This window comes from Hemicordylus capensis, chromosome 1, assembly GCF_027244095.1.
Source record: "Hemicordylus capensis ecotype Gifberg chromosome 1, rHemCap1.1.pri, whole genome shotgun sequence".
Classification (NCBI taxonomy): Eukaryota; Metazoa; Chordata; class Lepidosauria; order Squamata; family Cordylidae; genus Hemicordylus; species Hemicordylus capensis.
Window position 1 is genome coordinate 193,474,814 of NC_069657.1, and position 72,089 is coordinate 193,546,902.

A 72,089-nucleotide genomic window follows, 5' to 3' on the forward strand; every position below is an offset into this window, starting at 1 on the left:
GAGGAAGAGATTTCTGTGGCTGCTTTATTGGGTTTTTCTTTCTGCTCATGGTAGTGTTGTGACTGATGCTTAATTCATTGGCTTACACCCAGAAGCTATTCACATGTGCAGCAAAAACTGGCCCAGTTTTTGCTGCACGTGTGAACTACCGGGAGCTGCGTAGGTCCTGGTGGTGATGCAGTGGCAGTCCCTTTAAAGTAGCCCGCTGCTTAACCCAGGTTTGGGGCTTACGCAGTACATTATGGAGCTTCCCGGAGCTAGGAGGCCCCCAAACCTCCCGGCTCCCAACTGACACTGAGACGGAGGTGGTGATCGTGTGGGCGATCGTCTGCGGGGATGGGGGTGGGATAAGTGGACCAGCTCTCCCCACAGACCCACCCAAAGCTCTTCACATGGATTATGTGAAGAGCTTCCCAGTCTCAAGTTGCATGTGCCAAAAAATGGTTTGCTCATACAACAGGGGAATGGTGATTTTTGCTGACCTCCTCTTCTCCTTGCAGTCCACTGTGCCTCCCAAATATACATCCCTGAGGGTTGTGGAACCCTCAAGGATATATTTTTGGGAGGTGCAATGGGCTGCAAGGGGAAGGGAAGACCAGTTAAAATCACTCCTCTTAATTTCAGTGGGACTACTTTGAGTAATTTTCCCCATCCTGTCAACCACAGTTAATATATAAAAGTGTGGAGAGTGATCCATAGGAAGAGTCCCACTGCATCACAGCAAGGGTCCATTTAATCCAATGTCATGTAGTGTACAGTCACCAATCAGATGCCTCCAGAAAGTCCACAACTAGAGCATGAAGACCCTGCCCCTCCAGTTGCCTTTGAGCAACTGGTTCACATACTACCCTTGAGCATGACAGTTCATTTAGCCACCCTCCCTAATAGCCATCAATAAACCTGTTCTCCATGAATTTGTCTAATAGCTTTCTAACCATTTGCTCTTTGTATTGAAGAGTTCTTTTACGGTCCCTTGAGATAGGATGATGATGATGATAACATCATCTCTCTGTGCTGATTGCACTAAACGTTTGGGAATCATTTCTTTCACTTTCCTAGGCAAAGTTTCCTAGGCTATATCAGCTTAAGAGAGTGACATTGATTCCTTCTACTATTACTGACTGATAACCCTGCCAACAATAGCATGGATTGTTTGTCAGGAGTATCAGAATACTCTAGTACCACATGTTTTTTTTTATTTTCCTCCTAACTTTTCCAGCTGCATAAAGGGTATTTTATGGGGATACCCTTCATGAGAGCACTCTTAAAAATAAGTGCAAGCGCAACTGATGCCCCTCTTAGATACAATTGTATTGTGCCAAAACTGTGTAACAAAGTGGCCCCTTGTGCAGTTGAGATAAGGTCTATCATAACCAGTGAAGTTGCCACTCAAATGCCGCAGAAATACTGGGTGTGGCTGGTGGCCTTAATGACCCACTGAGTTTACTAGCAATACTAGTCCAGTTGAACAATGCCTCTGCTTTGGTTTTCTGTGGCTAAGAGAGTGTACTTTCAGTTCCTTCTCAAAAAGCCTACTTATTTTTCATTGATTTCCATTAAAGTAAGAAAAGCGATGATCCAGAAACCACTCATGAATTGCATTATCCAGTTTAATTAGAGTGAACAGAAAATTTCTCCACAGACTGAATAGTCAGCATTCAGCCTCCAATGCAACTTTATATCAGGTTGGCAGTGGACTGACATTAGTGCCAGTACCAATTATTACAGTTATCAGCTCTGTCTGGATGGCTTCTTCTCCCCTTTGCATTGTGTGCTAGGAAGAGCCATGTATATGGAATGGGGCAATCTTGCAAGAGAAGTGGGATGCAACCCATTCTGTTTAGCAACTGATTTTAAAAAACATTTTTGCTAACGATATACAGGCTGGCAGTAGGAATGTGCGTTGAACAGATTTGCTGATGGGAGCCATTCATTTTATTATGTACGACTTTCTGATCCTCATCAGAAAGTGATCCAGGTTGAAATGGGTGATGGCGTGTTCTTGAGCAACAGAAGCATGGTGAAATTTAGTAGGTCAAAGAGCCAGGTCATGCATGCAGGAACAAACTATCAAAAAGCAATTTTGTTGTCCACTGGTGACCTGCCAACTGTTAAATGGCAAGAGGGTACAGGAAACCAGGAGCACACAATGACTTTGAATCACCAATCTGATGAAGCCTTAAATAAAACAACCGAATCATCTGACATATGAAGTAAAATATTTCCAGAATGGATTGGGATGTATAGCCATAAGATGGCCATTAAGATCTTCTGGACCAGGAAACATTTTATATTCAGGCCTTCCTCTGGGTTGTGGGGAGAAGCTGCGATCCTCGTCATGTATTGCTCACATTCACGAACCTATCCAGCAAAAGTGATCAGAGGAAGGCAGAGCACATTTGCACAGATTTTGGTTTTGCTGTCCCCTCTGGCATGCAGCTTGGCTTACTTGCTTGAGTCACTTAGAGCAATTTACTCTCCAAGAACCTTCTGCCATGAGCCCAGTCTTTGTTTCTCTTGGCCTGCGCTGGACAATGAGAGGCTGGTAAATGTCTGACCCTGCCTCACAGCAGGGCAATGCATATGAGAGCTTTTTGGAGAGTTGCCTCAAACTCCTATGATTCTATAGGCCATAAGAACATAAGAACAGCCCTGCTGGATCAGGCCCAAGGCCCATCTAGTCCAGCATCCTCTTTCACACAGTGGCCCAGCAGATGCCGCTGGAAGCCACAGGCAGGAGTTGAGGGTGTGCCCTCTCTCCTGCTGTTACTCCCCTGCAACTGGTACTCAGAGGCATCCTGCCTTTCAGGATGGATGTGGCCTTTAGCCCTCTGACTATTAGCCATTGATAGACCTCTCTTTCATGAAGTCATCCAAACCCCTCTTAAAGCCATCCAGGTTGTTGGCTGTCACCACATCTTGTGGCAGAGAATTCCACAAGTTGATTATGCATTGTGTGAAAAAGTACTTCAGTTTGTTGGTCCTAGATTTCCTGGCAATCAATTTCATGGGATGACCCCTGGTTCTGTTGTTATGTGAGAGGGAGAAGAATTTCTTTCTATCCACTTTTTCCACTCCATGCATGATTTTATAGACCTCTATCATGTCTCCCCGCAGTCGTCTTTTTTCTAAACTAAAAAGCCCCAGGTATTGTAGCCTTGCCTCATAAGAAAGGTGCTCTAAACCCCTGATCATCTTGGTTGCCCTCTTCTGCACCTGTTCCAGTTCTACAATGTTCTTTTAAAGATTTTAACTTTTTTTTTGTACTTGCATGTACAGTACTATGCAACAGGAATATTTTGAAAATCACCTTGAGATTTTTCAGGAAAAACAATATTACAAAATACACCCATGCCCTGTGGGGAGGGGGGGAGGTGTTTGTTTCTTTAAGGAAAATGGATACATGGAGAGTGACAAGGGCTGCTGCATCTACACTTTTTAAAGGGACATGTACCTAATTGTCAGGCTTGGGTACCAAGTCACCCCAGTACCTAAGGCAGCATGCTGGACCCCCAGCCCCATTCTACCCCAGCAGTATGCAGGGCGTGCTGCTTGGAGTCCCCCTCCCTCAATCTGCCCCACCCATGCTATGTGCCAATTTACTGTCAGCAGAGGTCTCCCACCTCAGTTCTGCTCACATTCCTGCCCTCTGCCAGCTGACTGTTACTTCATCCTCTTTCACCACAAATTAGGGGAACAAGGTGGCTCTAGTGGAGGCCATGCCCCTTCCCCTAAGTGAGGGGGTTTTGACCTTGCGAGGGAACGTGGCAAGGTAGCGGCAGCAGGTGGAGGGCTGGCAACTGTGCTTTGTATGCCTTTGTAGTTGCAACTCCGAGCACCCTGTGGAGGCTTTCCAAAGGTTTGACCTTGGAAAGTCAATTTTTAACTTTTGAGGAGTGCAAATGATTTCTGAGGTGAGCAGAAGGCTGTTCACCAGCCCTTAGAAACATCTGCATGAACTTGTGATGGATAGCCCGTCGTTCATTTTGCAGTCATGTGGACAAGTGGGGCTGCCTTCCATGGAGTCAGGCTCTGGATCCACCTGCTCCAACAGGCAGTGTCTCTCCCAGTCCTGACCTTTCCCATCCCTGCTGCCTGAGATCCTTTTTCAACTGGCAAAGCAAAGGGTCGAGATTTGGACCTTTACAGCCATGGCATGTCCTCTGCTGCTGACCTGCAGCCTTTGGCTTTCTGCTCTGAAGCATCTCAAAGAATTCTATGCATCTGGAAGAAATTACTTTTTAAAAACAACCACACCTGGAACTGTCAGCCCTATAGGGGAAGTATGGATTGTCTGCTCTTCTCATCTGTAAACCTGAAAGCTATCATTTCTGGGGGGCAGGGGGAGTCAGCAGAGGGAGCATAAAGTCTGTGGACACATATCCAGAGAGATCTACAGACAGACAAACTTTATACTGCATTTGAAGTGGTGATTATTTTTTAAATACATGGTCACTGTTCTCAAAGCCTAGGGTAACTTGAAAAAATGACTCGCACAAAGCAATACATTTGTAATGCCACAGTGTAATATGACAAGATATTACTTTGAACCCGACCTGAGTGCCTTCCTCTAGTTCTCCCCAAGGGGTAGGAGCGAACAGCAGGGAACAAGACTGCAGTGTGATTGAATCACCAAGATCTTGTGAAGGCAGAAATATAAAAAAGAAAAAGATTCAAGCCCAGAAATAAAAAGTTACAATAAAAACAAAGATTTAAAACAGGCAAAGGGAAACTAAAAAAAATATGCTGCCATTAAGATGGAAAGGATTTGGATGCTTTTAAACAAGGATACACATGTAGATGTATAAAAATTGGACTTTAGAATGCAAATTAGGTGCAAGTGAATTCTCTAGCTGTGCTTTAAATGATCTGTGTAACTGAAGTCGTAAACCTATTTATTGTGTCTCATCTGAAATGCATGGGGGGGGACCATTACAGTGGCCATGCATTCTTTGTTATAAATGGCATTACAGCAGAATAAATGGTCACTCCGCTAGCCCCTAGCAGTTGACAGACCATTAAGTTGGTAGAAACTAGTTGAGTCTCATTGACGTTAATGAGATTAACAGCCCAATCCAGCTGTTTTGCTGAAGGCTGTGTGGTGGCCTGCCAGTGCAGAATCCTTCATCTAGAGAAAAAGGTTTTCCATTGGCACAATGCTTCCAGGGATCTGTAAAGGAAACAACAGTTGTCCCACATAATACTGGATGACGTTACCCCATACTCTGAGATCATTTTTGCCACCAGAAAGCATTTCTTGGTTTGAGGTCCGGTTCAGATGTCACCCAAACCACGGTTTAATCCTGATTCTGTGAAATACTCCTGAGTCTCCCCTTAATGCACGAATGGAGAAACTTGTGACCTTCCATTTCTAGTATAGAACAAACTGAGCTTTGCTCAATTCCAGTTTCAGATCCTGGCTTGTTTATATATTCTGGTTAGGACAAGCTTGGAGTGCTGGGTTCTGACATCACACAAATCCTGGTTTGTTTTAAACCAGAATTGGATGTTTAAAATGTCCTAAGGCTAGTGAATGACATGCATAGCTGTGTTTGATCCATGATGCCACATTGCATCTGAGTCAGACTAAACAGAAGCCTTTGTGGGCCACCTCCAACCCCTTTCCCCTTCTCCGTCCACACGCCACCCCCAAAACAGCCACTTGACAGAATTAAGTGGGGTCATTACAATCAACAGGGACTACCTGATTTGTGAAAACAGATATACTGATACTGAAGCATGTTGAAGGCCTGGTATCCCCTGCAGGCCTGGGTTGCCAAGTTGGCGTTTCATATTAGCTCAGGCATGGAGGCCTGACAAAGTATTTTTCATTGAAATTGTTTCTGCTCTCTAGCAATACAAATGTCACTAAATTTTTGTTTAAAGAACATGGGTTGCTTCTCCTTAGGTTCAAGCCTTTGGTTCCCCCAGGAAGCTTCTATAATTATTTTGAGAACAGAACTGAGAGTTAGGCAATTACGCAATATTACATTATTACAACCAAATGTTTAAGAGATGCAGAAAACCAGATAGGAAACCAGGGGTGGCCCAAGCTTTGGGGGCATCCAAAGTGAGATACCCCACCCCTCATGGCCCTAACCTCGCCCCCCCTGCCGGTTTTAAAGGGCAAGATCTTCCCATCATCCAGGACCCATTCTTAAAGTCAGCAGGGGTTGGATTGAGAGCTCCCAAGCTGATTTCTGAAAGCTTTAAAGGAAGCATAGGAGGAAGAGAATGGAGAGGAAATACTGGGAACATCCCCTCCTCACTGCATGCTCCTTTCAGGGCTTGTACGGGTCAGATCGGGAGCTTCCAATCTGATGCTTGCAAGCTTTGAAAGGAGCACAGGGTGAGCAGGGGATGTTCCCAGCAGCTTCCCCTCTGCTCTCCTAAAGCCTGCAAGGCTTGGACTCGACCCTTTCAGGGTTTGAACAGGATCTGAAGAAGGAGCTGCTGGCAGCTGGCGGCAACCTCCTGACCTCCCCTCATACCCTGTTTTTAAAGCCTGCAGAAGTCCCAATCTGACTCGTACAGGCTTTGAAATGAATGCAGTGTGAGCAAAAGAGATGCTGGCAACCTCTCCTTCTCCCCTCAGGTTCCATTCAACACTCTCTCCCGGTGGTGGTGGTGGTGGTGGTGGTGGTGGTGGTGGTGGCGGCAGCAGTTGCCTGTGGTCAGTGCAGTGGGAAGCAGGAAGGAGCACAGTGGTGGCGGCGGCTGATTCCCCTCTGTTTTGGAATGACCGCTCAGAGTCAGGGCCTTGTGAGGTGGCTGGGGCAGCCAGTCAGAAGCGGCAGCCAACCTCCTGCCTGAGCTGGCTGCTTTACCCGGCCTCATTAGTGGGTCGGCCATGTAGCAAACTAGTAATTGGCCATGTGTGTGTTTAAAGCTTTATCTGTTAACTCTTTGAGGACTGGGTGAATTGGGATTCAGCACCTGTCTCTCAGTTGCCTCACGTCCCTTTGCCTAGGCAGTGCTGCTACAGATGTACAATAAACCTACTCTTCTGTTTTCACTACTGTTTAACCCTATGTTTACATTCACCCCATAGATATACCAGCGTGCATGAAGCAGAAGGGGGAGTGTACCAACTGGTGCTGTCCCCAGTCTCCATACATTAGAGCAAGGGTGTCCAACTCCGGCCCTCCAGCTGTTTTTGGTCTACAACTCCCATCATCCCTGGCTGTTGGCCACTGTGACTGGGAATGATGGGAGTTGTAGGCCAAAAACAACTGGAGGGCTGCAGCTGGACACCCTTGCATTAGAGCAAAGCTGAGAATGGAGTTCTCCATGTATGTAAACCCATTCATGCAACTAGAAGGCCTGATTGATCAGAATTCCTGATTGCGTGGAAGGTGCTGTGTGTGTACAGATATACGTCTGTATTTGACACAAGTAGACAGAGCCCACTGGCTGGCTCCGCCTTTGTTTGCTGAGACAAAAGTGAGAATGTGTTTTTATGTGCATAAGGCTGTGCCCATGTGGATAAGTCTGCCATATGGAAAAGAGGACAGGTCTCTTGTTCCTTTAAGAGATGCACAGAAGAGGAAATTTCAGCAGGTGCAAGAAAAGCAGCATCTGATGAAATTTCTTCTTCTGTGCATCTATTAAAGGTCTCCTATTATCTTCCATATGGCAGCCCTACCTGTAGACCAATCCGTTCAGTCAAGAGTGGTCCCCAGTTACATGGAAGGAGCATGGCTCACAATTACAGGCATATAACTATGCACCCACAGAAACAACAGCTGATATCCTGACTAAATTACTCGATGGAAGTCCCACTAATATTAAATTGTCCTTCAAGTAACTATTGAGTAGTAATATTGAGTCAGTCTGAAAGTCAGCCACACTTCTCACATTTGCTCTAGGGCATAGAGGTTGAGGACAGAGCCAGCAGATCCAGAGATGGTGAGGCAGCGTTAGCTGGCACAAACCTACTCGCCTTCCACACACTGGATACTGTATCTGAAGAGGAGTTTCCTCTTCCTGCAAAGCATTCATGGAAGCCATGCTGTCTGATCAGAAGCTCCTAATCTTAGGCAGTACTTAGGATTGGGTGTGGTTGCTCAATAAGGAAAGGAAAACATTCTGAAATTTCCCCTTCCTCTTGCGTTGGTGCCCCTTTCCCCTTAGATATTTATTTTTCTCCTCATGTAAGCCTGAGGGCAGAGTTTGTTCTTTTAAAAACTTAATTATTGTATAGCAGCTAGTATCTGAGGTCTTCATACATAATAAATATAGTTGTTATTGTTGTTTCTAGACGATCGCCTGTTATTGAATAGCTATTAAAGGCTATAAAATGCAAATTTAATAGAAGTAAGTAGCCCACCAACAACATCATTTGAGAAGGTTATTTTGGTCTGTTCTCACTTGTGACTGAGCGTTCCTGTCAATATGATTGCTTCCTCTCTGATCTCCCATCCTTGTGCTAAAAAGGGAAAATGCGTGACATCTAGTAAAAGATGCACCTAGCAATAAAAATGGACTGGATTCTTAGGTTTAGGTGATTAATTCAAATTGGCATAGGAATTTTAGACTCCCCATCCCATCCAGCTTCATTTCCTCCTGGCCAATAATCTTCCTCCCATATCAAAGTACTAGCTGATTAATTTGGATCTTGTTTCTTGTTGCTTCTTCACACCTTTTCCTGCAAACTATTAATGGCTTCACGCATAATGGCAGCAAGCAAGTTGGAGGCAGTTGCAGGTCCCTGGTGAGCATGTGCTCCCAGTGTGAGCCTGTACTTCCACACCTTTCTGTGTGGTCCAAACCTGGAAATGGGTTGCCAATGTCGGGTCCCATCTGCAAACAAACATATGTTACCCAACTTCAAATCTAGGTTACAAATATTGGGTGGCAGAGAGGACCCCACATTGGCAACCTGACATTTCTAGGTTCAGACAACATGGAATAGGGCAGAAGTACACGTGTGTGCTGGGGGCACTCACTTGTCAGGGACCTTTGGTTCCCTCCTATTTACTTGCCACAGTTACATTTTCTTTCCTTTTCACACAGTTTATACTCACAAGGGGACTGTAGTGTTTAGACAGTCTAGTGAGCACCCATAGACCAGGTGGTGGGGCTTGCTGCTGTGATCTTGCTTTCCCCATATGCATGCACAGTATGCACCGTGATCATGTGGGAAATGCTAGGGTCCCATTAGACATTAGAAAGAATATCCTTACTATAAGAGCTGTTCGACAGTGGAGCAGTCTGCCTCATGCAGTGGTGGGCTCTCCTTGTCTAGAAGTTGTCAGTCAGGGATTGGATAGCCATCTGTCAGGTATGCTGTAGAAAGTTTCATCATTGAGCAGGGAGTTGGGCTGGAAGACCTCCAAGCTCCCTTCCAACTCTAACATTCTATGATTCAAGCTTACTTGGCTCCCTGGCTTACACTCCTCTTGCCTCCCCTGCCAAAGATCTCTCTGGCAATTCTAAATCAATTCTGCACATGCAATTCAGTCTTCCTCACCTCTCTGCATCCCTCCCCACCAATAGCACATAGCCCCTCCTATCCCTAGGACCTGGGTGTGGCTCCTTGCCATCTTGCTCCTTGGTCCTCGTTCCAGCTTGGCTCAAAACTTCATCCCCTGTCCCTTCACAGGTCCCACCAGTAGGTCACAGACCTTTCTGTCCTTAAGTCCTGTGTGAGACCAAACCAGACCAAACCAGACCAGACCAGACCAGACCAGACCAAATCAAACCAGACCAGACCTAACCAGACCAAACCAAACCAAACTTTTCTCTTAGAAGCTGTACTGATCATCAGTTTTCTCCTTCCCCAGATCAATGAGAATGTTCAAGTGTGTTTTCTGAGAACACAGCAACTCACCCATTGACTAGCACCTAGAAAGGAACATACAGATTGTCAAAAATATGTGCACTAAATGCTCCAAGGAAAGTGAGTGCTTAGAACAAGAATGTCAATTTTATGTAATTAATATGTGCAAAAAGGATATTGCCTTATCCATCTGTATTTCTCATCCAGGACCAATATGCAGCAGCTTGCTGAACCGGAATGCCCTAGCATTTCTCATGAATACTGTACAGTTCCTCTCTTGCCAACAAAATTCCATGTGAGGCTACTTGTATGCATTATGTATGCAATGTAATTCTTCCTTACTGGAGAGAAATAAACAATAATTCAGTATGGGAAAGCAGTATTATATTTGGGCAGGCATTTTGGCTTCAAATCTGTTCAGATCACAGTGTATGACTGATCTGCGTGCTTGAGGGTTTCCCTCCACCTCATGAGTCATATAACATTGAAGTGGCAGAGTAATGTGAGAGAGATGCATTGTGTTGACACCTTTGTGCAAAGAGATCTGGTTCTATGGGTTTTTTTGCTACCACAAACAGTCTGCATTACTATGAAGCAAAAAAAAGGGGGGGGGAGGACATTTCAGCAGTGAAACAAGATGCAAATTAGTTTCAATACTGCCTATGGAAACATAAGACCAGCTTCTCACACTGGCCTTATGTTTCCATAGGCAGTGGCTGTAAAGAAGTGGTAATAGTAGGAGCCTTAGCACAGTGCCAGCTTCAAGATTTGGGGAGCTACTGGCAAGACACCTTAGCCTGGAAGAGGCAGATGTGCCAGTTGTGAATTCTGTCACATTACATCTGATCTTCTTGGCCCTGGAACATGGCCGACCTCACCAACCCTGGAGCAGGCACTGAAGACTAATGAGTTGTGTAGGGATGTGCAATTCAATTCACCCACGAATCAATTCAGATCAAATCGGGGTGATTCAGTTATTCTGCTCGGAATCAAATCACCCTGAAAACAAAGGGCCAGATTCAGGGCAGAATAGAATCACCCCCGATTTGAGCTGAATTGATTTGAGTGATTCAGATGCCATTTGGAGGCCTGTTTTGCTAGAAAAATGGGCCTCAAAATGGCACGTTTCCCCCAGGGAGAACTGGTCTACCAATTGCGATCACTGGGTAGACCAGCCCTCCAAGGTGGGTTGATGCACTAAGTCCAGAATGGAGGGTTGGTCTACTCACCAATCCCAATTAGTAGACTAGTTCTCCTCAGAAAGCCAGGAGAGCTGGTTTACCAATTGGGATTGCTGCGTAGACCAACTCTCTGCTCAGGAATTAGTGTGTCCACCTCAGAGGACAGGACTTCCTAGGCCTCATTTTACTGGCCTCCAGTGATCCATGCTGCTAGGAGCAGCATGGATTATGTGAGCATGTAGCGACACACAGGAAAAAATAGTTACCATTGTCTGGGGGAAGGTAGGTCCAACTCTGCCTTCCTCCCTGTCTATCCTAGGCACCAGGAATTTTGATCATGAGAATAGCCTTACTAGAGCAGTACAAGTATCTTGAAATTGGAAACAGAGAGCTCCCAGCTTGTTTCCTAAAAAACAACCCTCTTTTTAAAGAAAATTCCTTCTTCCCTTCCCTCTATTGCAATTTCCTTCTGATGAGAAGAAAAACCTGTAAGAACATGGCCCCTTGTACCTTTTTACAGCATTTGTAAACTATGAATGCTCTCTTTCCCATGGCAACACAGATATATCATTGTCACTGGCTTTAGTGTACAGTGCATGGTTTAGTAGTAAGGATATGAATACATGCCTTGATTTCAGCTAAGATGTAAATATGGCATGTTGCCAAACTAATCATGTACCATATTAAGCAATCTATAGTCTCCCAACAAAGAATTTATGGTCCTTTAGTTCTTTTAACAGCTCTAGCCTTTTTTGTCAATTATTCATTTAAAGCATGGCTGCACAAGGAATGGACTCCGGCCATTTTACAGTCTATTACAAGGCAGACCACAAACTTTTGTGAACTTCTGATTGCTGCTATAATCCAAACTGAATGTTAGTACATTCAAAAAAGATACTCTCCCTTCTTTCCCGTTTTTCGTCTTTGGTGGGTAGGGTCTGGAGTCTCCAGGAATCAGTATCAATCTCCAGGTCTATTGGCATTAAAAGCTATGTGGGAAATTTAATGAGTCAATAAAGTCAAAAATAATGGAAAAAGTATTGGTAGGGGAAAACCTTCTGTAATAATTTAGGTCAGTGTTGGCAATCCTGTTGGTGGGTCTGTCACCTCAGCCATGGTGGAAGAAATCTGAGCAGAGAGAGTCTATGGCATATGGGGAAACTCTAGGGATGTGCCAAATGTTTTGAGCTTGAAACAAATCATCCTTAGAATAAAGGGACTGTTTTGAGCTCGAAACAAAACAGTTTCAAGAAAGACTCAAAGCATTTCAAGTCTTTCGAGTGCCATTTGGGGGGCCTGATTTCCCCTTTCTGATTGGTTTTCTGGTACTGTCTTCTGACTGGCTTGTGATCTCCTTGCTTCGCTTGTTATCATTCAAATCAAGTTTTGTCATGGGCAACTGTGCCCCATTGGCTTGAGTACTGCCTCTCTGGTGAAGCCTGAGAGTTTCTGCATATGTGAAATTCTTGATCCCATCAACTATTTCATAAGATAGGAACATAGGAAGCTGCCTTATACTGAGAAACATCATTGGTCCATATTGCTCAGTATTGTCTACACTGACAGGCACAAGCGCTCTCTCTCTCTCTCTCTCTCTCTCCCAGCCTTACCTGGCTATGTCAGGGATTGAACCTTTTCCCCTAAGCTACAGATGGTTTAAAGATATAGGAGTAAGACCTTATAAATATTTATAGGGGCACTTTATTTCTGAGAGCTGCATATCTTCTAGTACTCCCTCTAGTGCTTGCTGGGATTGAACCAACAGGAGGCAGAAGCCATCCAGGATGTTCAGATTCAAAGTTCAGATGGTACAGAATGTTTGGGGGAGGAAATGCCATGGACAAGTTCCAATAGCAGTGGTAGGGCATATTATTAAGAGAAGATGTGATTTTGTAGATGAAATACTATGAAAACATTTTGAATGAGCAGGCTGAATCAATATTACTTCGGCTAGATGTGCAAAATCTGCTAGAGGTATTTTATTTTGTGGTCCCTGTTTCTGTTTTTGATCTGTGGATTATTGCAGAAAATTCATCTGTCAATTCAGACTTCATTGGAACCTGTTTATACGTTAGCTCGTTCAATATTAAACTTACTTCAAGTAAAGTCCCTATATATATTTCGTTTGTGATCACATTTCACAATGAGTTCTGTAGCTTAAAACTGCCAAAAGAGTTACTAATTGTACAAGTGTATTATCTATCTATCTATCTATCTATCTATCTATCTATCTATCTATCTATTGCATTTATATACTGCCCCATATAAAATCTCTGGGCGGTATACAAATTAAAAGCACTTTCAGGTATTTATACATGGTTTGGGCCAGAATGGTTAAAACACTGTGAGAATGCCTATGGTTTTGCATGAACAGTCAATGCCTGTGGTTTTTGCATGAACATGGTGAGAATGTAGATTCTATGAGAATGCATGGTGCTCTTTCATCCGAGCATGTATTGTAACCGTGACTTGCTGGAGATTTTCCGTTACCTGGAGTGTTTGGTGGAATGGTAATTTCCAGTCAGAATCCTGGGGGAGGGATAAGAGGAAATGCCTTTAAAGTTAATGCTTACCTTAGGAACACAGGAAGCTGTTCCTATGTTACACATAAGAACATGTGTAAGCACTGTAATGTATTTCTTAGGGATAAGGCCACTCTGGGAAAAGCACCTACATTCTTGCATGCAGAGGGTCCCAAGTTCCCTCCCTGGCTTCTCCAAGATAGGGCTGAGAGAAACTCCTGCCTGCAACCTTGGAGAAGCCACTGCCAGTCTGTGGAGACAATACTGAGCTAGATGGACCAATAGTCTGACTCGATATATGGAAGATTCCTGTGTTCCTAAGCTGACTTATGCTGAGTCAAACCATTGTTCCATTTAGCTCAATATTGTCTTCACAGACCGGCAGTGGCTTCTCCAAGGTTGCAGAAAGGAGTCTCTCTCAGCCCTATCTTGGAGATGCCAGGGAGGGAACATGGTACCTTCTGCATGCAAGCATATAGGTTCTCTTCCCAGAAGAGGGGAATACCTTACACAGCTCACATGTGGTCCCCCATTCAAATGCAAACTAGGGCAGACCCTGCTTAGCAAAGGTGGCAATTCATGCCCTGAGACTCTGGAATGTGCTCCCTGCTGAAATAAGAGCCTCCCCCGTCTCTGTTGACTTTTACAAAGTCTTTGTTATTAATTATTATTATTAATTCAATTTCTATACTGCCCTTCCAAAAATGGCTCAGGGCAGTTTACACAGAGAAATAACAAATAAATAAGATGGAACCCTGTCTCACATTCTAAAAAGGGCTCACATTCTAAAAAGAAACATAAGATAGACACCAGCCACAGTCACTGGAAGTACTGTGCTGGGGGTAGATAGGGCCAGTTACTCTCCCCCTGCTAAATAAAGAGAATCACCATGGTAAAAGGTGCCTCTTTGCTCAGTTAGCCAGGGGCACATTTATCCACCAAAGCTTTTTAACTAGACTTTTGGTTTTAAATGGTTATAAGGTTTTAATTTGTTTATGTTGCTGTAAATCACCAAGAGATGGAAGTTTGGGCTGCAGTAAAGTATAATAAATGAATGAATGAATGAATGAATGTAATCTGGTTATTAATTATACTGACTGCCCAATGTTTTGTGATTGTTGACATCATATGCATATGTAAACCATCTCAGAACAATTTTGTGAATGCCTCAAACCTTAAACATAATCTTCAGAATGTACACGTTGCATCTGCATTGAACACAACATGTTAACAGGTCTATTGTAACATACACATCATATTTTATTTAGCCAGCTATTTTTCCTTTTCTTTATTATTAAAATCAGAATACCTTCTTGCTTCCATAAATGAAATAATTTTATACTCTTTTTAATTTTTTTTCAAGAAAGTTGGGATGTTTCTCATCAGCCAAGATGCTGTAATGCCAATGTATTAACTTGCAAGAACAACATTAATAAGCTTGTTCGTTCTTTTATATCTCAAGGATTATGGTCAGATTTCTGTTACAAATGCAAAAGACTCAAAACTCAAAAATGAATTATAAACCAGATCTTCCAAAAGAGATGACTAAAACCCTTTAAGGGGAAAAAAAACCTCCTTTTGTGCGATTTTTCATTATACACCCATATTCTGAATATGCCTTTTTTAGTGTACTTTCCAATAGACTTGTGAGATCACCCAGCATTCCATGTGTGTGTGTGTCCCCCTCCCCCGGTCCCTATCAACTTTGCAATGCCTGGACCAATATGAATCAAATTGGGTACAGGTGTAGGGACACATAGAGATACCTCAATTGCAAAGTTTGTGATTATATCATCCACCCTGATTCAAGATGGCAAATGTGTGACCGTTTGAGGTGCAAGTGGGCTAACTTGTGGACTGTCTAATGATTTGAACCAAATTTGGTAGAGTTGTGGTGAGTGAAACACAGGGACACCTCAATGACGTAGTTTGTGATGATGTCATCCACCCCAATTCAAGAAAGCAGCTTGAATTGGGGTGGATGACATCACGTGAACATTTGAGGCACAATTGGGTTAACCTGTGAACTGCCTAACCTATTTAGAACAAATTTCGTCCAGTTGTATGGACAGTGAAAGGAAGATAGGCAGATTAGTTCTTACTAGAACAATGTTCATCTTTGTGTCCATACCATGTGGTGGCCATAGCTGTTTATGTTCTGGTAGAACAGTTGTACAGAAACATGAATAGAGTTTGGTATCACAAAAATCTGACTATCAGAAGCATCAACCCTAATGCAGTAGACTGCCAACTAGCCACACACTTACTTATACAAAATATCCCAACCACTGGTAGAAACTCCCTGCTGTGTGCCACTTCCAGCAGGAAAAAGAATACAGTTTATAAATAAAGTGTGCACATACATCAAGCAAACAAGAAGCAAAGTTACCACTTTTTCACAGTCAGACCCTTGGTCCATCTAGCACCCTACTGTGATTGGCAGCCGCTTTCTAAGAGCTCAGGCAGATGTCTCTCCTCGCCCTGCTACCCAGGATGATTTTCAGGGATGCCAGTGTTTGAAACTGGGTCCTTCTGCATGCAGAACATGTGGCCTACCACTGAGCTATGGAAGAGGCTTTCAGCGACAGGAAATGAAATGGCTCATGTTTAAACTAGAAGGGCTGCTGATACACACACACTCAAAGATACACTCTTCACAGTCCTACATGGCAAACAATGCAGGGGTGTAGCTATAATTGAGTGAATGGGTTCAAAGAATCCGGGACCACCCAGCTCCTGAGGGCTCCTCAGCTCTACCCTTTCCTACTTTCTTCATCATCTCCCTCACTCCAAGGGGCCGCTGGAGCGAGAGGCGAACATGGGCCACCTCTCCCCTAGCTACGTCCCTGCAACGATGCCATGACTTCCCACACCCATTTAGGCTCCTTGTGTTGTCCATTTTGACATACAGGTGGGATAGAGTGTGTCCACTTTCTCAACCTTCATTTCATGTTTCACTCTGCACAGCTACACAGTGCAAACCAATCAGCCTTCAAAGTTCCCAAGCTTAAAAATGCTTCAGATAAAAAGGAAAGTTATTCCTGTCATGGTATCTAAAATCCTGTATGGATATAGGTGAAATATGTCTGGCAGTTTAATCTAGCTGTACAACTCTGCCTTTAGAGCTAGCCGTGATGAACAAAATGTGGCAGCCTCACACCAGGGATTGTTGCCACCAGATCCCCTTACTGGCTGCACCAGTATGGCAACTTGTCAGAGGAAGGAGCCACAAGGCTGCTATCCACTAGCAAGCAGCTGGCCAGAAAAAGGTACTGCAGCTTACTGACTTAGTTGTGGTCAGGTGACACAAGGAGCCAATGGGGCTTCATCTATTCCTGCAAAACCTCAGACTTTGCCCTGCTTCCTTAGTCTGGGCGACTTGTCTTTGGTATCTACTTGCCAAGTGATAAGTGCATCCGTTTTGCTTAGCTGTATCCCCAGTAGCTATCTTGTTTTGCCCCTCCCCACCTGTGTCTCCAGTGATGGCTGGCCTTCTGCCTAGGGGTGTACAATTCGGATTTTCGGTGATTCGGTTTGGGACCTGAACCGAATCACCCCCGTTCTGTTCTGTGCCCGAATCTGGGCTACCCGAATCACCCCTGATTCGGTTCGGATTCGGATTAAATCTGAATCTGAATCTGAATCCGAATTGATTTGGGTAAGAAAAATGGGTCCCAGGGGCAAAATAGTGGGGTGGGGTGGTAGTGCCTAATGGATGGAGGCTACCACCCAAATTTCAGGGGAATTGGGCAAAGGGCTGATTTTGGGGGAATTTTTGATGTTTTAGTGTCTTTGGGGCAGATCGGGGGCATAGCGTGGTATCTGGGCAAAAAGAGTGGGGTGGGGTGGGGTGGTAGTGCCTAATGGGTGGAGGCTACCACCCCAATTTCAGAGTGATTGGGCAGAGGGCTGATTTTGGGGGAATTGTTGAAGTGTACACGTCTTTAAGGTTTTTCCCCATAGAGAAGCATTGAGGTGTCAGCAAATGTATAGCTTCACACGGGGGGCAAAGGGGTGGCCTAGAGCAGTGTGGGGTTGGTGGTAGTGCCAGGTAGGGTCAAGGAAGCTACCTGAATTTTTTCAAAGGATTTGGGCAGAGGGCTGATTCTGAGTGTGGATTCTATGATAGCTAATGAGATTTTCAATGAAACACCATGAATCCACTCTAATTTGCTATCATAGAATCCACACTCAGAATACCTCTTGGCACCCTATGTGCACTACACTACCACTCGCTCCGGACCACCCCAGCACCCCCCAAGTGCAGTTATGGGGCTGCTGAAAGCTCCATGTATACCCTATGAGGAAAAACCTTACACGTAAACTTTAGCAATTCCCCAAAAATCAGCCCTCTGCTCGGCCCTGAAAAATACCGGGGGACATCGGGGGTGATTCGGTTCTGACCCGAATCACATGAAATTGCTCGCTTTGGGCACAGATCGATCTGTGCCCAAAATTTTTTGCACATCCCTATTTCTGCCTTCCTATCTCAGCTGGGGCTCTGCCTCCAGACCAACAACCCACACACTCCTCCAGGACTAGACCCACTGCTTCCTCCATCCTCCATCCAGACCTCTGCCCCTCCATCTTGGACTCATTTTTCTGGAGAACTTACACCCTTTCCTGGGTCTACTGGGTTTCTTGACCTACTGTTCACTCTTTTCCAAGGGCCCCTTGCCCTCTGCTTGTTCTTCTGCAAATACCCCTTCCCTAAAGGTTCCTTCTGCCTGATCATTCTCAGACTTTCTTCCATTGACTCTTTCCTCGGGATCCTGTTTCTCAGCCAGCTGCCTGTCTTCCCCTAGCCCTAACCTTTCTTCACAATCTCCTTCATTAAGCCCTTCTGTTAATATTTCCCCTGGCCATATAGCCCTGATTGTAAGTCTTCTACTCAGAACGCATTCTGCACAGCACCAAACACACTGTTGTTCCAAACGGGTGTATCTATAATTGAGTGGATAGGTTCAAAGAACCCACACACCCCCAGCTCCTGAGGCCCCCTCAGCTCAACCCCTCCCTATTTTCTTCATTATCTCTCTCACTTCAAGAGGCCACCGGGAAGAGAGATGAACACGGGCCCCCTCTCCCCTAGCTACGCCCCTGGACCCAAAGTAAATGTTCAATTGTGCAATGGAGCTGCTGAAGCATAGTGGTTGTCTCATTTCAAACCAAACAGAAATGATGTAAGAAAACACAAATGGAGCAGATTTTGTGTAGGAAAAACCTGTCCAGTGGTGAATCTAAATGGGAACAAAGGCCATTTGCTGCTGATATCTAGACCTACTACTTAAACATTTGCATTAATAGAGAATGAACAGCAAGGAAGATGTAACTCATCAGTCAACGTCGAATCAAGAACAGAGTTCTGTGATATATTGAGTAATTGAACTTCCAGTATTTGACATATGAAATATCATGTGGAAAATGTGAATTAAAGACTAAGCCTAGCTTTGTATTATTTATTCTAAATATAGAAAATGTATAAATACTGTTTTTTCTGCCTAATTGTTAAAGGCACTATAGTAAAAAATTAATTTTTAATAGAATGCATTGCAGTGAGAGCAATATAAAGTAGGTTAATCGTCTCCAAGCTCATGCAAGCTATGTTAGCCTCTGGACTTTTCCCTGAGGTATCAACATGATTTGAATTTCACAAAAGAGATTAAGGGAACATAGTTTTCCTTTTTCTGATTAATAAGGATTTAGGCTAGAATGAAGCCAACTTTAGAACTTTTTCTCAATTCCTTTGTAATTGTACTCCATTACTAAAGGACACTGCTAAATTATATTTATTCTATTTGTTTGTTTTAGATATTTGTAAACTATTTCTCCAAAGGCTCAAAATGATGGACAATCATAAAGCCATGAAACAACAAATTCACTCCAAAGCTTTCTGAAAAAAACAACAACATGTTTTGCAGTGCCTACTACTACTATTACCTAGTAGTTATATTCCACTTTTCAACAAAAAGTTCACAAAGCAGTTTATACAGGAAAATAATAACAACAACAACCACAACAACCCCCAGTGAGGCACTACCTTGGTGTGGTTGAGGGGCTTGCGTGCTCTGAGGAAGGTGAGAGCTATGCCAGAGGTCCAACCATACTGGACAGGTCTCACCAGAGGAGCCAGACAAAGAGTGCCTCTCCCATCAACAATATGGTGAGACGTAACTTTAATAAATCTATACCGGATCAGTCGTCGCCCGGGTCAACAAGGACCGCGCCAGGTGCTGGAGTCCCTGGACATCTGGTGGCAAGTGGGCAACAGGACTCAGGATCTTCAGTTGAGCAACCAGGGCTGAAGACAGCAAAGTTACTGGAAGAAACGTCGCTTCATCGAAAAAAATATACGAAAAATGCCAACAAGGAAATAATGATCTGCTATTACAAGTCTAGTCCAACTAGAAGAGGTTATTTAAAAAGAATGTACCAATTTTGGAAGGAGAAGCATCCAGATACAGAAATAACAGAACAAAGGCTAGCAGACCAGAGAAGATTCATAATAAGAAATAAAGTATTCACAGGAGTTGAGCTGGAAGAACTGCAAAGAGCAACACAGGCTCAAGATATGGAAGAAGAATTACCACCAACGGAAGCGGTTGCTCCAGCGCAGGTGGAGGAGGTGTTGGAAATAGAGGACACCACTGTTGCTGAACTGTTTCAAAATCAAAACCAGGCAACCTCCCCTTTGCCTTCAACTCAAAAATCCAAATGTCGTTTAACAGAAAAGCAACAAGAACTAAAGCAAAAAATAACTGAGCACATGAACCAAACAACCACCAGGGTTCGACTTCCAGCTCTAAAAACAGTTGCCAAAAAACAACTTGCTCAGGTATTAAAAGATGTCAGTGCTGCACTTGCAGAAATAACCACCAATAATTTGCAAGAAACAAACCAACTAATGTACAGTGCAGCAACAATAACAACACAAGAGCTCAGATATAAGATCAGTGGACCTGTAAAAAAAGAAAGTAGTACATCACCTAAATGGAAGATTCGATTAGAAAATAAAATCTCCAGGCTTAGATCAGATGCTAGTAAATTGAAAGATATGAAAGACAAGAAGCTGAAGAATGAAAACACCAAACAGTATCTGATCCAAAAATACCACCTAGATTCAAGGAAAATTAGAGAGGTCCTGGAAATAATAAAGCAGCAAATAACAGCAGTGTCAAAGAAGATTAGCAGGTATGAAGCCAGAATTACACAACACAGGCAGAATCTCTAATTCCAGTCGAATCAGAGACGTTTCTACCAAAGCATAGAAGGAGAAACTGCAAGAAACCTAGAAACACCAAATAAAGAAGAAACAGTGCAATTCTGGGGGAAATTATGGGACAATCCAATAGATTTTAATAAAAAAGCAGGCTGGATGAAAGAGGTCAAAAAATGTAACCAACAAATGCAAGATCTAATAACAACACCAGAATTAATAAGTGAAAGAGCAAAGAAAATTAAAAATTGGACTGGACCAGGTGACGATGAACTGCATGGCTTTTGGCTTAAACACCTAACAAGCCTTCCTAAACAACTATCAAAACAGTTCAATCACATTTTGCAAGGAGGTGATATTGAACAATGGCTAACAACTGGGAAAACTCATCTCATCATGAAAGACCCAGCAAAAGGTGCAGTTCCAAGTAATTATAGACCGATAACCTGCCTGCCAACCATGTTCAAATTATTAACTGGAATAATAGCAGATGAAGTGATGCAACACTTATTAACTAACAAATAGCTTCCAGTTGAACAGAAAGGAAATTGCCCGAACACCAGACGCACAAAAGACCAGCTGCTGATTGACAAAATGATTTTAGAAAACTGCAGGAGAAGAAAAACCAATCTAAGTGTTGCATGGATTGACTACAAGAAAGCCTTTGATTCATTGCCTCACACATGGATACTAAAATGTTTAGAAACAACTGGTGTCAGCAAAAACATTCAGATATTTATAAAAAAAGCAATGAGCATGTGGAATACACAGTTAACAATCAATGGTAAGACACTTGGACAGGTTAGCATTAGAAGAGGCATTTTCCAAGGGGACTCACTATCCCCTCTGCTGTTTGTAATTGCCATGACCCCACTTTCACAAATACTCAACAAAACAGGCCTCGGATACCAAACATCTAAAACATCAAGTCAAATCACCCATCTGCTGTACATGGATGATCTGAAGTTGTATGGAAAGTCCCAGTCAGAAATCGAATCGCTGCTAAAAACTGTCCGTATAGTGAGTAGCGATATAGCAATGGAGTTTGGACTAGACAAGTGTGCTGCATTAATAATGAACAGAGGGAAAATAAGAAAAACAGAAGGAATAGAACTGCCCAATGGAAGCAAGATCAAGAACCTGGAAGAGAAAGAACCTTACAAATACTTGGGCATTCTCCAGGCTGATAACATCGCACACACTGAAGTTAAAAGAAAAATTGGAAGTGAATACATCAGGAGAGTTAGAAAAATCCTCAAGTCCAAACTCAATGGCGGGAACACCATACAAGCCATCAACACCTGGGCTATATCTGTTATCAGATACACTGCAGGAATAATAGACTGGACCCAGGCAGAGCTAGAGACGCTAGATCGTAAGACCAGGAAAATCATGACCATCAATCATGCTCTGCACCCCCGCAGTGATGTAGATAGGCTCTACCTCCCTCGCAGCTCAGGTGGAAGAGGAATGCTGCAAGTCCATCAAACAGTAGAGGAGGAGAAAAGAGGCCTTGAAGAATATATCAAGGACAGTGAAGAAGATGCACTTAAAATGGTCAATAATGAGAAACTATTTAACTGCAATGAAACAAAGCAGGTCTACAAGAAAGAACAAGTCAAGAACCGAGCAGAAAAATGGAGAAATAAGCCACTGCATGGTCAATATTTGCACAATATAAGTGGAAAATCACACATCACCAAGACCTGGCAATGGCTTAAGAATGGCAACTTGAAGAAAGAAACAGAGGGTTTAATACTGGTTGCACAAGAACAGGCACTAAGAACAAATGCAATAAGAGCCAAAGTCGAAAAATCCACAACAAACAGAAAGTGCCGCCTTTGTAAAGAAGCAGATGAAACAGTGGACCACCTAATAAACTGTTGTCAAAAGATCGCACAGACTGACTACAAACAAAGGCATGACAAGGTAGCAGGGATGATACACTGGAACATCTGCAAAAAATACAAGCTACCTGTAGCCAAGTATTGGTGAGACCATAAAATTGAAAAAGTGGTAGAAAATGAAGATGTAAAAATATTATGGGACTTCCGACTACAAACAGACAAACATCTGCCACACAATACACCAGATATAACTGTAGTCCAGAAGAAAGAAAAACATGTGAAAATAATCGACATAGCAATACCAGGGGATAGCAGAATAGAAGAAACAGAAACAGAAAAAATCACCAATTACAAAGATCTACAAATTGAAATTGAAAGGCTGTGGCAGAAAAAGACCAAAATAATCCCAGTGGTCATTGGCGCCCTGGGTGCAGTTCCAAAAGACCTTGAAGAGCACCTCAACACCATGGGGCCACAGAAATCACCATCAGCCAATTACAAAAAGCAGCTTTACTGGGAACAGCCTATATTCTGCGACAATATCTATAACAATTGACAATAAAATTCTGGCATCCCAGGTCCTTGGGAAGGACTCGATGTCTGGATAAAACAAACCAGTCAATAACACCTGTCTGACTGTGTAAACAAGAAATAATAATAATATGGTTCCCTGTCCCCAAAGGGCTTACAGTCTAAAAAGAAACACAAAGGAAACATCAGCAACAGCCACTGGAGAGATGCTGTGCTGGGGTTGGATAAGGCAAATTGCTTTCCTTCTGCTTAATATAAAGAGAATCATCACTTTGAAACGTGCCCCTTTGCTCAGTTAGCAGGGCTTACAACTTTAAACAGTCAAAATGTTAAACATTCAAAATGTAAGTGTTGTAACTATGGGATCGCAGACCCTGCATTCCCTTAGTGGGAGGAGAGGTTGTTCTGCTGGTCTAATGGGAGGAGAGCTGGTCTTGTGGTAGCACGCATGACTTGTCCCCTTAGTTAAGCAGGGTCCACCCTGGTTGCATATGAATGGGACACCAGATGTGTGAGCACTGTAAGATATTCCCCTCAGGGGATGGGAAGAGTAGAAGGTTCCAAGTTCCCTCTCTGGCAGCATCTCCAAGATAGAGCTGAGAGAGATTCCTGCTTGCAGCTTTGGAGAAGCCGCTGCCAGGGTTTTCAGACAACACTGAGCTAGATGGACCTATCGTCTGACTCAGTATATGGAAGCGTCCTATGTTCCTATGACCCGTGTTCACGCCCGTCCCGTCAGCCCTGCTGTTTTTTGCATGGGGCACATGCTCAGAGTGCACGCGCAAGGGTGTGTGGCCAGAGCTCTGGAGTGCCTACACAAGCCCTTCGGAGCTCATTCCCAACTGGGATTTGCTTGCTGGGTTGGTCTATATTCCTATCTCTTCCTCTGAGCAAGGGAGAAAAAGGAAAATAGACAGATCCGGCAAGCAAATGCTAGCTGGGAATGAGCTCCAGAGGGCTTGTGCAAGCCCCTGGAATGAGCTCCAGAGGGCTTGTGCAAGCCCTCTGGGGTTCTGGCCATGCCCCCTTGCACGTGACGTCATGCACAAGGGGGCATGGTCAAAGAGCCGGAAGGGTGCCACGCAAGCCCTCTGGAGCTCATTTCCCAGCTATGTTTGTTGCTGAGTGCATGTTTTGTTTGCATACTCAGCGATGAGCACAGCTGGAAAATAGTGATTAGCTGGAGTTCAGCGTGGAGGGGCACATCACATATTATAGTTTGCATGGTTAGGGTTTGCATGTTCCACAAAATGATGGAGTTTCTTAAGGAATGTTTAGATGTGTTAGGTGCCATTGATTGTAGCTGAGGCTGACACACTTATTCACCTCAACGTTTCTATACTATACCTCATATGATTATTTTTTAAATATCCTTATATTTCAGGTATATGAGCCAGAGGTTGTTAAAAAGTTACCACTATAAATGCTCTTCAAATACACTCCTTGTTGTTACAGTTTAATCTTGCACATATCAAAGAGTGGGCCTTGGAATCTTGTTATAATTCTGTCTGCACTCAGCAAAATCGCCCACAAAACCTGGCTTGTTGTCTCTACATTCAGGCTCTTATTTCTTCTCTTCCTCTGAATCAAAGATGTGTTCCATCAAAATTGGCTGCAAGGAAGGAGACCTGCTCTCAGTTGCTGACATGTGTTGACCCTACTCGGACCAGGTTTGATGTCCTCACATCAGGTTTAGCAGGCATTGTCCCTTACCCCTCACAGGATGGCATTATCTGGGGGCCCATTAAATCTAAAAGATTTAAGAGCTCTTCTCACAATCCGTGAGAAGAGCTCCAGGGCGGTATGTGGGAAAGGAGGGTTTAACCTATCTTCCCCGCAGACGAGCTCCTTCAAGTCCCTGGGCGGGCGGATCACCATTTTAAGAGCATCTCCATTTTAAGAGCTCCATCATCTCCAAATATCCATTTTAAGAGCTCTTCTCACAATCTTTGAGAAGAGCTCCGGGGCAGTATGTGGGGAAGGAGGGTTTAACCTACTTTCCCTGCAGACAAACTCCTTCAAGTCCCCGGATCGCCTGCCCAGATAAGCGGCAGCTCCCGTCGCAGCTCACAGGGTCAGGGTGCCGGGACATGCCACCGTGCATCGCCCCCTGGAGCCTCAGTAATGCACCGTATGAGTGCACACTGCATTACTGGTAGCCCCCTCCCCCTCAGTGTGCCAGCCGCGACTGACACATGATCCATGAAATGAGGGTAAGGGAATGCTCGGTCCCTTAACCTTGTTTCACTGGGAGGCTACTTAGGCAGGTTTGCTGCCATGTCGCTGCTGGGATCGGCCCAATCCCAGTGGTTCACATGAGTGTGTAAAACTGGGCCGGGCTCCCTTAGCCTGGTTTTCCACGCTCATGTGAATAGCCTCTTATTCTGTAATCATGTCTTAGCCTTACATACATTTAAGTCCCTGGTTCAGTCCTTGAAACATCTCCATTTAAAGAGTTTTCAGTAGCAGAGCTGGAACTGAGCTCTTCTTGAGACCCCAGAGAGCAACTGGCAGTCAAGATAGCTACTTGGTACTGAAGTAGATGGATTAACTATTGATTTATTTGGTCTAAGAGCACTCTATATAGCCTTGCAAGATATCCAGTTCCTGAAATGTTTCACACATGGATGAGCCCTAAGTATGCTTTCTCAAGTGAATGCAGATCCATAAGCATGGGCAATCATATTTAGATCATATTGTTCATGGGTTTTTAAGAGGCTGTCAAGTAGTGCTCAGCCTGAATCACTGCAGCAATCTGCACTGGGTTGATTCAGACATTGCTTTCCGACTAGCTCCACTCCCACATGCTAAAGACAGAGCATGCCATCAATGTATATTTTTCGTTTTATTTCATGGGGTGGTTTTTTTTTTTTTTTTGCTCTTATTAGGTCTGAGACCGAAATAAAGGTGATTGATTGATTGATCGATTATATACATTTCTCTCACACACCCAGAACCTCATTCTTTAACCATGTGGGCAGTAGGGGTGTGCACGGAACTGCAGAGCTGCGGTTCGGCACTGGGGTGGGAGGTTCCATTAAGGGCGGGGGGGGGCTTTACTTACCCCTCCCACGCTTTCCACCTTTGGCGCCGTAATTATTTTAAAAATCCCAGCGGCAGGATCCCTCCCCGCCCGCTTCTGTCTACGACGATGGCTCCTCTGTGTTTAAAAAGTTGGGCGGCAGGATACTTCCCTGCCGCCCCCTTGAAGATCCTGCTGCTGCCGCCCCCTTGAAGCCCCCTTTCACCCCCTTTCGCCCCCTTAAATCTCGCCCCGGACCCGACTGCTCTCTCTATAAATGGGCGGGCGGCAGGGGGATGTCCTTCCGCCCCCTTCCCTGCCGGGCTGCAAAAGTCTTTAGGAAGCCTTCTGTGCATGCGCGTGCAGAAGGCTTCCTAAAGACTTTTGCAGACGGCGGGGCGGCGGCGGGAGGACATCCCCCTGCCGCCCGCCCGTTTATAGAGAGAGCGGTCGGGTCCAGGGCGAGATTTAAGGGGGCAAAAGGGGGCTTCAAGGGGGTGGCAGGGAAGTATGCTGCTGCCCGATTTTTTAAACACGGAGGAGCCATCGTCGTAGATAGAAGCGGGCAGTGAGGGATCCTGCTGCCGGGATTTTTAAAATAATTACGGCGCCAAAGGTGGAAAGCGCGGGAGGGGTAAGTAAAGCCCCCCCGCCCTTAATGGAACCCCCCACCCTAACCCTTCCGAACCAAAACCACCCCATGTCCGGACTGGTTCGGAGGCCAGTAGAATGGCCTCCGAACCGGTCCGTGCACATTCCTAGTGGGCAGGGTGGTTCATTCGAACCACCGTCTACATGTTCTTCAAATACTACTTTGAAGTAGTATTTGGATCCTGTGAAGAGGGTTCAGATGAACTCTCCCATCACCAAGCGGTTCAAATCTTAGTCATGTGGGATTGTCAAAAAGTGGGATGGTTGAAAAGTATTGTCTGAACTGGGCTCTAATGTTCGTATCAACTAATCTATTACAATTGTGATGAGGATGAATGACCACAAAGATAAGATGAGAAATTGGTGTTGAAAAGACATTCAGATACTACATTACCTTCAAACGCTTGCCTCAATCCTACATAGAACTAGACACATCAGATCAATAGGCTTAGGTGCACAATTCTGCATTGGACTGGACATACTAACTTGGATAGACTAGGCAAATCATCAGCATTCAATACAGTAAAGTTTTTTAAAATGCCAAAATTTGCCACAGAGTTAGACATAGCGTTAAGCATACTTAAACCCATCTTCTATATATTTAATTCTCTAAGGCATACCCATGGCTAATCCCATGTGTGGCAGCTCTCACAAGAGTTCGTGAGCAAAAGCACCTGATTGGGCAGTGGGGATTCCATATGCAGATAGGGAGGAGTAGCCTGTGAGAGCAGAAGCACCATGGTGAGTGGGCAGTGGGGATTCCATATGCAGATAGGGAGGAGGAGCCTGTGATGGTTAAGGTCAGTTGGAATGCAACTGTTACTGGTCGTAAGATGTTCTTGATTGTAGAGGAGAGGAATCTGTCATTTATTTATTTATTTATTTAACATATTTTTATACCACACAAAACTTACGTCTCTGGGTGGTTTACAACTAAATAAAATCAGAAAGTAAAACATTAGTTAAAAACAAAAACAAGAAATTTAAAACACAACAATTTAAAAATTTTAAAACAATATTTTAAAACAGCATTAAAACCATTAAAACAATATTAATTAACCTGGGTGAACAGATGTGTCTTTAAAGACTTCTTAAAAGCTGTCAGAGATGGGGGGGGGGCTCTTATTTCACTAGGGAGCGCATTCCAAAGCCTCGGGGCAGCAATGGAGAAGGCCTGTCCCTGAGTAGCCACCAGACGAGCTGGTGGCAAATGCAGATGGACCGCTCCTGATGATCGCAGTGGGCGGTGGGGTTCATGACAAAGAAGACGTTCTCTTAAATACCCAGGGCCCAAGCTGTTTAGGGCTTTATAGGTTATAACCAAAACCTTGCATTTTCCCCAGAAACATATCAGCAGCCAGTGTAGCTCCTTCAGTACAGGAGTAATATGGTCTCTCCAAGATGATCCAGAGACCAGCCTGGCTGCCACATTCTGAACCAGCTGTAGTTTCCGGACTACATACAAGGGCAACCCCACATAGAGCGCATTGCAGTAATCCAATCTGGAGGTGACCAGCAGATGTACCACTGTTTTGAGGTGATTCATCTCAAGAAACGGACGCATCTGGCGTATTAGCCGAAGCTGACAGAAGGCACCTCTGGCCACTGCCTCAACCTGGGACACCAGGAAGAGGCTTGCATCCAGAAATACCCCTAGACTGCGTACCTGTTCCTTCTGGGGAAGTGTGACCCCATCCAGAACAGGCAGATCAAAATTGTCTCTTGAGATGCGACCTCGAACAATGAGTACCTACATCTTATCTGGATTCAGTCTCAGTTTGTTATCCCTCATCCAGCCCATCACCGACTCCAGGCAGGCATTTAGGGAGGTTATGCCCTCCCCTGACGATGCTGACAAGGAGAAATAGATTTGGGTGTCATCAGCATACTGATAGCAGCCTGCACCAGATCTCCTGATGATCTCTCCCAGCAGTTTCATGTAGATGTTAAACAAAATTGGAAACAATATGGAGCCCTGAGGCACACCATACAAAAGTTCAGATTTTGAAGAAAAGCAGTCTCTAAGGGACACCATCTGGAACCTACCTGAGAGGTAGGAGCAGAACCGCTACAAAGCAGTGCTTCCCACCCCCAACACCATCAGACGCTCCAGAAGGATAGTATGGTCAATAGTATCGAAAGCCACTGAGAGGTCCAAAAGGACCAACAGAGTCACACTTCCTCTGTCAATTCCCAATTGGAGATCATCCATCAGGCTGACCAAGGCAGTCTCCACCCCATAGCCAGCCCGAAGGCCAGTTTTAAATGGGTCAAGATAATCGATAATCCGTTTCCTCCAAGACTGTCTGGAGCTGGCAGGCCACCACCCTCTCAATTACCTTGCCCAGCCACAGAAGGTTGGAGACAGACCTGTAGTTACTCAGCTCTGAGGGATCTATATAAAAGGATAGTGGGCGGGGGTCTGCAAAGAGAGGGGTTGTGAGGAAGGGAGTTGCCCCTTGAATAGAAGGAGGCTGCCGTTGTGTGAACTAGGTGAGGAAACAAGATGAACAAGATCTGTTAACTCCGGAAGGGAGAGGGAAGGAGGGGGAGGGGGGAAGACAGACAGGGGGAAAGCAAGTGGAGGAAAGAGAAAGAGAGAGAGAAAGGGAGGAGAATAGAGAAAGAAAGAAGGGCGAGGGATGGGTCCCAGCCTGTCAGTGGCCTGAGGGGAATGAGTGGCCATGGTGGCAGCAGTAAGGAAGGGCCCAGTCAACCACTGCTGCTGTTTGGGCCATTGGTGGAGGAGGCAGGCAAGCAAGCGACAAGTAGGGGTGTGCACATACCGCGGAACTGCTGTCCGGCACCGGGGTGGGGGGTTCCATTAAGGGCGGGGGGAGGGTTTACTCACCCCTCCCGCGCTTTCCACTTTTGTCACCGTATGTACTTTAGAAATTGGGTGGCAGGATATCGCCCTGCTGCCCCTTTCTCCCCGCTTGGCTGCTCCTCCGGCTGTTAGAAATCGGGGGTGGGGAGGATATTGCCCTGCCGCCCCTTTCTCCCTGCTTGGCTGCTCTGCTTAGAAATCGGGCAGCAGGATATCTTCCTGCCGTCCATTTCCCCGCTTGGCTGAAAAAGGCTTTGAGAAGCCTTTTGCGCCTGCACGCCTTTTTGCGCTGCTCAAAGCCTTTTTCAGCCAAGCGGGGAAACGGACGGCAGGAAGATATCCTGCCGCCCGGCCTGATTTCTAAGCAGAGCAGCCAAGCGGGGAGAAAGGGGCGGCAGGGCGATATCCTGCCCCCCACCCCGATTTCTAACCCGAGGAGCAGCCAAGCAGGGAGAAAGGGGCGGCAGGGCGATATCCTGCCGCCCAATTACTAAAGTACATACAGTGACAAAAGTGGAAAGCACGGGAGGGGTGAGTAAACCCTCCCCCCGCCCTTAATGGAACCCCCCCACGCCCCATCTTCCCGAACCGAACCACCCCGTGTCTGTACCAGTCAGGAGGCTTATAGAATAGCCTCCGGACCGGTCCGGGCACATCACTAGCGACAAGCCTGGGCCTGTCAGTGGCCTGAGGGGAACGTGCGGCCATGGCGGTGGCAGCAGCAAGGAAGGGCCTAGTCAACTGCTGCTGCTGCTGCTGCTCCTGTGGGGAGGAGCAGGAGTGGGGCTCGAGTGAGGGTGGGGAAGTCTCGGGATAGGAAGCTGCAGCTTGGCCAATAGGTGCCAGCAACGCTGCAGCCGCGACCAAGAGGGGTGAGGGGGGTGGAAGCAACCAGATGGAGCAGGAGGAACAGGAGTGTGGCTCAGGAAAGGGTGGAGTGAGGTAAGGGGCGCCAGTGGCAGGGGGTGAGGGGATCAGTCAAGTACTAGTGCTCAGATGCTCTGCGTGGGTTAAGCTAGTTTAAATTAATGGGCTTAAGAATGTTGAAATTTGTTGAATTGTGTGCTGTAGAGTTCTAGAGGATTTTTTATAAAACCATGCACTTCCTGTGGCCACGCTGTTTATGCCCATAATAATATATATGCACCATGCAGGTTTTTCCTATTTTCAGAGGGATTTCCTCAGAGCATATGGAGAACATATTCAAGAAGTATGCTGCCCTAAATTTCTTGTGTGAATGGTGAGAGCAAAATGAAATAAATGGCAAAATACACAAATGTGTTAGGTCAAACAATGACATGAGGAGGAGATGGAGATAGAATGTTCTGAATCTGCTTTAAGTTAAAACATCCAAGCTTGAAGAATAAATGTGACTTAATATTACTACTGCTGCTACTGCTACTACTACTATACTGCTTTTCATTACAAAAGTTCTCAAATCAGTTTTCACAGGAAAAAAACAAGATAGTTCTCAAAAGGGCTCTGAAAATAAACACAAAGTGGACAATAGAAACAGCCATTGGAGGGATGCTGTGCTGGGGTTGAATAGGACCAGTTGTTCTCCCCCTGCTTAATATAAAGAGAATCACACTTTGATGGGATTAGTTGTTGTTGTTGTTGTACATTTTATATCCCTCTCGTCCTCCAAGGAGTTCAGAGCGGTGTACTACATATTTAATTTTCTCTTTCACAACAACGCTGTGAAGTAGGTTAGGCTGAGAGAGAATTGACTGGCCCAGAGTCAGCCAGCAAGTCTCATGGCTGAATGGGGATTTGAACTCGGGTCTCCGCAGTCCTAGTCAAGCACTCTAACCACGACACCACACTGGCTCTAGTTAGCAAGGGTCTTTGCTTAGTTAGCAAGAGTTACCCCTTTAAACATTCAAAATGTTAAGATTTTTCCTATATCCATTAAGTGATTTGGGGGGTTGCACGTTTCACAGAACAAAGGGGCTTCTTAAGGAATGTTTAGATGATTCCCCCCCCCCCGGTGAAACTGCCCATAGCCAGCAGAATGGCTTTCAAGTAGCAACTGCTTCCAGCACAGCTAGGATTCAGTAATTCTCTTTCACAGGGCCTAATGACCACATGCTGCTACACATCATCAGATTGTGTACTTTTTTTAGCCAACAAGCTTGAACACAGCAGACATCTCTCATTTATTACCCCCTCTTAAATACCTGGAAACATTTTCAACTAATTAGAAAGGTGTATACTTTGTTTGCAAAGAGTGCTCAGATTCCATGACTAAGGACTTCCATTTTATATTTTAAGCACATGTAAATGCTTTAAAAATGCTTCTCTAAACCTTTATGTGTCATGGTCGAATCCCTCTTCAGACATTAAGTTCTATATGTGTACAGGCTGTGAATGCATTCTGTTCATCTGTTCATTTTAACAGTAAGCCTGGGTACAGGCCCCCTCAAATGTAAAGTACAGATAGGAGGTGTACTACTCTATACTGCACCTGTCAATTGAACATGATGTATGAATAACTGTCCATGAGTACAGATCTATATGTGCATACATTGTAGTCAGCAGGGGCGGAGTCAACCAAACGTCAGCCATTGTTTGGCCCACATAGTGGCTCTACCAGTGACGCTCTCTATGTGTGACATCACGTTCACAGGGGCGTGGCTCAGGCTGCGGAGAGTCCCAAGCAAGCTCTACCCGTATTTATTTCCTTTTCTCTCCCTCGCTGGAGGGAGAGGAAGGGAAATGAATCCTGTCAGGCAGCAAGTGCTGCCTGGAAATTAGAGGGGGAAGACTGAGCCTGGCCTTTGGGCCATTGGGCCATGCCCCCTTTGCATATGATGTCATGTGCAACGGGGGCTCCAGAGGCCCTTTTCATTGGTGGCCTGGGTTCTTTGAACCCATTTGCTCAATGATGGCTCCGCCCCAGTAGTCAGGTTGTGCATGCATTTAATGTAACACGTGAACTCCTCTGTGTTAAATATCTTGTTTCTTCATCGAATCCTCTTCCCCTGGTGTTCTAATATCTGCAGCTCTTTCAGGGTTATATCTTCTTTGGTTCTAAATAATATTGTGTGTTGTGCCCAAAATAAATTCATTAAACTACTTAAATATAAAACAGAGGTCAGAAGCTGGTGACCTCTAAATCACATCTAGCCCCTTGTAGGGAGCCACCATCCGTTGCCAATTGAAAGTTGAAAAAAGAGCGTGGAAAGAGCAGTAGTGTGGCAACAGACCATCCTGAGGGATCAACATCATTACCCCTAATGTAAGGACTAGTTTTGCCATAAGAATGGGGAAAGGCCTAGACCGACCAATCCACACTTCCTTTTCACAGTGACCCTCTAGCAAAACTGCTGACTAGGATATTGACTGGGGTATAGCTTGTCTTACTTTCTTCAGTGTAAAGTTCTGATACTACATTCAGACTAGTGCACTGTTAGCAGTATGTATATGAGGAATGTTAAATTACATTCAGATACACCCAAATGTCCATAGGAGAATGCACACCATTAACCATAACGTGTGAACACAGTCCGCTCTTAGGTGCAGTCCTGTTACATGTCATCTCTCCAAGACAAATAGCTGTAGAATTGCCCTTTACATTACTGATTCTTGCAACCTTCTACAATCCTCTGTGCAGGTACAGCAGCCGCTGCCTTCTGAGGTGATGGTCTAAGTTCATTCCATGGCCCTGCTGAGCTCATAAATCTGAAGCCTGTGTTGACTGGTGGCTGTTCCAGTTCACAGGAATATTTACATTGTGAGCCTTCTGTTATTACTAGAGCTGCAGCATTTGGTTGATTCATTGGTTAGATTAACCAATTAGAAACTTTGTGATAGACTGAAAATGTAACTTACAATTAATTAACCAGAGGTTTTAAAAAAAGAAAGAAAGAAAAGAAACTGTGGGTGGCAGGCATCATCTTAGTGGAGGTATTAAAATCCTTTTCTCATACATGAGGGAATGCCTCTTTTGAAATCATGGTCGCTTCAACAGGCTCTTCTTCTTCTTCTTCTTCTTCTTCTTCTTCTTCTTCTTCTTCTTCTTCTTCTTCTTCTTCTTCTTCTTCTTCTTCTTCTTCTTCACCACCCTTAAGCAGGACTTGCCAAATCTTCTTTGGATCTAGGAGCCAGCTCAAAATATTAGGAGCCAGACAATGCACACTTGACAAGATTACTAGTCTTAGTGACAGACATAGTGAGGCTCTTCTCACGATTAGTGAGAAGCGCCTCTGGGGGGTTGGGGGGAGCAGGGTTAGCGGGGAGAGCAGGCTTAGCCCGCTCTCCCTGCAGACGAGCAGCAGTCTGCTCTGGGTGGCCACAGCAGCCGCTCACACGACTGCCGGCTCCGTCACGGAGCCGGTCGGGGCTGGGGAGTTCAGGGACCGCACAGGGCATGCTGGAGAGACCCCCGAGCTGGGAGGCTGCTTTTGAGCCTCCCGGTCAGGAGTCTACTCATGAGTTGCCATGGCACGGAGCTGCGCCACAGCAGCACACAAGTAAAAAAGCCTGGTTTAAGGGCAGGGGTTCTTTGGTGGGTTACCCACTTAGGAACCAACGGGCTCGCAGCTCAGCCCGGTGGTTCACACGATGGGAGGAAATCGGGCTACCTTCTACCCGATTGTGTGAATAGCCTCAATGAGTAGGAAAGAAAATTGACTTCTTTGTAAACTTTATAAGTAATACACTTAGAATAGAAACTGGGCTGCTGAGATAAATAAAGATTTTATTAAATAATTCTACCACTGAATAATCTAGTGTAGTTGAATTTCTAGGTGCCATGCCTCTCTGTCGCCTGTGATTTGTCAAACCCTGCCTTAAGTATGCCTTTTCTTCAGTAATGTTTTATTCATATATAAACATATGCAAATATGATTGATTGATTAATTGACTAAAATTTATGCAATTAATATACTGAGATTTCTTGAATTGGATGACAGCCCTAATTATTAGTTAAGTTCAGTTATAATTTTCTCTGCTGTGAACTGATTTTTTTTTTAAAAAAAAACACCTTTTCATTAACTTTATAATGGTGTATTTTTAATATCTTGAATGCAGAATTAAGAGATAGTTTCACCAGATTATGCGAAATTCTTTCTAGTTATGTCCACCCATGTCAAGAGTGAATTGGTTCTCTCTCTGCACTAGATCTTCAGCTTCTGCAGTGATCACAAGAATGCCCACTGAATTCAGCAGAAGTGGATAGATTTTCAGAACGAGGTACCTGGTTCAGAAAATGGCCATAAACCACCTACGGGAGATAGTGTTAATAAGAAAGAAAGCAGAACTGAGACAAGCAGTTAAGAATTAAGAGAAGAAACTGCATTTCTTTCATTTTTATCCTTTTTCTATTGCTCATCTCCTTGGTGATTTGAAGAAGGCAAAACCTCATTTTAACAACTCTTCACAAGGAGCATGGAGAAGGGAGCAGAAGTTTTGCAGGAAATAATAGGCTATATTAAATTTAATTGATCTAGGAAATTGATGCCAGTGGGAAGAATGGACTATTTTTGAGGTGACCTCAGAAGACCAAGTTTTAGCTCCATCCTCAAAAGATCCATGAGAGTTTAATATTCAGCATGCTTTCCTCCCCTCCATATTTCTAATTTGAAAAATCTAATTACTTAGCTGTATTGCTAAATCATTATGTTGTACCACATTACAAAGGCGGGCCATTTATCCAATTGAAAGAGGGTTTTTAAAGGTGGTGTAAACTGGGAAACAATTAGCTTTGCTTTATATTCAAGATTTTTAAAAAGATTGCATGTTGTGGCATTTAACATGTGACCTCGCTGAACTGATAGATAACCCGCAAAGCAGGCTTCTCCATATTTACATATGATTTTTACCAAGATCTTTGTACCCTACTGAAAAGTTCCTCTAATTCAACAGAGAATACAAATGAATGATTAACAGCGCATGAAATGTCTTTGATATTACCCAATATAACTCTGGCAGGCAGGCTCTCTTTTCATAGACTTTTGCTTTTGGGGAAGGGAAGACAAGGTAAGTGGAAGGGTATGGACTTTATATTATGTGACCAATTCAGCAGACATCTTAGCAAAACCCACAGGTGGTCCTCATTACCTGCAGTCCCAGCACCTGTGGTTTCACAGGTCCATGGTTGGGTTATAAGTACCCAGTTCCTTTATTCATGGGGTGAAAATAGAGTTATATTCGCCTTTCCACGGTTCTTGAGTGACCGAAAATGACATCTGACATCATTTCCTGCTGCCATTTGAAGTGCTGAGCCATTTTGTGGCTCTCCTCTGCAAAAACACTCACAAACAAACCCAACTCCTCAGAAAGGAACAAAAATCGGAGAATTTGGAGTTTGGGGGGCATTGCTGGAGAGCAGGAGAGCAAAGTACTGTGCTTACTTCTGCTCCCTCCAGTCTTTCTTGTGATTTTCAGTATACTTCAATGTGCTTAGCAATCTAACCCCCCAGTCCCCATAGGGTTAAGGTTTCTTTATTTGCTGTTTCATTATCCACATAAATTGGTGCGAATGGAACCCCTGCAAATAATGAGGACTACCTGTATCTTTGAGATTTAAGTTACAAAAGTTAGGGGAAGTGGATGAATGGGATTTTTTAAAAAAACAACAACAACCCTATTCTAATTACTGGATACATGTTTTCTCCTGGGGGGGGGGGACGTTGTGTGTGTGTGTGTGTGTGTGTGTGTGTGTGTGTGTGTGTGTGTGTTTAGTACTTGTGTACTAAGGAGACTAGATTGGAGTCTTTGGTTGATATCTAGACTAACACTTCTGATATCCAGACTAAGTGCAAACATGTTGCACTAGCCAAATTGGGAGCTTACATGTTGCACTTGTGCTAAATTGGGAGCTTACATTCCAGACTAGTGTTGCACTGGAGCAACAGGGCACACTTGCACAACACTTGCACAACCTGTGGCATGCCTCCTACTGCAGAATGTCTTCCTCAGTCCATATATGTCATAGGAAATGATGCAAAGGCAAGCAGTCCAAGAGACTGCACAACTTTGCACACTTGCTCAGCTATGTGACCTTTCTGCATGAGTGCACCATTGTTCGTTGCACTAGCATAGCATTAATCTGAATGTCAGCCTTTGAGGTTTGGTATTCAGCTGACTGTGACACCTTCCAGTACTGTTTTCCCAGCTTACAGTGTGCACAGTTGCCCTCTGTCACTTTCTTGGTTAAGGATAACTGGGGTCTTATCATTGGCGGAGTTAAAAGTCTGTGACTGTCAGAGCTGAGCTAGGAATCAAGGGGATTACGCCAAGGGATCAAGCCAGGAATCAGAGCTGAGGGGTCAGAACCAAAGAACATGCTGAGAGCCAGTAAAGACCATTGTATAGGCAAAGCCCTAGACTGACTGACAAACCTAGGAAAGGTTTCCTAGTCAGGCTGGGCCTTCATGTTGAGTAGGGCCAGTGGTCAGCCTGAAAAGGTAATCACTAATACCTAGGAACCTTCTATTGCCTCATACCTAAGAACACATAACTCCGCTTGTAGAGCTCATTCACTTGTAGAGGTCATTCAGACACAAAAATTGTGTTCTGCCCAGGTTTGGGGGCTGTGTGTGGAAGCAAGGTAGGAGGAAAAGCTGGGTAGAAGTGATTGTGTGGAAGCAAGGTAAGGAGAAAACCTAGGTAGCTTTTCCTCCTCCTTGCTTTCACACAATCACTTTTACCCAGCTTTTCCTCCAACCTTGCTTCCACACAACTGAAGATTGGGAGCACACACAGGACCCAGACCCTGATAAAACAGTTTTTGTTTGTGTTAATGACCTCATAGGCTGGTGGCCCACCACATGGGAAAGCTTTCACAGAGCTGTGGTGGTTCTACCCCAGTGGTTCCTGACAATGGCTGCCATCGCCTAGTTCCTATCATAGTTCTACTCTGTCCCAAATTTGCCCCCTGAGACAAAGCTTTCACTTTGGTACTCTGTGCCCAGTAACCCCCTTAGCCCCTTCCAGGGCAGCTTCCCTCTCTTGCCTTCTGGGCCATACCACATCATTCTCGCCACCCTCTTTCCTATGCTGTTAATGCCATTTGAAACACAAACCTCATGTGTACAGTAACTTTCAAAATGGCTGCTGTGCCAAGAGAAGTCAGAGCTCTCCTTAAAGGGTGCTGCTGTTTGTTTCCTAGGCCATGTAAAAGTGAGTCACCAAACAATAGACAGCTTTTTCATCTTTCATGAGGCAAGGTGAGGCAGTCTCCTCAGGTGGCGGATTGTTGAGGCACCAGCAAGGCAGCAAGATTCCTACCACTACCACCACCGTGAGCAGCTCTGACCCGATCTGACCAATCTGACCCTTTCAAGCAGCCTCTCCTTGCGCTCCTTGCAAAACTTGCAAGAAGCACAGTGAGATAAGAGAAGGCTAATGTCAGCCTTCCCTCCTCCCTGCCCCTTGTTTCTTTCAAAACTTCCAAGTGTCATTTTGAGAAGAGGCTGGCCCCATCAGGCCATGGAGAAAAGCAGCATTTTGCATCTTGCCTCAGGTCAGGGCATTTTGCATCTTGCCTCAGGTCAGGGCCCATGTTTGCCCCTCTCCCTGTGGCCCCTTGAAGTGAGAGAGATAATGAAGAAAATAGGGAGGGGTGGAGCTGGCGGGCCCTCAGGAGCTGGGGACCCTGGGTTATTTGAACCCATCCACTCAATTATAGCTATACCCCTGCCTCAGGCACCACAGTACCTTGGACCACCGTTGTAGCTTCCACTAATTTCTATATGCATATATGTTTAAAATTGTGGAGGTATACAGAAGACGGCTGCAGTAGTGACCAGGAATATTCTGACAATGAAGAAATGGGAAATGGGAGGCCTGAAGGTTCATCCATTACGGGCATTCCGATCTGAGAACCAGTCCTGCAAATCTGTGCTAATTGGGCCTTACCCAAACACACTCATGCAGTTTTAATATACACCTTCTTTATTGTCCTTTTCCCGAGTGGCTTACATGTAAATTAAATTTTGTAAAATATCCTCTCTCCTGAGAGAATAACCTCTTTTTATGGAAAGTATATATTTTTTCTTAATGTTGTTTTAAACTTTTTTAAACGTCGGGGGTTTCATCAGTGTAATTGTATCAGTCTGTTCTCACAGCTTTGCAGTGTCACAGCTTTCTAAATAATTTCTACCACAGAAAATCAATATGCTGATTTAAAGCGCCTTTACTTATTTCACGAGGTGGGCATTAAGCGCTGAGGCACATTGTGCTGCAAATGCAATCGCTGTCTTTTAAGGCTTATCGTTTGGTGACTCACTTCTACATGACCACAATTAACAGTAGTTTAGGGCCTGCCATCACTTTATATTCAGGGTACACTGCAATTCTGCTAGCCCACTGCTGATGATTTTCTCGTTCATTAATTACCTCATTATTTTTTGTTTTTGTTGTGTGTTCCCTAGGTTGACTTACATTCCAAAGAGTTTGAGACGTATAATGCATATCTTAGACACATGCCTCCAGCTGACATAATTTTCACACCTGTAATTTGGAAAATGTTAATACTTTTCCCCCTTTGTGCAAGGAAAAGATGTGAATGTCAAATATTCTCTCGAGCTAGCATTGACTTCCCTTTGGCTGATTCTGTCCTTTTTTCAACTTTTGCTTTTCTAAAGCGTTTCTCTGAGGGAGGTAAAATTGAACAAGGTGGGCTTAGTTTTATGAATAATAAAAAACAAAGAGCTGCATTTTTAAGTGCACACATATCACTTCCAACAGTTAACTATTTGCAAAACATTTCTATGGGCCTTATATTATGTTGAGCTTCACACTGGCAACTCAGGGATGTGTGTTGTGTAAAGCTGCATCAGAAATGCAGTTCTGCTTCTACAACATGCTTCTGACTAAGTGTGTCATCCAATTTTGCATAAAGCCAACAGTGACATGGGTTTTATGACACGGCTCAAAATGAACATCTGTATGCATTTTGAGCACAGTTAATTATTTATATAAAATTAGTGAATTGGGGAAGTGATGGTTTAGACATCTGTAACTGGTTGCTCATTCAGATGTGCACATGAACAGACGAACTGCTGAAGCTGAAAAATATGGTGTCTGAAGTGAAACCAGACGATATGAAACCTCTGTCTGCAATATTTTACCTATGACAGCTATTTCACAAGATAGCATGACTGGAAGGGGCAGTAGTGATACGCAAATCCACACTGTTTGATTTGGAACTGGCTTCGGTAAACTGTTTTTGGGGTTTTTTTAGGGAAAAGAAAATAAGAGAAAGGTTGGGTAATTGTGAGTTCAATTCTAATGCCATCATGTTACTGATGACACTGTCAGGAGTGCAGTGGGATCTGAATCCTTCTCCCCAATACCTCATGAGCGCCCAAACCTCCTTGCTTGGCTGCACCAGTGACTACAGTAGCTGCTGCTTCATCTTCCTTCATCTTAAGCAGGAAACAGGAAAGTCTGTGTGTCTCTCTTTATCCTGCTCTCTCTTCCTCATAGTTATTTAGAATTCTGCTTCTGCTGTGTAGAACCACACAGGCAGTTTTGTGTAGAACCTGGGTAGTTCTGTGTAGAACCACACAGGAAGGCACCAGGAAGTTTTTCACACCCAGCTTTTAGTTTGCATCCGCTCTGGAAGCAGCCTGATTTACCCCAAAGTCCCTGCGAGCTATTGGGAAACACTTTACACACAATTCGGGTTTTTCATTGCGCATTATTGGGTAGCCCAATTTATATCAGGGGTAAACAAATCCACTTGGGGGGGGGCCAATTTCGAACTCACAGTAAACCCTTGCAGTAAACCCATGGTAAAGCCTGCTGTCTGGGAAAGCTCCAGATACTGGGAAGTACAGTCTTCCCCACAGCATCAGGTCCTCTGGGGAAACTATGTTTTCGAGCATCCCCAATGTTTGTGATGCTGCCTTAGTAGCATTTCAAGCCAAACCATACGGAAGGAAGGGTCGGCCGGGGGCAGGGGGCGGGGAGATCTTCCTCCGGTCACATCTCCAGCTGCAGTCATGTAAGTGAGTGGGTGGGAATGAACATTATTTTCTGGTTCCGGTTACAATCTGAGCAGAAGAAAAACTGGGGTAGAGACAATGCCTTGATTGGTAAAACTGGCTTCTTCTTTTTTTAAACGAGCATGCAAAAATTGTATTTCAAAGCCAGTCATCAAGAAGTGTGTTACTACTGGGCAGTATAGGATTCCCTTCATACACAGGCAAACAGAAGACTCGGGTTATGAACTTGTCTTCATTCCCAGAAACAATAGGGCTGTTCTCACATTGTCTGGAGCGCCGGGAACAGAAGCCTCCTAATTGCGCCAGTAAAGGTAGCCTGCCTTTTGTACCGAAGGTTGTAGGCGATTGTGTGAATGATTGCCCCCGGGTAACTGGATTTCTCCCTGACCTGCCACCATTTCTGGCAGCGAGCTGGAAGGAACGAGCGGCCGCACGGAGTGGAGCAGCTGCTGTACCTAAAGCAGCTGGTCTGCTGCATGTGCACTGCATTCTGGATCCTTGGAGGACCCAGAACATGCTTTCCTCCTCCTGGCCACACACTGCTGATTGCTGCCCAGGTGCACGTGTGGGGGCGCACGATCGGCAACTTTACTTGTCTCCTTTGATCATCTGTGGGGAGGCAGGTAGGAGCTTGCTTCCCCGCCTGCCCAGGGACTTTTACACACAGCAGGCGTTACCAAGATTTTAACTAATGTTTTAAATTTTTTCTGTTGTCATTCAAAAGTTAAAGGTGGGGGGGGGGACCCAACCCTGTGCTCATGCCTACAGTGCCAAAAGTGGGTAGGAAACCCCACCCTAGCACTCTTACTCCAGCTGGCCACTCATAGTTATGGTGCTGTTTGTGTGAAGGGGGAAGCACTGTAACTATGATGGCTGGTGCTTCTGTTAGTGGCAGCCTTGGATGATCCAGGTTGCTGCTCACTGAAGCATCGGCCATCACAGTTACCGTGCTTCCCTTCACACAAACAGCACTGCAACTGCCCCGGCCAGCTGCAGGGGCGAGTGACAGCGCCGGGGCAGGATGGCCTACCCGCTTCCAATGTTGTAAGTGTGAGCACAGGGGACTTTTTCAATGTCTCAATGGGAGTTCTGTGAATGACTGTACCTGCATTTATTTTAAAAGTGAACTTGGGTAGTGCTCTCTCAAATGTATGGTACTGTTGTATCTACGATCAAGTGTACTGCTATATCTCTATTCAATGTAGCATGTGAATAACTGTACCTGGGTACAGATCTGTACCTGTATACACTGTACACTCATTGTGCAAGTGTTGAACATAACATGTGAATTGGGCTATCTTGTATAAGTGTTGAACATAATGTGTGAATAGGGCTAATAGGGCCTGCCACCCGATTCCATAATTCAGTACAAATTGTGAAGATAGAGTCATAAAGGTAATCCATCTGTTCATTCACTTACTTAACCATTTAACGTGCATTTATATCCTGTTGTCTTTCAAGTTGAGGGCCACACACATGGGATTATCCCATTTTGTTCTCATAACAGCCCTGTGAAGTATTTTAGTGATTTGTCCAAGACTATTCAGTGAGCTTCATGGCAGAGTGAAAACTTGGAACACATCCCCCACAAGGCCTGATTTAACCAGCTTTAACCTACTCTGTATTTGGCGAGGCAGGGGGTGGGTAACAAAATACCGAGAACAACTTGTGAATACAGGGAACTCAGATGGATAGTATATAAACTGCAAGCAACATCTTCAGAGTATGGTCCTCGAGAACAAGAAACAGATGACTTAATAGCTGAGGACAGCCTTTTAGCCCTATGCAGATATTCTTTAAAGATGTATACCATAAGGATTGGACCAGCTGGCTCCTTTCCTGATTAGATCTCCATGCATTTATTGGCGCTTCTGTGAAGAACCTCAGTGTGTACAAGCTGTATGTGCAGAGACGCTATATCCTCTGTAATTTGCCTACATATGTAGTATAGCTTGCATGTGTAGAAGCTCTGCATATCGAGTACAGCCTACTACCCTACTACCTTGATCCTGATACCCACTCCAGGTGTTAAAAGAGCCCACTTTAAGAATAGCTCTGATCAGTCATTAAATTCTATGTACTGGTGCCTGTACATATGTATATGTTTTGGTGTGAATGACAATATAGTACATGCATTTATTTAAAAAGTGAACCTGGGTACAGGTGGACTTCCTTATCTACAGGGGTTCCATTCTCAGCTACAACTGCAGATAATGGTACTGTGGATAATGAGACCTTGAGACAATGGCAATAGGGGGATTAGGTTCTTCGGGGTCAAACAAAGGGCAAAAAAGGCTTTAAAATGCAGATATTAAAGAAATAATGTACTTTGCCATGCTGTGCAGGTCTCCAGCTGTCCAGCAATGCCTCCCAGCCCAAATTCCTCCATTTTCCCATGAAAGGTCATGGAGGGGGGATTTGTTTTCCAAGCAAGGGCCACTAAATGACTCTTTTCAGCAAAATGGTGGCCAGAAATGATCTCGGAGGACAATTCCAGCCACCTAGGAACTGCGGATATACAGATTTTTAACCCTTTTAAAAACTGAGTATTCTGAGGTCAGGTCTTCATTGCCCAGCCATGGATATGCAAGACCACAGGTGTCGGGACTGCATGTGACCAAGTCCACCTGCACAGGTCTGCTAAAATGCAGGATGTAGATAGGAAGTGTACTTATATATATGCTTTGCAAAAAGGGCAGAAATTAAACAAATAACGTACTGTGCCATGTTGTGCAGGTCTCCAGCTATCCAGCAATTTGCAGGTGACATTAAACTATTTAGGGTAGTAGAATCCAAAACAGATTGTGAGGAGCTCCAAAAGGATCTCTCCAAACTGGGGGAGTGGGTAATTGGCAAATACAGTTCATTGTATTTGGGTAATTAGCAAATACAGTTCAATTGGCAAATACAGTTCATTGTAAGCAAGTGTAAAGTGATGCATATTGGGGCAAAAAACACTAACTTCACATATACACTGATGGGATCTGAGCTGTCAGTGACTGATCAGGAGAGAGGTCTTGGGGTCATGGTGGACAGCTCATTGCAAGTGTTGACTCAGTGCATGGCAGCTCTGAAAAAGGCCAATTCCATGATAGGGAACATGAGGAAGGGGATTGAAAATAAAAAGGCTAATATTATCATGTCCTTTCACATATCTATGGTGCAGCCACATTTGGAGTACTGCACACAGTTCTGGTCACCGTATCTTAAGAAAGACATTGTGTAACTGGAAAAGGTGCAGCAGAGAACAACCAAGATGATCGGGGGCCTGGAGCACCTTCCTCATGAGGCAAGGCTACAACACCTGGGGCTTTTTACTTTGGAAAAAAAGGCAACTATAGGGAGACATGATAGAGGTCTATACAATTCTTCAAGGAGTAGACAGAGAGAAAATGGCCACCTTCTCTCACAACATTAGAACCAAGGGTTATCCCATGAAGGCCAGGAAATGTAGGACCGACAAAAGGAAGTACATTTCACATAGCACATATTTAATCTATGGAATTTTCTGCTATGGGGTGTGGTGAGGGCCACTAGCTTGGATAGCTTTAAAAGGGGCTTAGACAAATTCATGGAGGACAGGTCTATATATGGCTCCCAGTCTGGTGGCTATAAGCTATCTCCAGCTTCGTGGGCTCTGAATACCAGTTTCAGGGGAGCAACAGCAAGAGAGAAGCCATGCCCTCACCTCTATAGCGGCCGATGTGGGGGCCACTGTGGGGGTGCTGATAGGCACCTTTAAGCATAAATTAGAAGGTGCTTACCTCTGCTCCGAAAGCAGCTGCAAGCTGCTCTGAGCTGCAGCGTGCCACCCAGCACTCTCTATAGTGGAGGATTGGCTCCACCACTCACCTGGCCATTGGTGTGGGATCAGCACCATGGAAGCCAGGTGAGTGGTGAAGTCAATCCACTGCTGCCGGGAGTGCTGGGCAGTGTGCTGCAGCTCAGAGCAGCTTGCAGGTGCTGCTATAGCAGAGTTAAGCACCTTCTAATTTATGCTTAGAAGTGCCTCTCGCGTCCCCTGCTCCCATTGGCACCTGCACCAGCTGCTACTGGCTTGGCTGTGGGCTTCTCAGAGGCATCTGGTGGGCCACTGTGTGAAATGGGGTGCTGGACTAGATAGACCTTGGGCCTGATCCAGCAGGGCTGCTCTTAATGTGTAAGTAACTGTGTGAAAATGTCTTGAACATAATCTGTGAGTAGGGTTAGAATCTGCACAGGGCTCTTGTCTCACTCTAATTACATAGAAAGGTACTACACAAATCTGGTGTGCCTTGAATACTGAGTGGAGTATACGCAGAGCTTATTGGTTTAACATTTAAAAACCACATATTTATTTAGAAGTTGAACCAGTAACAATGGCGACTGAACTATGTAATGTGAAAGAACAAAGGGTCTATCTGATCCATTTTCTGTTTTATGCAAATTTGTTTGTTCCATAATCACAATATCCTTCTCTTGGAAATGATGATAAATACTCTTACAAAGTATGTAGACTGAAAAATAAGCTGACAGTGTAGAAAAAGCAAATGAAATAAAAACACAATGTGGGAATAGAAAGAAGGGAATTCACAGAGAAATGAAAAGCATAATTTAAACAGAATAATTGGAAATATTCACAATAGAGTTGAATAAGCTAGATTCTGAGGCTGTGATTTTTCTCATTTGCAATCCAGTCTGGCACATAATATTGTTTTTGGTATCATTCCTTTAACATCTTAAAATACAACTGTATTTGTTGCATTTTCAGTGTCTGCAGGAGATAATGTGCTGTCATCCTGATCAATTTATTATTTATTATTTTTATTATTTATTATTTATTATTATTTTTACATTTATATCCCGCTCTTCCTTCAAGGAGCCCAGAGCAGTGTCCTACATACTTGAGTTTCTCTTTCACAACAACCCTGTGAAGCAGGTTAGGCTGAGAGAGAAGTGACTGGCCCAGAGTCACCCAGCTAGTTTCATGGCTGAATGGGGATATGAACTTGGGTCTCCCCGGTCCTAGTCCAGCACTCTTAACCACTACACCACACTGGCTCTTATAAGATGGTTATTGATATAACAGTCTGAGTTTTTCTATGTAAACTGCTTTGAAATGTTCAAAAAATGTTCAAAAGCATTATATAAATATTTATCACCACCACCACCATCTGTTCACATGCAACTAAAAAAGTCACTTGCACAAGGCAATTTTCTTCATGTGACCTGTACGTAGTCCCTGAAGGTTGTGCAGCCTTCTGAGACCTTCTTCCAGGTCACACAGAGCACCTGTCCCCTCTCCATCTGCAAGCACCTACACTTCAGAAGCTGAAATGCTAGAAGGCTTCAGAAGCCAGAATGTCTCCATCCAGTGGCCAACATGTTGACTGCATCATGCATGCAGTCTAATTAGGATGTTGGCCACTGGATGGAGGCATCCAGAGTTCTGTGTCCAGAGGATTTCCTGTAATTTTATCTGAATAGGGAAGCATTTGCTGGCCTCGTCTGGGTGGGGTGCTCACATGCTGCAGCAGACAACATGCTGCTGCTTCACATAAGAATCTAACTCTCCACACAAAAATGTTAAGTTTTCAGTTTGGTGAGAATGAAGGAAGGGTACCTGGATTCACTCCCCCTCCCCATTGAGGAAGAAGACAGCCAAATCCTCCTATGTTGTCTCAGTGTTGGAGTGCACATGTGGGGCAACAGCACTGTGGGCTCCCCCCGCTGCATGCATTTGTGCCTATGGGTGCAGACCTAAGAGAGTGTGCACTGAAATCTTTCAGAAATGGAAGCACAGATAATGAGGATTCCCTGGGTAAATGCAGATTATTTTCCTTCACAGAACAGAACAGATGCCCCAACATTTTAGGTCTTTGGATCATTCCAACAGGTTTTTGTGAATTAGAAAAGAAGAGCATGAGAAAACAAATGTATAAACAGTCTGTCAGAACTATAACATAAGACATTTCAAACATAGAAGGTGTGTGGAAATGAAAACAAAGGAAAACTGAAAATATGAACAGTTAATTGTGACAGGAAAACTTCCTATGAATCGTAACTGTGGGGAACTAACATTTCCTGAAGTTCACTGAAATTCCTGAAAACTGAAATTCAACAAATAAAGTTACACTTCAAGGTGTTAAAAATAATGAAGTTGAAATTTACAAAAAACTAAGTTCCAGCCTGGATATTATTCGAGGGTGTATGTGAAGTTAGATATATAAGCTTTAAATAATACATATCTTTTCCTCTCTGTTCTAGCCCTCATATCAGAGAGAAAATGAAACCAGAAACAACAGAAACGATAGTAAAGAAAGCTTTCCTTAATCAATAATTTTCCTGAACAATATTTTACTTTGATTTAAAAAGAAATTACAATTTAATGTAATACCTGGATTCAGACCATCAAATGCATGCACCTGTTCTAAGACAAATTAGCAAATAAACTGTAATCTCTTCAATTAATATGCTCACTGATTTCCTAAATAGAAGCTAAGACTGGCAAATGAAACCCAACATTGAAAAACATGTAGAGAAAAGAAACCAATTTCAAAAGATCAAACAGAAATGTAGGATTAGTATTTGTTAGGCAATCATGAGACGTAGAGACTAGTAGTCTCTCAACAATTGTAGAGAGAAAATAGTTTTTTAAGGAGAAGTGATTGGTGAGCACCTGGGAATGAAGAGTTTGATTAAGAGTAGCTCTCATAGATTCCGGCAGAGAAGGTCATGCTTTACTAACACACAGGAGTCGTTTGGAGATATTACTGCCATGATGGATGGTGGGAACTGTAGATTTAGTATTCCTTAATTTGACAAGCTTCTGCCATTAGAAATTAATGGCTAAAGCAAAAAAACAAGGGGTAGCAGGTAAATGTGAAATGCCAGCCAGGATATAATCTAAAGAGATATATTAAGGTTCCCAGTTTGCCATATGGAATTAGTTCAATAATTTTTCTACCATAATATACGGTGATAGGGGTGAATTCACCATTAGGAAGATTCAAAATACAGTTGGAGAAAACTAGTTTTGTTCCCAGGTTTCCCCCCACAATTTGAAAGGTCTTCCCCACCCCCACCAACCCATTTTAAGCCAGTCTAGGCCTCTTTGAATATGGGCTAGTAGTAGTGCACCTAGGTAATTTTGGAGCTTGGGCCTAAAGGCCTTTGGAGAAACTCCCCCCCCCCGGGGCCTCCCCCACCCCACAAGTTAAGCATCATCCCTCTACACACACACACACACACACACACCATAGCACACTCAATATTTTTAACACATGGGTTCTTGAGGGCACAAATTGCAACTGAACTCACAAGAATGTAAGAATATAAAACTGGCACCTCAAACACCTTACGTGTAAGTAGGAGTAAAGTATGAGACCTGCTGTCTGATTGGTTTGTTTTCGGTTGTATCGCATGGTCTGTTGTTTGCATAGAAAAGGCCCATCATCACAGAAATGCTGTTAGAAATAATTTTCCTGTGGTAACTGATCCTTGCCCAGCCCAAAATACTTATTGCAGGGTGTTTGAACATCACATTGTGAATCCTCACACCCATTCAAGTGGCCGAAACAAACACGGCATAGGGGCGTTGCTAATCAATAGTGTACAGCTATACAACTCTCCCCCCATCCAGCAAAGGGCTCTACACACAGAGAGGACAACTTTAGCACTCACTGGAAGAAAGTTTGGCCCACACGACTAAGTTATGGCTGCCACTCCCCCCACAAATCTTAAATGCAAATTACTGATTCATAACTGGGCCAGACACACTTGTTATATGTCCTGCATTTGTCAGATCAGAAAATCATCATCATGTCCCGAATCCAAATCCATCCCTTTCAAGACAAGGAAACAGGTTTTTTGCATTTTTAAGATCTATGTTTAAAAGACAACATGCGGTTACTGAGCTTCTGAAAAACCTTTAGTGTTGAAGTCATGCATGTCTTGGGACCTGGGTACCTGAAGAACCTCCTACTCCAATATAAGCTTGCCTGGACACTTAGGTCCCCCTTTGGGTGCCCCTGCTTTCTAAAGTGAGGCGGGCAGTGATTGGGGAAGGGGCCTTTTCAGTTGTGCCACCACGCTTATGGACTGTTCGTCTCAGGGAGGCTCACTGGAGCCTACTACCTTGATCTCCTTTGGCACCAAGGGCAGAACTTTTTATTCTCCCCGGATTTCAACTTTTGGTAACATTATACTTTATCCTGCTGTGTTTGTTATTCCTGTTATTTTATCTGAGCTCTTTTAAATGTGTGGTTTGTTTTTGTTTTTTAAATTGGTTTTTAATTTTATAGCCAAAATTTATGTATACTCACTGACATCCTGACCAATTTTACTAGAGGAAGTTCTATTGGAACTTAGTAATCCTTTAGAGTAACTCCTGAGTAGTACTATTGAGTAACTTAGTTTGGATGTCAGTCGCTGTCCTCTCATTCTAAATGAGGGTATTTTGTACTCAGTTCTTATTTCTTGTGTATTAGTCAAGCAAATTGTACATATATTTTACTCAGCATATGGAATCAACGTGGAGTCAATATACAGTGAGGCTTTCACACACGCAGTTTAGCCCAGGCTAGAGTTGCCCATCCTGGGCCTGGCTGCATGTGTGAAACGCTGGGATGGAGCCAGAGCCCAGTGCTATCCTCGCACCAAGCCTGAGTTCTTGACCAGTGTTTGGTAGTGGTTAAGTGAACCTGTGGTTCGCTTAGCCTTGGCCGGTGGCCGTCTGGTCTATTGACACTGGGTTATATGGCTCCCCACCCCACCCCAGCCTGCCAACATTTCTGGCAGCGAGCGGGAGGGAAGAGCAGCTGTGCCAAAAGTGGAGCACCCTGGGATGCAGGAGGTGGGGAGTCCTCCCACTCCCAGCTCCTGCGGTTGCCACGTTGCTGCTCATGTGGGCACACAGCATGGCAGAGGGGAGGGTGGCTGCTGCTCACCGGCCAGGGAAGGCAGGCATGTTTCTGCCTTCCCTGCAGCGCACACAACAGTGGCTCTGAGGGCATGTGAAAGACCTCAGAATGTGATTTATTAAGATCCTGCGTTCTAGCAGCCAATAAACATTGCACCAGTTTGCTTGCATTGCTTTTTATTTTGTATCTGGTGCACAGTATCTGGTTCATAGGAATCTTTACTGACATTTCTAATCGCAGAGTTTAACGGTTGGCTGGGCAGATTCTCTGGACCTTTTCCCCTTGTTGCCAATGGTCAGCATCCTACTGTCATCATGTCACTATCTCTGCTTTTGGAAAGGAATGAGGTTGTACACCCAATACTCAGTCCTTTCCTTTGGGTGGTGCAGGGTGAGTGCCCTTACAGTGCATCAGAAAGGTGTAAATAATGAAGACAGTGCATCTCTTTATGTGCCTCCTAGGAAGATTTACTTAGCACCACTCTAATTTGGCCTCCATATACCTGTCCCAACGTAAAACTTCTTAGGCTTAGCCATGTGGTGCCATGGCTTTCCTTGCATAGTTCCTCCATAGTACAGTTATTTACACACTCTCCTGGTCTCTGCTTCTCTTTCTCCAACATTCCTGACAATCTCAGCAAAAAAATGTGTGTGTGCTGGTTTTTGAAATATATATATGCAGGAGAACCTCATTATATGTGCATTCGATATCTGCGGTTTTGCATATTCACAGGTGTCTAATTGACACCCGGTTTCATTATCCATGGAAATGAAAAAATTAAAACCCATGTTCTTTCTTTGTAAACTGCCCAGAGAACTTGCGTTTTGGGCGGTATAGAAATGTATTAAACAAAATAAATAAATAAATGTATCCGTGGTTCCTAGATGGCTGGAAGTGACCACAGAGGACCGTTGTCACCCATTTTGTCCATGGGAGTCATTTTGTGGCTCATTTCAGAGAGAGAGAGAGAGAGAGAGAGAGAGAGAGAGAGAGAGAGAGAGAGAGGACATTGCTGGACACCAGGAGACCAGCATAGCACAGTAGGGCACTTTATTTTTCCTGGCTTTGTGATTTTTTAATGTCTGTTTTTAGTCTGGGAACCTAATCCCTGTGTCCCCATAGACTCAATGACTCATTATCCACAGTCTCGTTATTCGTGGTAATATGCGGGAATGGAAACCCTGCAGATAATGAGGGGTGTGTGTGTGTGTGTGTGTGTGTGTGTGGTTTATTGCCAAAACTCTTCCCATAAACTGAACATGGATATGTGTGTGGGTGGGTGTGGGTGTTTTACTAGTACCCCACTACAACCACTGGTTGTAGTGGGGTACTAGTAAAGATCTGAGATCTCAGCATAATAGTAGTACAACAAGTAGTTTTCATGCATAGCTTGGTTGCCATCCTGTTGCATCCATATAAGCTGATTTGTCTGTGGCCTGCTTGGGACTTCTGTCTGCAGCCAGTGAAAAATCCTGTGTCATGCTTTGACTAGGGGCTGAGATTGGCCATGGAAAGGAGGTCCAGTTCAGGCATAGGCAGGTGAGAAGTGGAGGGCCAGAGACAGGGAGAGCAGTCAAGGATAGATTGGTCTAGAAATCCTTGGTCTGGAAATCCCTCCAGCTTGCTGCTGGGCCAGGACATGAGCGGCACAGGAGTGAATGCTCATGGGACTGATTCCTGGGTCACCCAGCTTGAGACACACACATCCTGGCATGTTACAGCTTATCTCCCTCAGCCTGTTCCCCAGCTCTGAAGAGTTAACATCAATATCTCCTTCTTTATTTATTTCTTCTTTTAAAAAAATCCTACATATTTCAGAGCATGAATATGCAACATCTGTGCAGGACCTGCCTACCTGCTGTGCTTAATTTCAAAATGAGTGTTGTCATTAGAACAAAATGATTGGCTCTTTCAGGAAAGTATGTCAGAAAGGAAGGGCTTCAGGCACGTTCCCCGATGCCTAGGCCTCATCAGACGCCTTGGTTCTTGCTTCCAGCTGTAAATTGCCGCAGTGTGCACCTGCCTGGCATGAGCCATATACAGTACAGCTTTCTTTGAGGTGTTAAGAGCCTGCTGGTCAACAGTAGGCAAGCTTCTGCTCTTTGTATCCTCCTTTCCCAGCACTAGCCTCAAAGCTAACTTAATCAGCGAGTAGCAGGTGGGTTCCATTGTCAAAAGTAAATATACTCTCTCTCCTCCAGTCCCTTTGCCATCCTAGGTTTGGTGGAGGTGGGGAGATGACAGATGGCTTCTGCAAACTAATCACAGATAACATCATTTTTTGGTGTAGTACATGCATTTCCAGGCAAATTAAGCGCTGCTTTCATTTAATATTCTTGCTGTGAAAAGCTGGACACTTTAATAGAATGTGGCATGCTCTAAGGAAATGCATAGCAGAACCCAAATTACATTAAGACGTGATTAATCGCAGCGCTCTGCAAGAAGTAATGCATAAGATAACACTGGCGTGCTGCTATATAATCTGGATTGTGTGCGCGTACACATGCAAGCTTCATGGAATGTTTGCGGTGATACGGACCATGGGGGTCTTCCTTTCTGAGACACAATTAGCAGAAAGAGATTTAAGAATCTGATCCTGCTGCTTACATCTGAGTTCACTTGTGCCATGCGTGAGACAAGCTCACTTGCTGCCACATGCTTCTTCACAGGTTAAGGGGATGAAATGTGCCTTGAAAATTTAAGCCTCTATGTTGGATGCATCCATCTTTCCATGCCCATCAAAGGAAGAGGCTTCTTTCTAGGGTCACCAAGCCAATGCTGACTGCAGCTATTTCTGGAGATTCCACCTCACCCACTCACCTCAGTATTTCCCCCCTGTTTTTCACAATTCCACTGAAATCTCTAGAATTGCTTTCAATAGTCGCCTGGAGGTTGATGCTGATTCCTGGAGACTTCAGGGAGATCTTGGAGGGTCAGCCCTGCTGCTCTTTACAAGCAGCACTGATCTACTGAAGGGCTTGTAGGAAGTGACCAGAGGCGTTCTTACCCCTGGACCTTGGGGCCCCAGTCTGTGGCCTCCAATGTCCAGGGGGCCCTCCAAAAACTGGGGGGACCTCCTGCCACCACCCCAAACCTGCTCCACTGCTGCCCTGCCCTGGCAGGGGGAGGCCAGCTCAGCTCACTTCCCACCCCTGGACATGGCGGCTAAAATGACAGAAAAGCCATGATTCGGCCTAGCTGGGCCTTGCGGTGGTGGGGAAAGGCCTTGTGGTGGTGGCAGCAGCGGCAGCAATCCCGACACCAAAATCAGCTAGGCTCACCACTGGGAGTGACAATTAACATTGTTCCCTTCAAGTGCCTCTCATTGCTGTTCCAGCACTGAGGAGGACCAAGGAGCCAGGACACAACATTGAGCCGTGTGAGAGGGACCTCACTCCTGGGAAAGCACTATTTCTTGTTCCAAAATATGTCACTACTTCTCATAGACCTGCTCCAACAGAGCAGCAGGGCAGTGCTGGCGGCTTTTAGCCAGTGTTGTAACACTGATGGGCATCTGCCCATTGCTGAGGGGATCCCCACGATGCCCCATGCACTCGCGCAGTGCATTCTGGGATTTCCAGGGCCAGGGATGACACGTCCCGGCCCCCAAACCTCTGCCAGGGACAACCAGTGACCATCTGGCCGTGTGGTCAGCATGCCCATCAAGGACTGTGTGATTGTCTGCGGGGAAGGTAAATTTCAGCAGCCTTTCCCACTGTTCACCTGGTAGTCCTCTCACGGGATTGTGAGAAAGGGCCCTATGTTTTTAAAGACACCCTTCTTGTTTTTTTAGATGCCCTGAACACCCTCTTGTTCATTAAGGCTTTTTAAAAACTCTGCTTTAAAATGTCTTTGTATGGTATTGTAGTTTTTTGTTTTTAATGTGCTTTTAATTGTATGTTTTATTCCATATTTTTGTTTGTTTTACTTTGTGAGCGGCCCAGAGAACAATTGTTATGTGATCTCAGTTAAAGAGTTAACCGGGATGGCTGAGCCCTGTGGAGCTGATTGTGAGAACCCAGCATTGCCGGAAAATCCTAGTCAAACTACTATGGCTAACTCGCCTTTAATCAGATAGATAATCAGGATTAAGCTCAAGCACAGTGATTTGAACAGGATTGTCTGGAAATTCTGGGATCTCACAGTACATTCCACAGGGCTCATCAAACCTGGTTAACTCTTTAACCAGGATCATCGTGACTGTGTGAACACAATCTAAATGCATCTTTGGTGTTGATCCAGGAGGGCTCTTCTTATGTTCAGTTGGGGAGAACTGCCTACTTCTCCTAGGACCACCCAAAACATCTGCAGTTTGGGAACTATGACTTACTGTACTAAGACTGTACTAAGCATAGTTGGCCCAACTCCTGAATAAACAGATCGTTAGTTATCTCTGCAGCCAGAAGAGAATTGGCTTATGAGCCTGTCAGCAACAGGTGACCACCTGGCAACAGCCCTGCTAACAGGTTTCATTAGCCTTATTTTTCATCATATTCTTGGTGAGATTCTCTTCATGTATGTGTCTAAAAACAAGTCGTTAAGAGTCCTTTTATGTACAAACTGTTGATATCTTTTTTTTTAAGCACTGGTTGAGCAACATGCAACCGGATCTTCTCTGACATCAAGTGCCACAGGCATAGCGAAGAATGGCAGAGAACGAGGAATTGCTGATAACATGGATGTGGCAGTGCCAAGGAAAGACTACAGATCTTTAGACAGAAATTAAAACCAGAACTTCTTCAAAAGCTCGGTGAGTCATTCATTCATTTATCCATTCATTTAACATATGTTTATGCCGCCCAAAACTTGTATCTCTGGGTGGTTTACAACAACAACAACAAAAAGAAAGCTATTTCAGAAAATCTTTGCAGAAATTGTATAATTTACTTAATACATGTGTATCCCACCTTTCTTCTATGGTGGAACCCAAGGTAGCATTCAGGGGGTTCCTGGGTTGTCATGAGGAAGTATGTGTCTGCACGCCTTCCCCAAGAGAGAGCACTGTTTCCTCCCTGCATATTGTCATGAGGGTAGAATGTTCAAACTGCCCCAATCACATCATTGAAATATATTACTTTAAAATAGTACTTTAGATACAAAATGCTACTTTACACCCAAGGCAGTATAAATGAGGTTCTGAGGCAGCTCTCTACCCAGGTACTGGCTGGATCGAGATCTGCTTAGCTTCAACAAGTTTTCTGCCTTCACATCAGTCCCTGAGATCTAAAGAACCTTTCTTACACTTGCCAAAAACTGGATTGCTTGGATTGCTTGAGCTGATTGTTCCCTGCCTCCGAAAGCAAATGCTAAAGGTCAGGGTTCCTAGATGTTAAACGTGATTATTGTGTCATGGTGGACCCATATATGTATGCATATTAAGCCAAGCTATAAGATGAACACTCACCTGGGCAATATTGTTTTCCATGACATGAAACATACACATATGTTTTATCTGTTGTGTTTACTAAAAAGAAACTCACCTTGGCTTATGTCATTTAGTGGGCACGTTGCCTCTTGACCAGTTTTCCCAACCTAGACATAGGATTAATCCCCAGTCTGATGGGAAGCGAGTTGTGATTTTCTTCCTGCCTAGGCCCCCATTTCAGCAACCAGAGATCAAGTATGTGAGCTCCAAGGAATAAAATACTGGTAGTGCTGCTGCATTCTAGGTTTTCACTAATAGCTGAAATGGCATCAGAGCTGCTCTAGGAATGTCCATTTGGAGGAAGGTCAACAGTCAGGGGGGTGGACTGCATTTGGGTAGAGAGAAGATGCTTTTATACACATGTTCGTAGAATGGTATTGTATCATGGGATTGCCTAAAGTGATTGCATCATGAGAAAATGAAGTGGCACTACTGAAGTGGCACCTCCATTGACACAGATCAGTGTGAAATATCTCTGACAGCTGGCTGGAGCCCCTAGTCCCAGTTCAGGCTTCTCAAAGGGATGACTTCTGTCACTAGTCATGATTTATTTCTGTGGGGAACTGGCCTTTTAGGCCTGCTGTTACTTGGTGTTCTGTCAACTGCTTTCTCTTCAAGTAGGCTACTTGGTGGTGGTGGTTTAAAGAAAAAATGCTTCTGAAATGAGGCCCCATACAGTAGTACAAAGAGCCCATGTACAGTAATGGAGTCATTCTTCTCTGTCTTGTCTTATTATGTTAGAGATTCTGTGGTGGCTGTGGTCTACATCACTCGGAGGATAGCACCAGTAATAAGGGATGACTGTGAGCAAGTAAGTGCTCCTGTACTCACTGTCCTTCCAGTTAGTTGGAATTATGTACAATGGGGTTAAGTGAAAGGCTTCATGGGAAAGGTATGTCTTGAGGAGGCAGCTTAAGGAAGAAAAGAAGGTAGCACTATGTAGATGTCCTGGCTAGGGCTTCAGGCAGCAAGGGCAAATGGGTGGAATTGTTTATAATTTTAATCAACTCACCATATTCCACTCATAGCCAATTCTGGACTTTTTTCACACCCAGCTTTTAATTCACATCGCCTCTGAAATGGAGGTGTGCATTCACATATCTGCCAGATTTGACCCGAAGTCCCTGTGAGCTATCAGGGAGCACTTCACTCATGATTTGGGATTTTCATTGCACATTAGAGTGCAGCCCAATTTATATCCATAGTTTAAAAAAAACCCCACTTTTTGCATTGGTTTTTTTTTTTTTAAACAACTTTGAACTTGCAGTAAAGCCTCACAGAAAACTCATGGTAAAACCTGCTGTCTGGGAAAGTTCCAGGAATTAATTACTCATCCACTCTTTCTAGGGAAAAATCGGCAGCAGCAAACCTTTTCCAAGGATAAAAGTGTGATTTACACTCTCAGAAGTATCCATTAAAATTGAGTTGAAAACTCCTCGTTCAAAATATCAATAAAATTGTAAAAATCTTCCTCATCACAGCAATGAACTTAGAAGTGCTGTTAATTCAGTGCCATCTTGGCTCCCAGCTCTAGGGTGGAATTGTTGTGTAGCATTATCTTAAGCAGGGGCGGAGACACCGTTGGGCAAATAGGTTCAAAGAACCTGGGCCGCTGTCAATCTGACGTCAGATGTGGGGGGCGTTATTTTGCTACCAAACAGGCCACAAGGCCCCATTGGGGAGGGAGGTTGGCCCACACTGCATTGGCAGGGTGGCCAGAATGGCTCTCCCTGCCTTTAAAGGCAGAGAGAGTCACTCCGGACCATGCTGCACAACGCAGCGTAAGCCGATGAACCTTCCAGACGGGGCCACGTGACCCCATTTGGGATGGAGACTATGCCCCCATGTCTGACGTCAGATGTGTGGGGCGGGGCCAGGGGCCTGCAGCAGCGGCCAAACATGGGCCGCCGCCAGCTTTGCTCCACACCTGCTCCTAAGCGTGTTTGATCAGATGAGGTCCCACTTATTTCAGTGGGACCAACTCCCTAGTAAATGGGAATAATATTGGCCCCTTAAAGAGAAGGGGGGGTTGGATGGCCAGAGATGGTATGGTTGGAGGAGCAAAGGTCCTGGGCAGGGATATATAGGGAAGTAAGAGCTGAAAGATATGCCACACTTAGTGCCCTGTTGGTTTCCTTGATGCCATCCATCCATTTATTTTGTGTCTGCTGTGAATTCAGAAGCAGCCCTGTGTATGGATGTGCAGTACAGAAAGGACCAGCCATAGCTGTGTTAGAAGAGGCAGTATTCATCAACTACAAAGTGCATTGAGTTGCAGCTGATCCCATTTGCCATATGGCATGATATTACATATTATTTCATCTGGGAATATGCTAAAGATGAAAAAGAGAAGTGAACGTTTCAAGGTGAATAGAATGGTAATCAGAAGTTGCCTAGTCCTTGATAATACCAATGAGATGTGTAACTGAGATATGGGGAAACGCTAAATATTGCAGAGCGCTTGGTGTACTCCTTTCAACATACAGTGCCCAACAGACAATGTAATCCTATTAGAAGCATCTGAACAGGAAGAAATCTCCAACTATTTTATTTAAAAACCCCTCAGACAAATCAAAAGTAATCAAAGTTGAGAAATCCCAAGCTTTTCAACAATTGCAACACAACTGTGCATCAGATTTTCTAGGGTAATCTCCAAAAAATGTTAATCCAATAATCTCCAAAGGAGATTCTCTAAATGCATAGCTGTAGCAAATACATCTACAGACTGGGTGGAATTAACATTAACAAAAATTCATTTACTGAAAGGGATTAAGGGAAAAGATTCTTAAATTATTTAAAAATCAGGACAAGTGCGATGGATTTAGCAAGGAGGGGTGGGGGGAAACAGGTTATTTCTGTCTCTTTTTAAAAACAAAGCATCAGGTTAATCCACTGTGAAAATATTGTAAATCTAATTAAAATGTATGTGTGGCTATTAAAGGAAACAGTCATATGAAGGATAAATACTAGTTATGCTTTCAGGCATATATTTCTCTCTCTTTTGTCTGTGTAGAAAACATCAGATACTTCGTCCACATTCACCTATGGTACACTCAGACTTTACCTAATGATTATACTTTTAAAAAAAATGTTCTCTCACTTGCAATTTCATTTCATTGTGCTGTTGTTTCGGATTCCACCTTTGTTGCCTTCTACAGCAGTTTCAAGGAATCTTGAATACATCTTTCAGACTCTGAACATGTAGGCTGCCAATATGCCACACATCCAGAGCTCTAAGTGTGCTATGATGTGCACAAGCAGGATTCTTCCTTCAGCTCAACATAGGAGGCAGCTCCATGCATTTTTTAGCACATATAGGCCTCATTCACATGTTACATGAAACCGGAGGTTGCTAAGCCTGTGGTTCATTTTTTAAACCATGAATAGCATCACAAACATTTGTCCTACTGCAGTTTGGCAACCTCAGTTTTCAGGGCAAGGGAGCCCCCTCCCTCTTCCTGATCTGCTGAGGCGGCATCCCAGCAATCTCTGTAGTGCTTGCATCACCAGACTGTGGGCAAGGCCTCAGCATGTCTCCAGGGTGGCAGCCATTGGCCATGATCTTCAAGGGGGGCATGCCGAGTGCAATTGTGCATCTCTAGAATGGTCTGCCTACCCTCGGCAGGGAAAAGTCATTTAAATCCTTTTAAGTGTCATGCAGTTCAAGCCCTTCTTCTGACAACGATTGCACCACTGCCCTCATAAGATCCCTGAAATAAAACTGTCTCACACAAGCACATTTTTGGGGGGTGGGATCTTGGGGGGCACTATTTTCCTGTTATTTGGGGAAGGGAACATGTTGACTTCCTAGGAGGAGATATGTATATGAGGTAGGGCAAAGGATCTTGGGTCTGATTTGCTGTAACCAAGGATGCTTTTGTGATGGCTCACCCTGGCAAAACTGTCTATGCAGACCAAGCCACACTCCTGCTCCCATGGCAGCTTGCTGCCAGGGAGTAGCGCTTTCATGAGAGAGCCAGTCTACTGGAGCGGACCTTAGGGTCTCCAACCTTTGGTCTTCAGACTGTACTCATCAGTTGAGCTAACCCAAAGAAGGGGCCCCCACTTCTGTTGGCCCCCTGTTCCTTCTGGTTGATGATAGAACTTTTGCAGGGTGACCCCTTCCTCTCCAGGGAATCTTTTCATGTATCCAAATCTTTTCATGCTCCATTTATTCAGTTGTAGCTGTGTGGGCAGACTGGGAAAACACCAGGGCCAGGGAAAGATCTTAACTCTCAGTCAAACTTTCTGTGTTGGGACTGGTATTGCACTGTATGCAGATCTGCTGCTGAGGGGAATTGCGGGAGAAGGAAGCCCCAATTTCCAGCAACCCCTGGAGAGTGGGGTCACCATTCCAGGCAAAAACAAAGATGGACATGTCTAGATGGGTGGACAGGCTGGCAGAAGGCATGCTTTGATGGATTCTTTGCAGCAATCACCAAGACAGGCAGAGCTGTTGCCAAATTACCCATCTCTGTGGCTTGCTTGTACAGAGCAACCAGGCTGGGCAGCATCTGCCATCCAGCCCCCATGTGTGACTCCATGGCCTGACACTCTCATGAAAGAGCAGTCCATGGGAGAAGGGATGTCATCACACATTATTAGTAATTCTGCCCATCACGCCTGTCCCCACAGATGGTTCTTCTCATGAGTTATGAAGAGGTATCCCCATGGACGTACACTCCCGTAAGTGAGCAGTCCACTCAGGAACAGCATCTATCATCACATATGTCAAATCACTCCTTTCACTGGGACAATGCTGATTCTGCCCTTCTCTGAGTAAGCCTAGGGACCAGACATTTTCCCCACAAGGGGAAGGGGCTGGGGTTCCCTTCTGCAACATCACTGTACAAAAAATAGACCTGAGCCAGTCAAGAATTCCTGGGTGGGACTGCCTTTTAAACCCGACCCCGGGTATCATCGCTACCCTGCCGTATGTTGCCATCCCAGCGCTCTAATGGGGTTGCCCTGCTTATGTTGCTACCTCAAGTGCATGTGCTTGTGAACATACCTCTTTGTTGCTTCATTTTCAGAGAGCAAAGCACGTAGTGCCAGTCGTGCCATCCCACCCGCTTTCTCTCCTGATTGCCAGAAGCAGGGAGCAAGGGACTGTGGGAAGAAGGCGTGCCCCTGTGTGACTTTGCCATTTGACAGGCTTTAAAGATTGGGATGGGATGTGGCGGTGTACCTGTTGCTGGGCAACTGCTTTGTTCGATCGGAGACAGGGGGCGGGGCCAGTGCTCAGAGAAGCGGCCAGTGAGAAGCGCCTCAGAATTGGAGGGGGCACAATCCTGAAAAACCTCAGGTTGCAGCCGCAAAACTCACTGCAAACCAGAGATTCAAACTGAAGTTTGGCGAGTCAGACCTCAGGTCGCTTTTGCCGCTGCATTCTTTCAGACGTTCACGATTTTAAATCTCTGCCCCATTTAACTGCAGTTTCATGTTTCATGTAAATGTGGCCATAGTTACCACCTTCCACTGAAATGAAAGTGAAACCAAGCTCAAGGGCTAGAGAGCCTCCAAGCTCGAAAAACCCCTATATGGTCAACCTAATTCAAATTTTGTAAGATGGCCACAAGATAACTTTTAAGTACCAAAGAGAGAAGCCACCTTTGCAAACCTAGGTCTAGTCAGAATATGTCAGAATATTTTGAATGTTATTCATTCCTAGATGCAATAAATGTCAATAATTACATTTAAATGAGTACAATGGAGACTGTAGATTGTTCTATTTTTGTTAGGAAGAGAGACAAATGGTTTGCTTCCTCCAGTTATAAGCATTATAGCCATGTAAGACCAAATGGAACTTGGTGGTTCGTGTATTAACCCAGGCTGATGCTTACTTAAAATGTGTTGTTGTTGTTGTTATACACCAACTAGACTATTTCCAGGGTAGGCAGAATCCAAATTTAATAAACCTGTGCTAATCTAGATTCATGGAAGCATTTGTGTGCTTCATAGGTATGTGAGATGATGATAGTAGTAATATGCAAACCCATCGACATTTTTCATTTTCAGTTTATTTTCATTTTGCCTGGTTCTGGATGCCTTCTCTTTCCTACCATAGTCTCAATTGCCTGAATCAGTTATATCTTCATTTTCAAGGCTCGTGCTATACATTTTCTGTACTGGAAACTCACACTCTAACCATGATGTCATCAATCAGTTGGAGTTAGGCTGAAGGATTATAAAATATTTGGAAATAAAGAACTGGAACAATTTTATTTGATTTATTCCACAGCTGCTGTATTACTCCATTCTCAGAGGGTGAACTATTTGGTCAAGTTTTTATGCTTTAAATTAAAAACATTCTGTTGCAAAGTAATAAATTGGTGTGCTACAGTAAAAATAAAAAAATCCCTACTATCTATACTATCTATTGAATTCTTTAGGTTCTGTGAGTAGAGAATGTGAACTCTAAACAGAGGCACTCTTACCCCTGGACTTCGGGGCCAAAGTCCAGGACCTGCCCCCTGCGGCTCCCCAAATCCTATTTAGTCTGTCCAGGGTGGTGTGGTCACTCAGCAGAACATGATGATTGCTGGTTGATATACAGAAGAAAAATGTAGTCATATCTGTAGTATGTAAGCTTTCTTGTGTTTTTTTGTTTTCTTAAGCAATTTTTGTGGAAATGCAACATGGATTGAAATGCAGTGAACTGGAAGAATATAGCTTGTTTGTTGCTTCATAATTCAGTAAAAGTCTGGACTTTCTGTCTTGAAAAGTACCCAAGAAAACTGCCATAGTTTGTCTGAAAGTATTTTTCTGACAATTTAACCAATTTTTCTGGGATTTTCTTTCTTTCTTTTTTCTTTTTGGTGGTCTGGGTAGGGGTTGGAACCTACCCATGAAAACAGCATGTTCATATATTTTGTGGTTGGGTCTGGGAGTTTCATGTCAGTCGATGAGGCTGTTTTCATGAGCAGCCAATCCCAGGCTTAAGCAGTGCAGTGCAGTGCAGGATACTCGGAGGCTGGGAAAATAAGTCCTGGCCTCAGAGCGATCTGCTGTGTTCCACACTGCACAGAGCACTGGGGATCGTGTGGGAGCATGGAGCGCACTCCCTTCAAGCAAACAATGATCGTCTGAAGGGAAGGCAAGGTTTGTGAAGCCTTCCACCGCCCGGTGGGTCGTGTGAATGGCCCCAGTGAGTGAATGAGAACCAAGCAGCTTTATAGATATAGAAATCTAGAGATCCTGGCAAATTTCTTCAAGTTCATGTTCAAAGAAGAACTTTGGGAGTTTGAAAAAGCTGAGTTTAAAGGAGAACCAAGCTCTTTTAATCCCCAAAATTCTTCTATGCTCACAGTTCACCAGTGCTCTCTTTTCTAACCCTGAATATAATCTGTCATCAAACAGAACACAGTCAAGAAAAGGGGACTAAAAAAAAAACTTTTAAAATTATTTTAGCCCAAATCATAGGCACCATTAAAGATCTCTTAGAGAACTGAAGAGGGGAAAGCACAAATAGGTTTTTGAGAGTTTTGAGGAGAGTGCTCAAATTGACTCATAAAATGGTGTGCGTTTTTGGGAAAGAGATCAGATATTTCCAAGCTCATTCAAGGTGAGAAGGAGAATTCACACATCTCTAATTACATCATTAATTGTCATAAAATCACAAAATCAATCATCACAGATCCAATCCCTGCAGTGATCAACCCATATAGTTTATTTCTCTGGGCATGATCCTGCAAGATGGTGCTAAGTAGGTCTGTGAGTGTCAGTCAAGTGAGATTTCTGACATTGGGCAAATCAGAATGCTGGGCAAGCACCCTGGTGGTGGCCCTTTAACTGCCCACCCAGCACTGGCATGGGGCGGCCGAGCAGTGCAGTGATTCTTGGGACGTTGAGGGGAACAGACAGGGAGTGATGCAGGGCAGCCTGGGAAGCCTGTGCGGCTATTTGCTCTATTTGCATTAATAACTACTCAAATAAGCACACTAGGATTCCTTCTGATAAGAACCATTTTCTTTAAAATGTCATAAGCCATAATTTTCAAAGCAATTGACACTTTAGAATCTTCCAAAGAAAAATGATTTGCCTGTCAGTTAATAAAGAAACACTATCATTTGTTTTAAAGTTCTAGAATGTTGTTTCTTGTAGTCTGCTTACATTTGCACTCCCATTATTTTTAAACAAATGTGAGAAAACTGGTGTTTGACAGAACAGATGAAAGCTGCAAATTTAAAATTTCTGTCATTGTGTTTTTCAATATTAGGAATTTCCAACTGTTTGGGGAAAGTTAGTTACCCTGATTAAAAAAACCTGCCTTGCTAAAACTTAAAAAGATAAAATACTGGAAGTGCTTTTTGCTGTTTTTCAGTGTGGGTGTTGAAAGTTGGTGTTGGAACAATGAAAACTCAATTTTTAAATATAGTTTTTTTAAATGTATGAGGAATGGAGCTGAGCGTGTGTTAAAGATGCTGAGAATATTGACTATTGTTCGGAACAGGCTCAATGGAACGCACTTCTTTGATTATAGCCTGTTCGCTATCTCTCATAATTGCTCCCGTGCTGTGATTTTCGTTTTAACAACCCCAAATTACAGCAAAAAATTTCAAATAAAAATAACCACAAAAGTCTTTCACTCTCTGTAAAATGGAACAGCTCTGTATCCCTCTCCCAAATGCTTTAAAATAGCTGAGGTCACAATGGAAGTCTGATGAATTTAATCACTTGGAGAACCATTGCAGTTACTGACTACATATTAGTTGTGTAATGGACTTTTTAAAGGTTTTTCATTTAGTCTGAAATCACTATAAGAGGCCAGAAAGGTGCTTTGAATCAGAGCCAAAAGTTCAAATAAATGTAGCTTGAGGGGTAGGGAATCACAATACAGTATTATTTGTCTAATATTGGAAGCACTTAAAAAATCAAGAGCTGTTCAGATGATTATGATGTCTTGATAATGGAATTTTAAACAGTGAAGAATCCAAAGCCTTACTCACTTATGTATCATGTTAGCTATAAGGACCCCTTTGGGCTTAGCTACTGTTCATCATGAGAAAAAGGACATAACGTGATGACAGAACTTCCTCCCAGTCAAACATTTGGTCTAAGCAGGAGTTTAGGTGCTGGAAGAGCTGGAACAAAGACTGGAATAACTAGTCAGGCACACAAACAGGGCATAATATGAGAAACAGATACGGTCACAAGATCACAGGAGAATCAACATATAAGCACAGAGAAAACCTGGTGACCAGACAAGAGATAGAAGTATTTATAGGCAGAGCCTATATAAGAGCCTAGAAGTATTTATAGGTAGTGGGGATGGAGATTGGATTTGGAGCTCAGTAGGAAGTATCTGTGCACCTATGCCTCTTTTCATCTATGGTAGGGGATGTCAGAAAACAGTGTTTGTGAATGATATTGAAGATGTTATCCGCTTGATCTGGGGACATAGAATAATTTTTTATTCAGTGACAGTATTGTTAAATGACTTGGGTGACTCAACAGTTTATTGGGAAATACATTATTGACTAATATATTGCTTGTTGCAAAAAATGGTATGGGCCAGATACTGGAAGGTACAAATGTTCCATCTATCTCTGACTGACTAAAACAAATCCTAGATATTTTCATAATGGAGAAAATAATTGAAACCATATGGAAATTAAATGAAGAATATTTACTTTCTGAACTAGCAAGCAAATGTAATTAAATTTCTAATGACTGGAACTTACATTGTAAAGAGATTCCAAAGGAGCATCGTAGCTGGGTGTTTTGGTTTTTTTTGCTATTTCTTAAGCACATGAATTGTTCTGTTTCATAAGTAATCTTGGAACTATCCCCCCCCCCTCCATTTTTGAAAACAAAATATAAAGTTTCAAGGTACATATATGTATATATGCAAATACATGAATTCATCTACACACGCACACATAGAGATAAATTCAAAATATAAGTTTACAAAAGGACAAATCACAAAACCATATGTATACAATATTATCATACAGCTATTTTACAATAGTTTTGCTTGTTCAAGGTAGGGTGTGCCTTGTTAAGAATAACAAAACTCACCATTGCTCTCTTTAGCAATGTCCCAAAAGTACTCATGTACTGTTCTCACACACACACACACACACACACATACACATGAAGGCAGACATGAAATGTGCTCTTCAGCTTCTCCAAGGTCTTGAACTGGTGCACAAACCTGCTTGAAGACCAGTTACAGCAACAGAAGTGATTTCATAAAGCAAAGTCTTTCAAAGCTTCGTTTTCCGTCTCTTAGATCAGATGCAACTCTACTTCTTGCTGATGCAGCAAACTCCTGAAGATTCTAAAGACTTTCTGAGCATGCACCACTACTAATTAAAAAGGGGGAGGAGGACTCACCACACCTTTTAGTTGCCAGATTCAGGGATCCTCTATCGTTAATTTTCATCATATTTTAGCAATGGCATTGGTAGTAATGCTGGGTGTTACATTAACATCTCTGGTGGCCTTCAAGAAGGCCTTAAAACAGCTTTTAGTGGATGTTTGTAGCTTGTTTTAATTGTTTTAATGGTTTTTGTTTGGTTGTAAATTTCCTAAAGATTTTATAATTTGGCAGGCTAGAAAAGTAATATTAGATAAGGTAAATACATAAATAGTGAAAGAGTGAATAGGTGCCAGGAATAATTAAGGAATAGTAAACCCAGTGGGACAGTGATGATATGGGGAGCAAGACGTATTCTATTTGTCCTAAACTGACTGATTTCCATCTTTTTTCTGTACCTGGCAGAAGTTGTCAAGTAGCTATTTTGAGACTTTTAACCGATCATTGCGCCCTCCATGAGAAACTTTGTTTATTGGGCAAAATAGAAGACAATTTGTGCACCTTTTGTGGAACTGCAGAGATGGCTGACCATGTTTTGCGGGACTGTGAAGTCTACAGCTATGAGTGGGAGGTGCTCTTTGTGGCCCTTTGTTCCTTGGGTGTTTCGACATTATCTACGCAAGTTATCTAGCAGAATAAGGATAATTGGAATCAGGTGCTTCGGCTGCTAGGGACATTTCTTTGATCCTCCCAGCTCCTCTTAATACTGTAACTCTGTATTGAACAACAGTTTGCTGTGTGTAGGTGGCGGTTATGTGTGTAGGAAGCGGGCCTTATTGGTCCCGCTTTGCCATTCTCCTCCTAACAGAAGAAAAAGGTGCTAGGAAGCTGAGCCATGGGCAGCAGTCACTAGGGGGTGCAGGTCCAAAGCCAGGACTGGGGGAGCCAGAAAGAATCCAGCCAGAATATCAAAAGATATCAAGCCAGGTAGACAATCGGGGGCCAAGAGTCAGGAAGCAAGCCAAAGGTCAAGCTGAGTAAGTAGTCAAGAGCCAGAAGATCAAGCAGGCAATCAGGAGTCCAAGGCAAGCCAAGGTCAAACCAAGCAGACAGGAGAAAACACTGAGACTGCCACATCAGAAAAAGGGAAATGTGCTACCGAGGTAAGGCCAGCCCCAGCCAGGAAGCCTCTTATACTTCCTGCTATAGGGGAAGGCAAATTAGTGGTCCCCAAAGGTAGAGCTTATCCAGAGCTTCAGAAACCTAGGAGTCTGCTGTAATGTAGCAGACTGACATAAGGGACAGCAGTGTGCAGGGCCCCAAGGCAGGCAGACCATGACAGTAGGGTAGATGAACTGAGAAACTGCCCCATACTTTGAGAGAACCTGGACAATGTGGAGGTAATGGGTTGGGTCTAATGTTTGTCTTTGCAGGAAGACGTTTCCTCCAGAGGAAGAGCTGCTTCTTCCAGAGGAAACATCTTCTGGCAGAGAAAGATAACTTTTCAGTCTATCCCCCAGTGTGCAGCCTCCAACCTGGATTTACTTGGTGTCATATGGCAGCACTGGCTTTCATTTGTTGGACCATGACCTTGCCATCCTTTGATGACAACCATGCAATAAAACAAGGAAGGAAGGAAAATGGCGTTCAGTAGGTGGTCTTACCAATTAAAGACGTGGTCACAGGAGCAGGGTAGATGTCACTAACATAAACATTTCTGGTTTGGAACAGGCAAATACTAATAGCTACATCTGCTGTGAACACAGAGGTCTGACATAATTAGCTGTGAATGCAGATTGACTGACAAATGCACTTATTAAAGGGAAGGGGGTTGAGACATGTAAATAAATAAATCAAGACATCATTAGTCGACAGGTAACAAGTAGCCCGGTATTATACATAATGGCTCGTATCCTAACCTGTGCAAGGGGGCTTTCCCATATCTTCATCACTGCAGCCACTTGTACTTTCCAGAAAGCCAGCCACTCCTGGAGACTATGGGGCCCTTCAGCATGAGTATGGAAGAGTATGGGATATAGTGTAGGAGGCATTGGTGAACACTGGGAGAAAAGCACTTTGCAGACATATTTATTTATTACATTTCTAGTCTGCCTATCTTCCATCATTGAATTCTAGTTGGCATTAGATTCCTAGGTGGTCACCCATCCAAGTGCTCACCACACCTAAACCAACTTAGTTCAGCAAGGTGGCTATATCATGTATACTCAAACCATACCCTAGGATGGAGCTTGACACAATCTGGTAATGTTCAGCCACAGTGAGATCCTATACCTCTCAAGTGAATAGTTCTGATCTTATGGCCAAGTAACTTTCTCCTTAGTCCTCACTATAAAATATGGCCAGTGCTCTGAGGTCCCAAGAAGCATTTAGAAGTCAAAGAGAAGCAAGAAAACAAAGAACATATTGCCTTTGTAATGTAGAGGTTGTAGTCTATTGCAGGGGGAAATTGGCTTGTGAGAGGATGGTGCTTAATCCTTTCCACACCCACTGATTCTCCCATGCAACTGTTCCTTGCCATTGTCTTACTGTTTTTCTCCCAGCTGGGCTCCAAGACGGGGGGTGGGGGGTGGGGGAGGCTGGGGCTGGACTTTGCAGGGGAGAACCAGTAGGTGAAGTAGGATTAAGTGCTCCCTCTTTCACCTGACAGTTCTCCCTTACAAATCTTCCTTCTCCTGGCCTCTGCATTCACATTAATGGGTAGACACTTGTTGAAGAAATATAAGCTTGCCAGTATAATCTGTAGTTCTGTCCTGTCTGGGCACTGTTATGTTGTGTCTCAGATCAATAAAGTGTGTAGTATAATGTCTGATCAATACAGTGTTATTTTATAATCTGTTTGATGTACTGTTTTATAGATGCTTCCCTCACAAACACAAAGTAATCTTATATAGATTTAACTAAGGTTTTATTCAGAAACAACTCCACTTTCTCTTTCACTTTTCCCTCCCTTTTCCTTTCTGACTACACACACACACACACTCCAGGATCCCCATTGGGATAAACGTCTAAACAACAAAACATAAAAGATACTGGATGTACCTTTCTTCACATCTGAAGGCCAAAGTACAAGTTTATAAATCTACATCTATATCTAAACATTTGGTGATTGTTAGAAACAAGCTGCAGCATACAGAACAGATAGAATCATTTTTAACAAGTTCTAGTAAGAACTAATCTGCCTACTTTCCTTTCACTGTCCCTACAACCGGACTAAAACTTGGTTCAAATCAATTAGTGGTCCACAAGTTAGACATCTTGCACCTCAAATGTTCATGCATCTGCCATCTTGGATTGGGGTGGGTTACATCATTCCACACTACACCATTGAGGTGTCCCTATGTATCACTCGCTACAACAGTATCTAATTTGGTTCAAATCAGTTAGACAGTCCACAAGTTAGCCCACTTGCACCTCAGATGTTCACACATCTTGAATCAGGGTGAATGACATCACAAACTATGCCATTGGGGCATCCCTATGGGTCCCTATAACTGTAGAAAATTTTTTCAAATTGGGCAGTTCACAGGTTAGCCCACTTGCGACTCAAAAGTTTGAGTCCACCATCTTGAACTGGAGTAGGTGATATCACCACAAACTACACTGTTGAGGTGTCCTAAAACTGTAGATGCTCCTACAACTGTACTCAGTGTGGTTCATATTGGTTCAGGCGTTGCAAAGTTGATGGGGGAACACACACAGAGAGACACACGGAATGCCGGGTGATCTCATAAGCCTGGAAAGAAGGCTAAAAATGCATGAAATGAAAGTTTAGTATAAGCCTTAAAAATAACAGGCAGTTTAAATTACTAAACATTTTTCTCAGTAGAATGACCCAAGGCCTGAATTTTGCTTTATAGCAGATGTGTCTAGTAGCAAATCATCTTGATACAGAATGTGACTGAAGGGTTTAGCTGAATAGTATATGCAAAAGCAACAGTGGTCAGATAGTGGTCTCAAGTGCCTCTGATGCAGCCTTCCTATCTCATTTTGTGACCCATTGCAAAATTCCACAGCTTGAGGCATATAGAATTGCATTTATTTTATTTATCCTACAATGGCTTCTTATGCTGAATCCCCATTCAGCCATGATACTTGCTGGGTGACTCTGGGCCAGTCACTTCTCTCTCAGCCTAACCTACTTCACAGGGTTGTTGTGAGGAGAAACTTAAGTATGTAGAACCCCGCTCTGGGCTCCTTGGAAGAAGAGCGGGATAGAAATGTAATAAATAAATAAATAAATGCTCTATCTTAGTATCTCACCTTGGTAACTCGGTACCCCTTCTATGGGGACAGTTTTACAAAACATTGAGAAATATGCGGGGGGAGTGGGTTACACTAACTTCTGAAAGGAGGCTGCTACAGAAGTGCCTCTTGGCTTGGTGCTTGCAGGGAGAAAAGGACACAGACCTATTTATTAAAGGAGATTTCACTCTGGGCCCAAAATTAATCTATGAACAACATTAGAATCTTAGATTTGGAGTTAAAATCTTAATACAGAGAACTATATTAGCCAGGTCATATAGATTTTTTTAAAATGATTAATCAGCCATTAGACCATACTTGCATTAATTATTCTATGATGATACCAGCTGCTTCAAGAATAAACCCTTGTTATAGCAAGTCTAAATCACAAGTCTAAATCAGATGTCTAAATAAGATCAGGAATACAACAAAAAGTCAAATGTCCTATGACTCGTAGAAAATAAAATGTCTTAAGTAACATGATATCCCCAACTAAAGACCATCTAATTTGTGTAGATCACATTCAACCACAAGAGGTATAAATATCTTTTTTAGTGTTTAGAACTTTATTGAATTTTGTTTGACACCACAGATGACAGTAAAAGTGATTAATTGCTGCTCATAATTGGAGTTTCATTCCAGTGGTTATTGCTTGTCAGTATCAATTAATAGCTCCACGAAAACCTCATTCATTTCACAATATTAAAGAATGATGGCTTGTGGGAATTATGCTAAACTAGCATTTTCAATTAGGTTTTGAATTTTTACAGTGTACTGAATAATAGTTTACAGTTTTATAATAGTTAGCGATGATAGGTTATTGTTGTATTGTAATCGCACTAATCACATGTATATGTTTCTCTGCAGAAATGCCATTATTGTAGGCATTATATATATATATATACACACACACACACACACACATATATTTTAAAAACAGACAATTGTAAGTAATTGTTTCTTTTAAAGTAAAGCTTCTTTGGGGTACATAGAATGATTTTGGCTGTCTCAATTACATAGCTTTGTTTCAGTAATTAGGAAGTTAGTACTCTTTTAAAGTAATTAAACAGTACTTGTCTAAAGTTCTAACAGCATAATGAGGAAAGTTGTTCTGTATAATGTCTCCTAGATACAGACTGGGGCTAACTGGCTTTCAAATGTCATCTTAACCTTTTAAAATGTATTATCACAAAGCAATTCTCTCAGAATGGCAGTAGTGTCATCCCATTTCCTTCAGTACTATTACTCTCAACTAAGTGGTGGTTTGTAGACTATAGAACAATTTTTAAAAGTTCCTTCCATTGAATAGGCTATGTGGGCCTATTCATGCTTTCCCCAGTTCCTTATGTTGTTCTTAGCCACTTCTTTGAGCATCCAGACGACGCATCCTTGTGGCTGCTTGCTTCAGCTGCTACTTGAGCTTTCTGCCCATTATTGTTAGTGAAATGTATATATCTTTTCTTCTGCTGTGTTAATCTCATAAAAGCAGGAATCTGTTGCTGATATAATCAGAAGGTTATTGGGAAATACAGCAGTATGATATAATTGTTAGTGTGTTCGTTCAGGACTGGAGAGACCCAAGTTCAAATCCCCATTCTGTCCAGGAAGCTCACTAGATGACCTTGAGCCAGTCACTCTCATCCTAGCCTACTTCACAAGGTTGTTAGGTAAAATGGGGTGTGTGTATAAAGCATCATGTATGTTCAGAGGTGTTCTTACTCCTGGACTTCTTTAGTCTGTCCTGGGTGGTGTGGCCGCCTGGTGGGGCATGATGATGCTTAATTTGCAAGGGAGGGGGGCCTCCAAAGGCCTTTAGGTCCAGGCTCCAAAATTACCTTGGTGCACCTCTGTGTATGCTGCCCTGAGCTCCTTGGAGGAAAGCAGGATATAAATGTAATAAATCCTAAGTGCCCTGCTCCATTCCATATACAGGACAAGTTCCCACATGCAGATTAACCCCCACCCCCCTGTAACTTCACAAGCCACATCCTACTGGGTGAGCATCCTACAGTTTTGTTTCCCTGTGCCATCTGGTTGTGACCCAGAAACCTATAAGCCACACACCTGCTGCTGCGTTCAGAAAGCTTTCCCCCCATTTCCTTTGTTGTTGGAAAAAGAGTCCATCTGCATTCTTGTAGGTGACAAGCACATTCCCCCTCCCCCACCCACTCACACTGCCTGCAGTCCTGTAGAAAACTGGGAGCCCTGCATAGGCAATTTGCAGAGTTTAGTAGCACAAAATGAATTGTGTGTGTTCCTGCTACTTCATCTGGAAAATGAAACTTTGCAGACTTCATTTTGGGAACATATGCGAAACTATAGTTGCTCTGAAGGGTTAACCAAAGGGCAAATGTTATAATTTCAAGATCAAGGATGTACTCTTATGAATTATATTGGGGTTATAGTTCATATTTATTGAGCAGAATCTCATCGCTGACACTTCAAAATCCTTTCTTTGTTTTTCTGAAACAATTTAATGTGAAAATGTCTGAGGTGCAGCCTTCAGCCATTCAAAGGAGCATTATGCCATTGTTTTGATGAGAACCGGTTTTCACGGATATTCAGGGTATAGTTACCATGATACTTTTTTAGTACTAAATAGCAATAGTAAGAGTAGGAGCAATTTTGGATATGATTTGCTGTCATTGATAGTTACAGGTAAAAGTTACCTGTTTTCACTATTTGCTATCTCAGTTCTTGTCAG